The 72,089-nt window shown below is 42.3% G+C and overlaps 1 protein-coding gene and 2 long non-coding RNA genes across 6 annotated transcripts in view; 2 read left to right on the top strand and 1 right to left on the bottom strand.

Moving 5' to 3' along the window:
• The first annotated feature begins 6,977 nt into the window (after window positions 1-6,977).
• On the top strand, window positions 6,978-55,099 carry LOC120400747. Its single transcript, XR_005596037.1, has 3 exons — window positions 6,978-7,159; window positions 29,279-29,350; window positions 54,866-55,099. It is a non-coding gene; the product is annotated as an uncharacterized LOC120400747 (long non-coding RNA).
• On the bottom strand, window positions 13,335-29,787 carry LOC120400749. The gene is made up of 3 exons (XR_005596039.1): window positions 29,723-29,787; window positions 28,380-28,619; window positions 13,335-13,522 (listed from the first exon to the last, which is right to left on the bottom strand). It is a non-coding gene; the product is annotated as an uncharacterized LOC120400749 (long non-coding RNA).
• A 12,838-nt stretch (window positions 55,100-67,937) lies between the features above and the next one.
• MEIS1 (Meis homeobox 1) overlaps window positions 67,938-72,089 on the top strand; it is a 126,863-nt gene continuing 122,711 nt past the window's right edge. For 2 of the 4 annotated variants that reach the window (XM_039529689.1, XM_039529691.1), the window contains exons 1-2: window positions 67,944-68,678; window positions 70,330-70,556. In XM_039529689.1, coding sequence (XP_039385623.1) covers window positions 68,667-68,678; window positions 70,330-70,556 — 239 coding nt within the window. In that variant the 5' untranslated portion in view covers window positions 67,944-68,666. Of the gene's footprint in view, window positions 68,679-70,329; window positions 70,557-72,078 lie in introns of those variants that run through there. The other 2 variants (XM_039529690.1, XM_039529692.1) reach the window with 2 other exon arrangements.

Consider the following 72,089-nt stretch of genomic DNA (forward strand, 5'->3'; position numbering starts at 1 on the left):
ATAGATATTCAATATTCTTTACTTATGGTGATGCTGCAACTTCATTAAACCCAGTGCAGTAAAAGATGCATTCCTAATTGAACCTGAGTATTTTTTTCAACTGAATATACACTTACAAGACAATAACTTAGTATTTAGTTAAATTAACCATTAAAATAATAACTAACAATGACCTTACTGTAACTGACAGAATAAACAGTGTATCTTTTTAACTTTTCCTCCATGTCACTGGGATGTTCATATTTATCGTTGTAATTAGATTGCTGATTGGGTAATGCAAACTACCTGTGTCTGCCTGAATGTGAGTTTTCAGCAGTGACGCTTCTCATACTAAACCATATTTAATATTGGTAAACTTGGAAAAATCTAGCACACGTTGAGCCTTGCCCAAACTAAACGTAGTCTTCTGTGACCTTTTTTAAAAGAAAATACACCCGTTTAATTCCAGCTTCTCAAGACCAAAACAGGAAATACACAGATTATATTCGAGAACTTTTTCAGCTCACTGGTAAAGCAGAAGCAGTGTAGCATTAACAAAAACAATATTTTCCCCCAAACCTGTATTATTTTTTTTATCTTTTCAGTCACAGTGAAATAGGAGAGGGCACGGATTTAGCTTTGTCTTAAAATTTGGGGAATATTACCCTACCATTTTACTCCTACTGCACACTGAAGTCAAGTGTGGCATGTACTGCATTAATTCAGTGCAGCTTTTAGAATGTCAGTACTAGTACAAGCCAGAGTAGCTGCGCATTATCTACCTTATGGTACTAGTATAGTAGTGTGATGCATTACAGGGCTAAGGGTCATAAGTTCATGGCAGAAATGATTCATGTAATCTGGAGGAGGAAGCATAAATTGAATAAATGAGACTTGATTTTTAGGGAAAGAGACTGAAGTCAGCAATCAAACGTAAGAGCTCACCCTGCTGGTGACTCCAAAAGGGGCATTAACCGCATTTGCGGTGGCAAGTAGGTGCTTGGCATTCCATTTACATTAAGTGGCAGTAGTAATGAAATAGATGTGAGAGAAAACAAGACCTGGGTTAGAACGTATTTCACAGAAAACTGTGGTGAAAGCTGAGAAGGGCATGACAACTGAATATTAAATTCTGTTAGCACTTGGAGTTATTGAGCAGCAAAGAGCTTTAAAAAAGCAAAGCAATTTTGGTTTGAACTATTAAAAAGAGAGAGTAGAACTTTCAAAATCCTAGTGTTTTCTCAAGACACCATGTAAGTATTATGTTCTTGGTCAGTTGTGCTGCTTTTATGATCGTATTGAGAAGGTGTGTAGCAATGTATGTGGCATGGCGAATTGCACTTTCATGTCAGATGATAATAAAGCAGTCAGATTATTCATCTGAAATAAAATATCACTTGAATTTAGCATTCCATAGGATGGCTATAATAAATGTATTATTGACACATAAAGTGCTACATCTCAAGTATGGCTTGTGATACAACCAAGTAAATACAAAACGGAGGCAGCCACTTTGTGTTTCACTCATCCCATTGTGCCTGGGTACTGCAGCACATATAATCTGATCCAGCTCCCAGTGATATCAGTGAACGTCTTTCCTTTCTAATGATCCATAAGATAGCGCACCTACCTAATTTGAGGTACCTGTGGAGCATGGGACAACAGCCCGAATTAAAGATAGAATGTCAGCCTTAGTTCTGAACTTCCTAGTTGGTTTGTGTCCCAGTTAATGATAGGCCAACCTCAAAAGGTTCAGTAGTTCAGTTCAGAAGCTTCTCTGAAGTATCTGAACTTCTAGCGTGTGCAAAACTGGGATGGAAATCTTGCAAGGACAGGCTTTCCCATGTGGTTTTCAGTGCTTCCTGCTTCTGGTCAGACTAGGGAACAGAATGCAAGACCAGCCTTGCTTGTGACTTAGATACCATTGTGGTAGGTGTTATAGAAAGACTTAAGAAGGAAAGGCAGAGTGAGTCAGGAAGGGTGGAGCTGTGTGAAAATGAAAAATAATGGAAAGCGGTTAACTGAATTTCTCCAAGCTCCTAAAAGTTTCAGTCTAAGGAACATTCTTGGTCAGTTTTTATTTTATCCTAACAGGCTATTAGAGCCCAAATCTCAACTCAGACACAATAGGTGAAATGTTGGCCCTCCTGAAGTCAGTGGGAGTTTTGCCATTGAGTTCAATAGGGCCAAGATTTTACCCATAATTAAGATTATTTTTCAGGTTGTTTATTTCAATGCTGCATTAAAAAGAAAAGCAATCCCTTCACTGAGGTATATGAGAAGTAACTGATACAAAGACATCTTTGAAATACGAAGAACAACACAAGGAATGCTGCATGGTCTATTATGTAAGATTTTTCAAAGTTTTTCAAAAGTAGATTTCTCAATATTTAAAACTAGGAAAGGGGAACTCTGTGGGGTACAGTTTGAGTAGGCTACATTAATTGGACTGTGAAGAATTCAATTTGCATGGCTCGGTATTGGACCAACTGCCAAAGATGACCCGTACCTGCCGCTAGTGGGCAGTCAGAGGGAGGGCAGCATCTTCAACAAATGTACTGTGCATGCTTAGTCCATGTGAGCATACTCAATAAAAGTCAAGCAGCAACTCTGGGAGTTGCACATGACCCCCGTGACCCCCTCTCCACACATCACCTCTGCCAACTGCTATAGGTTTGCTCAGATACAGGAAGGTTTTGAAATTGAGGTTCATATCTGCATATAAACTATGCAGAGTTAAGGTAGCCAAACTATCCTAACTCCACCCCCTTAAAGCTGCCTGTCTGCCATGTTCCCTTCTTTTCAAAAATGGGCAATTCAGAGCAATGATTTTACATGATTCCTATATACATGCCTCATATTGTAAGGGCCTGATCCAAAGCTCATTGAAATAAATAGGAGTCTTTCCTTTGGCTTCAGGGGGCTTTGAACCAAGTTTTCAGTGTGCTAGTTTGTCACCACACTAAACTGTTCTTTTCACATGAATACTCTAATGATCTGTGAATATGAGCTTAATATATGGAGACTCACTAACTCCGTCCAATAATAATTGAATAATTGGCTGCCACATGGAATCATAGGGCCAAATCATGTGAGGTGCCCTCCGTACTTTGCAACATTGAGCCCTCAAGGAAGGTGGGATTGATTGCTTTGAATATGCCACTTGTCTCATCAGAAATGTGCAACTTTTTAATGTGCATTGTGTGTGACCGTATAGAAGGGTTTAATGTGGCACAACCACTAAATGGCTGAGATTAAGCCATTCTGAATTCTGTGGTCTCCGAAAAAATGAATCTGTTTGTTATGGATGGTTGAAGTTGTATGAGCTTCTTATTTTTCCAGGTTGTCACTGTGGCTCAGAGTTCGAGTAATTTGGCTGTATTTCCATTCTTTCAAAGGCTTGGGTTTCTTTGCACATTTCAACTGAATTCTGAATTTCTTGGGTTTCTAATATTTGGGTTTAGAGTTTTTTTAAATATTCTTAAAATAATGATATGCTCAAAGCACTGGTCTGTATCTGATAACATCACATAATGAAGACTGGTTTTGTGAGAGAATTTCTGTAGTTTTTGTTAAATAGCTCTATATGGGGCTGGGAAGTAAAGGGGATTCAGAGAACATTTCCCCTTTTCTCTCTGAGTCCCAGATATCTGCAGGAGGAGAGCATCACTAATGCACACCTTCTAAGATCCTTAGATGGGAGCCTCTGGACCTTCAGTATCAGAGGAGGAGCCGTGTTAGTCTGGATCTGTAAAAAGCAACAAAGAGTCCTGTGGCACCTTATAGACTAACAGAAGTATTGGAGCATGAGCTTTCGTGGGTGAATACCCACTTCGTCAGACGCATGTGGTGGAAATTTCCAGAGGCAGGTATAAATATGCAGGCAAGAATCAATCTAGAGATAACGAGGTTAGTTCAGTCAGGGAGGATGAGGCCCTCTTCTAGCAGTTGAGGTGTGAACACCTAGGGAGGAGAAACTGCTTTTGTAGTTGGCTAGCCATTCATAGTTTTTGTTTAATCCTGAGCTGATGGTGTCAAATTTGCAAATGAAGTTCAGCAGTTTCTCTTTGGAGTCTGGAATCTGGTCCTGAAGACTGATTCTTGCCTGCATATTTATACCTGCCTCTGGAAATTTCCACCACATGCCTCTGATGAAGTGGGTATTCACCCATGAAAGCTCATGCTCCAATACATCTGTTAGTCTATAAGGTGCCACAGGACTCTTTGTTGCTTTTTTCTGGACCTTCAGTGCATCAATGCTGTGGTGATCCTTTGGAGTTTTATCAGGGGGCTTCCAATGCCTACAAAATTTGGCAGCTTGCTGGGGTCCCCAGCTCTTTCCTTCAGAGGCCCAAAGAGACTTACAGATCCTTATATCCTTGCAAATCTTAGGCAGCCCATTAGGGGCCTCACCCGGACTCCTATGGGATTTATGAGGCTTGTCAGTGCCCCTGCCTCCCAACAAGTATTAGAAGGTTCTATGGGGACCTACAGACCTTGAAGCTTAGAAGTGAGTTGTCTCACCAGTGCCTATCCCTCATACTTTAGGAGGCTACAGGGGTTGTCCTCCCCCAGAGCCTTAGAAGGTTCCTTGGCCCTCAGTTACCCCCAAATAGGCTCCTCAGGGCTTTGACAAGACAAAAGAGGCTTGTGTAGGGATGAACTAATCATTCTTCCAAGTTGGGCTGGTCAAAACAATTTCCATCAAAAATGGCTTTCAACGGACAATTAGGTACTTGACTCAATGACATTTTTGCAAAAAGTGACTGCTTTCTGCTGAAATATGTGAGTTTCTGTTGAAAACTTGTTTTTCAATGAAAAGTCAAAATGTATTGTGGAAACGAACACCATTTTCTGGTGGGTGGTATGCCTGGATCTGAGGGAGTGGAGGATAGGTGGGGGGAAAGTGTAATCTGAGATTTCTGTATATACATAAATAATTAATAGATTAGCTGCCAGCAGATGGCGCTCAAAAATATGTAGCACAGTTCCTGGGTTTTGTAGGACCAATAAAACTTGCTGTGTCCTGCAAACAGAGAGGTCGCAGATAGGCCACCTAGGGCTCAATGGGACAAACTGGACTACCAATGAGCCTAAGTCTTGTTGAGAGGTGGGGCTGTTGAAAATCCAAAAGCTCACTCAGGATTCAATTCTTCTGTGGATTTACAGAGGCCCCACCCGTATGATATGGGAGAAGGCCCTTCACATTTCTTCCACCATAAGCCTCCTGTTTTTCCAGCCTACACATGCATGGATCCTTTGGTAGGGGCAGCACTTGAGTTGTGCCAAAATGCTCTGGAATGCTTATCTGCCTTTTTTTTTTTTTTTTGAGCTGCAATGATGTTCTGATAGTTCTGCAGGTCCCGGGCAAGGTAGCTCCTTTGCCCCCCTGGCTTTAGGGCATCCTCTAAGCTGGCAGGTGCCTGGACAGTGGACACTCAGCGGTGGGTCAGCACAGAGGGAGCTGGGGATGCTGCAGCCAGGACCAGACAGGACAGCGTGGGGCCGGAGCAGCTTGGAGTAGGGTGCTCACTGGCCACTGGCACATCCCCAAAATACATCTCCTCAGGTGCGGCGAGATCATGCCACATGGAGGACACCATTATACAACATACACCACACACGGTGCATATGAGGTTACACCGGGAGGCGTGGAGCGGTGCACTCTGCAAAATGGCGTCCTCCATACACGATACCACACAAAACCATGTCCGGTTTTATATCAGTACTGAACAGGGGATAAAAACAAGACTCTCTGGCTTAAAGCAGACGAATGGCCTGCCTAGCTGGGAGCCCAGGGTGGAGTCAGAGTCAGGCAATGTTGGGAGCTGGGTAGTGGGGCCACCAATACCCCAGTAGGGAGAGGGTCCTGGGCACAGATAGAGGGGGAGGCGGGATTGGACAGACTCTTTGAGGAGTCACCACCTGCTCCTATTGGCCTCACTATCCCTATCTTACTCCCAGCTCTCCCCACTACCCTCTGCTCCCCTTTACTCCTTTCCCTAGTCTCCCACTGACCTGCATTCTGGCACTTTTTTCGGGATTCCAGCACTGAATGGGGTCCCTTTCTGTGGACCTGAGGAGGAGTAGGAATGTGTGTGTTTGTGTGCATGGGGCCAGAGGATTGGGGAGAGCTTTGAGAGGGGTGCAGTGGAGTAGGAAGGCATCTCATCCTCTCCAGCCTCTCCAGCCTGGCGAATAGAATGATTGTTCATTCATTGTTTCCTGCTTCCCATTCTCATGTTAGTATCTGGTAAACAAAAGTGTTAGGCGTCTCTAACTATGGTGACCACCAGGTTTTTGTTTTGTTTTTTAGTGTGTCATAAGTTGCAAATAGCTGGTTTGATGAACTTCGGTTCTGGTAGGAAATATATTCTCTTCCCAAGCCTTTGGCTTATATCTTCAGGTCTGTTTCTGCGAAGAAGAAGGCTAGAGACCTACCGGTATATTTTCTTTAATGAAAGCTTAAGTCTCCAGTAGCCATTTGACAGGCTATATCAAGCTGGATTGAGCTGAGCATCCCTAGTGAATTTACTATTTAAAAGGTTCATAACTGTTCCCTTCGTGATCAAGTAGTCTTGTGGTGCTGAACTAGATCTGAACTTTTCTTATTTCTGTTTTCTTATGTTTTGTTTGCTATAAAGTGTGTGGGGGAAGTTCAAAGATGTTTAGAGCTGTGGTAAACATCTGAATATTTAGAGAGCCATAACTCCCTTGTCTAATTCACTTAATATTTGGTGAAAAATTCTATATCTACCTGTGATGGGGTGGACTGGGCCCAAAGGCCCCCTGCTGGAGGCCTCAGGGTTCTGCCACACCAATCCCAGGAAAGGAACAATGGAGAAGTCCTCCAAGCAGCCTAGAGTGGTTGTGAGGAAGCAACCAATCAGAGGGGCTGCTGGAATGGCCAATCAAAGGCCAGGAGGGCCCTATAAAAAGGAGCTGCAGAACAGATCAGCAGTTAGTTGCTGCTTGGAGCTGGAGAAGAAAGGACTGCATACCTGGGTGGAAGAGCAGCAGGACTACAGACAGTTAAGTCTGCTGGCAGGGACTGGGGGAGCAAGAGACTCCTGGCTGGCTGCTAGGACTGAGCCAAAAATAATTTGCTAGCAGGGCTGTGGCCAGGACTACTTACTGAAATAACACAGACACACCCAACCAGAGGAGGCACTAGTGAGAGGTGGGTGCCATCCCTGTTACACTTAACCCCAGATTTAACCTACTAATTTTAAGGGTGATTCCTCACGTCAGGAGAGGGAGTTGGGCAAATTGTAGTTCTGTTATCATGAGCACAGTGATGTGCTCTATAGCCTTTGTGGCTTGGGACCAGATTGTGAGTAGGCCTTTCATGGCCAGTGGGGGGAACCACATGAGGAGGGACCCTCACCCACCTTGCATGTTAACTGAAGGGCTTTTAACAATTGTATTCTCTGTGCTATGGGGAGTGCAGAGACTGCTCCCTCAGTGGGCCCCTGGGGGAAGATATCACCCCAAAAGGAATGAACGGGAGGTGGGACCTTGGCAGAGCAAGCTGGGTGCAATGGTGGAGAAGCTTCAGCCTCCTCACAGTCTGCACTATCCTCCTGTTCATTGTGCTGCTTGGGGAAGAACTGTGTTTCCTGAGGTAGAATTCCTCACAGAACTCCACTTGAGGCAATGTGACTCTCCTTGGCTCCCAATGCTGGCCGGTAGCTAAATGCAACACTTTCAGCACTTGGTGTTTTAGAACCACTGGGGTTATCTGCGAGGGTCCAGTTTTGCAAAATTATTAAATTTTCAGCCTAATTGTTATAGCACAAGACACTAGAGATGCTTGGGAAATTATTTATTTTCATGTGAATAATTTCAACAAAAGCCTTTTTCTGTGTTTGGTGGAATTGTTATCTTTGCAATGTTGCAGTTTTTGTTGCAAAACTGAAAATCAAAAAATATTCACGTTGGTTATAAACAGGAATTTTTTGGTCTTCAGTTGTTGAAAACTCCCAAAATTATAATGTCCAAGTTTTCATTTTTTTTACAACAATGGAAATTTGTGGTTAAAAAAGCCATTTGCAATCAAATATTTGACATAATTTTTTTCAACCAGCCCTACAAGGAAGTCTGGAAATATTTTGTTGCCTGTCTGACCAGCAATGCTTCTTTGGGTATGTCTGCACTACCAGATTAGTTCGATATAAGTTAATTCGAATTTATAGAATCGACCTAACAAAGTCGAATTTGTGTGTCCACACTAAGGACACTAATTCGACTTTGTGAGTCCACACTAACGGGGAAAGCGTCGAAATTGGAAGCGGTGCACTGTGGGAAGCTATCCCACAGTTCCTGCACTCCCCGCTGCCCATTGGAATTCTGGGATTTCCCCCCAATGCATGCTGGGGGGAAAACTGTGTCGAGGGTGGTCTTGGGTAACTGTCAGCATTCAACCGTCACTCCCGCCGGCGGGAAATCAGTTCGCGCACTTTTCCTGTTAGTGACAGCGCGGACGCCACAGCACTCCACTGTGATCATGGAGCCCACTGCGATCATCGTTGCACTTATGGCCGTTGTCAGCTCCTCGCACCTTATTGTACACCTCTTCAACAGTCAGATGCTGAGAAATCGGGCGAGGAGGCTCCGGCAGCGCGGTGAGGACATGAAGTCTGAGAGTGGCACAGACCTCTCACAAAGCACGGTACGCCGCGCCGTGGAGATCATGGTGGCAATGGGTCATGTTCATGCTGTGGAATGGCGATTCTGGGCCCGGGAAACAAGCACGGACTGGTGGGACCGCATAGTGCTGCAGGTCTGGGATGAATCACAGTGGCTGCGAAACTTCCGCATGCGTAAGGACACTTTCCTTGAACTGTGTGACTTGCTGTCCCCTGCCCTGAAGCGCAAGGACACCCAGATGCGAGCAGCCCTGAGTGTGCAGAAGCGAGTGGCCATAGCACTCTGGAAACTTGCCACGCCAGACAGCTACCGGTCAGTAGCAAACCACTTTGGCGTGGGCAAATCTACCATGGGGCTTGCTGTGATGCAAGTAGCCCACGCAATCGTTGAGCTCCTGCTCTCAAAGGTAGTGACCCTGGGAAACGTCCAGGTCGTCATAGATGGCTTCGCCGCGATGGGATTCCCAAACTGCGGTGGGGCTATAGATGGGACTCACATCCCTATCCTGGGACCGGCCCACCAGGCCAGCCAGTATATTAACAGAAAGGGCTACTTTTCAATGGTGCTGCAAGCACTGGTGGACCATAGGGGATGCTTTACCAACATCAACGTCGGGTGGCCGGGCAAGGTTCATGACGCGTGTGTGTTCAGGAACTCTGGTCCTGTTTAGACGCCTGCAGGAAGGTAGTTTCTTCCCGGACCACAAAATAACTGTTGGGGATGTGGAGATGCCTACAGTGATCCTTGGGGACCCAGCCTACCCGCTAATGCCCTGGCTCATGAAGCCCTATACAGGTGCCTTGGACAGTGACAAGGAACTCTTCAACTACCGACTGAGCAAGTGCAGAATGGTGGTGGAGTGTGCTTTCGGATGTCTCAAGGGGAGATGGAGGAGCTTACTGACTCGCTCGGATCTCAGCGAAACCAATACCCCCATTGCTATTGCTGCTTGCTGAGTGCTCCACAATCTCTGTGAGAGCAAGGGGGAGACCTTTATGGCGGGATGGGAGGTTGAGGCAAATCGCTGGCTGCTGATTACGCTCAGCCAGACACCCGTGCAATCAGAAGAGCCCAGTGGGAAGCGCTGTGCATCCGAGAGGCTTTGAAAGATAGATTCCTCAGGTTGCAGGGTAACCTGTGACTGTTCAGTTTCTTTACAGAGAAGCTGAACCTGCCCCTATTTCAGTTACTGTTGACTTTCTTTTGCGGTTACATACCCCGTTCACCACGTTTCCCCCCTTCCAACACATGTTTAAAAATAAAGTTAATGGAATATTGTTAATTAACAATGTTTTCTTTACTAATGAATTCACGTTAAAGGGTTGAAACAAGGACGCAGACTGTGGTGGGTAGGGTGTGCAGTGATGTACAGACCGGTTCTACACTCGAGGAATGACAGGCTCCTGCTCCTAGAGCGGTCTGCAGTGCTGGACTGGTTGTTTCAATGGAGCCTGCCATCCCTCCTTTTCGGCACTCTGTGTACGGGGGCTCTGTGGCCTTGTGGCGGGGGAGGACTGGGGGGAGGACGGTTACAGGTGGGTGTGCAGGAAGGGGTGAGGGGTGCAGGCTCTGGGCTGGGGGGGGGGGCATAGGGCGGGGTGAGGGGTGTGTGGGAAGGGGGAGGAGGTGTAAGGGGATGAGGGCTCTGGCTGGGGCTGAGGGTTTGGGGCATTGGAGAGGCTCAGGGCTATGGTGGAAGGGCATGGTAAGGGCAGCCTGCCTTGCCATTTGTGGTGGGCAGGCGCTAGGACCCTGGGGCAGCAGACAGCATTTCTGCGAGGAGCCGCTGTACTGTCAGGCAGGGACGCAGCGCGGCGGGGTGGGGGGAGACCCGTGGGGGCCAGGGCCCAATCCAGGCAGGGCCGGGGGAGAGACCCAGCTCCAAATATAGCTGGAGCAGGGCACCTGCTGCCTATGCACAGAACATGAAAAACACTTCCCAGACTGACCAGGGTGCCTAGTGACTGCACTGTGTGTGTGACCTGCTGTAGATCCTGCCCCTGTGTCTGTACCCTGGTAATAGTGACTGTCCTATGCAATTACCAAACCCCTCCCCACCTTCACACAAAGTCTTCTGTAAAGAAACATGATGGAAACAGTAATGAACAGCAAACTATTTTTAATAATCAACTACACAGTTAGGGGATGAAACTGGGATTTGTCCTTGGGTGACCCAGAAAGGGAAGGACTTCTCAAAATTTAGCGAATGAGAGCTTTTTGGTACTTGAGCACTCTGCTGGGGTGGAATGACAGTGTTCATGGCCCTTGGCGCACCTCCTTCTTGTTATTTTGGGTGAGGGGGGTATTGGACTTTGTGGCGGGGGAGGGCGGTTGCAGATACAGTGCAGGGGGGCTCTGTCCTCCTGCCTGCGGTCCTGCAGAACATCCACAAGGCGCCTGAGCGTGTCCGTTTGCTCCCTCATTAGCCCAAGCAGTGTTTGAGTCGCCTGCTGGTCCTCCGGATGCCATCTGTCCTCCCGTTCGCTGTGTGAGCGCTGCTGCTGAGAGAGGTTCTCCCTCCACTGGCTCTGCTGGGCCGCCTCAGCTTGGGAGCAGCCCATAAGTTCAGCGAACATCTCGTCCCGTGTCTTTTTCTTGCGCCGCCTAATCTGCACCAGCCTCTGTGGGGGGCATGCTGGAGCAGGTCGGGATACAGTTGCAGCTGTGTAATGGGAAAAAGGGAGTGAATTCCTTACAAAGATACATTTTTGCAAAGAAGAAACATAGTCTAGTCAGTCTCTGTGAACAAGACCATGCACAGCACCTATCTCATGCGCACTCACTCAGGGAAAGTTCGAATTTTCGGAATTCGCTTTCATTGCCTGGGGGATTGCACTGCAGATCAGACAAGCGGGGCAGGACAGCAGAATCCGTGGAGCAGCCAGGCATGGTAAGCCAAAGACTTTTGGCTGCTTAAAAGTGAATGTATACCACTGTCCTCTTGCTGCTGGCAATCCTGAAAGCATAAACTCTGCCCCTGTTCCACCTGCTCGCGTCTGTTCCCTGGGAAAGATCCCTGTATGCTGCCACTCTGCAGCCTCCACCACGTGGCTGTAAAGTGACGCTTCTTGTTATGCAAAGGAACAGTGAAGCACTCCCAATACTAATAGTAAACTAATTAAATGCAGGAGTCTCCGAGCGAGATCACCCTGAGGAGGGTCACAGAAAGAGATAGAGAGCGCATGCTGCGTGAAAGCGAGTACAAACCAGAGGCCTATGCTGCCATGCTCGTTGAGGCAATGGTCCCGGAGTACCAGATGAAAGCCTGGCGCGGAAAAGTGTGCTACTTCGGAGCACCCAATAAGGCAGCTCTCCCCAGGAACCTCATGCAAATGCTTTTCGATTACCTCCAGGAGAGCTTCTCGGAGATCTCCCAAGAGGATTTCAGTTCTATCCCCATATATATTGACCTTCTTTTCAACTAGTAACTATTCCTGCTCCATTAAAAATAAATGTTAACATGTTTAAAGCACTTACAGACTGATCCTTCCCCTGATTCAGGGTCCGGGGTAACGGCTGGGGAGGATTGGTAGGGGATCTCAGTGAGGGTGATGAAGAGATCCTGGCTGTCTGGAAAATCAGCGTTGTAAGCGCTGTCGACTGCCCCCACCCCTCATCTCCTTCCTCATCTTCCCCATCTGTGAACATCGCCGAGGAACTGGCCGTTGACACTATCCCATCCTCAGAGTCCACGGACACTGGTGGGGCAGTGGTGGCAGACCCACCGAGAATGGCATGCAGTGCCTCGTAGAAGCGGCATGTCTGGGGCTGGGCTCCGGAGCGTCTGTTTGCCGCTTTGATTTTTTCGTAGCCTTGTCTCAGCTCCTTGATTTTCACGCGGCACTGCGTTGTATCCCAGCTGTATCCTCTGAGTGCCATGGCTTTGGAGACCTTCTCATAGGTCTTTGCATTCCGTTTGTTGGAGCGCAGCTCCGAAAGCACAGACTCATCGCCCCACGCAGCAATGAGATCCAAGACTTCCTGGTCAGTCCATGCTGGGGCCCTCTTTTTACTCTGAGATTCCCTGGACTCCTCTGCTGGAGAGCTCTGCATCGTTGCCAGTGCTGCTGAGCTCGCCACGATGTCCACACAGGAAATGAGATTCAAACTGGCCAGACAGGAAAAGGAATTCAAATTTTCCCGGGGCATTTCCTGTGTCGCTGGTCAGACCATCCAAGCTCGGACTGCTGTCCAGAGTGTCAACAGAGTGGTGCACTGTGGGATAGCTCCCGGAGCTACTAAGGTCTATTTGCATCCACACCTAGTCTAATTCGACATAGCCATGTCGAATTTAGCGCTATTCCCCTCGTCGGGGAGGAGTACAGAAGTCGAACTAAAGAGCCCTCTATGTCGAATTAAATAGCTTCGTGGTGTGGACTGGTGCACGGTTAATTCAAATTAACGCTGCTAAATTCGAATTAAAGTCCTAGTGTAGACCAGGCCTTTGAAGCTATTGTGGTCAATATTTTAGGTATCAATTTAGAAAACTGTAAAGCTGCTGTTCTTTAACAAATATATCATGGTGCTCCCATCAATTTTATTTTTAGTTACAGTGGTTATCATTTAAAAAGTAACATTTGCCAATAGTTACCACCCAGAGATATCTGCAGAACAACACTGGTTTCCTACTCTGATGGCACAGACTGTGTTATCTCGTATATAACTGAGGCAAGGGTTGACTTTTTAATGTCAAATATGTGCTTTTTATTCCTATACTTCATTGTATTATCATCTTTTTAATAACATTACATTATTTCTATGTTTTACAAAGAAACAGTTGCTAGCGCACTGGATTGGGGCTCAGGAGATCTGGATTCTATTCTTGACTCTGCCACTGGTGTGCTGAGTGATGTTGGGCAAGTCATTTCATCACTCTGTGCCTCTGTTTTCCCATCTGTAAAATAGGAATAATTATATTTAGCTCCCTGGAAATTGCTTTAAGGTCTATCTATAAGTGCCAGGTATTAATATTTCATATTTTACAGCATTTTGACCATAAAGACCACTATATAAGTTCTAAGTGTTATTTTATTACAGCTCTGCAAACTGTTCCAAGTTCTGCTCTAAGGGAGTTTACAAGTTTATGTACGAGAGCTGATTTGCTTACCCTGGAGTTCGAAACGATCCCTGTTCAGATTTGTGAAAGGTTAAAAATTGTGTTTTCCCATGGTCAGATCTCAGTGTGAACCCTTAAATGGATTTTATGGGTTTGTGCCCATTTGCATGAGTTCACACCTGTTTGATGGAACTAAAAGTGGGACTAAACTGTGGCTCTGGTACTGCAGTAGAACTCTGATCTCAAGGAGTCCAATTGCTCTTTCTTATAGTCAGCTACTTTTATAATAGAAATAGGCAGCTGTCTGAGATATACACATAAGGCCTCTCTTCTGTTTCCTTTATTAAACAACTCTGATCTCAGGGAAATTTTCTTCTCTAAAGCTGAGATATAATTAGATGACTCAAAATATAAAATAAGAATTAGACCGTTTTGTACACCTGGGGAGAATTACATTAGATAGGCATGTCTTCCAGAGTAAGACACAAACAGGTTAGAAGATGATGTTGGTTTGGTTTATCCAGGTAGTGCAGGGTGTTCAACTAAAATGCACCGTTTCTCTCTGAGTGAGATTTTCAAAACCACCTAAGTGCCTTAGGAGTACAAGTCCCATTGACGTTCAACCAAGTACAAATCACTACTGCTAAGCTGGGTTGACCCCTGCCTCCTTGATCACAGGAGACAGGTTCAGCCAATCAGGGCCACAGGAGAAATAATGTAACATGTGACTTCCTCTATGCAACTTATCCTAATGAGCCAGGTTAAAACTCTGACATCATGAAGAGCAGTTCAGATCTGAATACATCCTGCACCGCAACCAAATCCAGAGAGAGCAAAAAACTTCTACAGTTTGTTGACATGAACCAAATTCACAAGAGCCACTGATGCTTTGTGGATGCATTTTGAACTCAGTGCTCCTATTATGACTATTACTGAAAACAGAAAAAAAATTCCTTAAAAAAAAAAGAGAAAGAAAAGAGAAAGTATTTCTGTGCTGAGGCTTTGGAAGCTAAGTTTCAGCATTAAAGATTTTCCCCGCTTTGGACAAATTGCAGTCCTCATGAAAGCCAATACAACTTCAGCTGTAGTGGTGCTATTGAACACTGCTGGAATAATGCATTAGAGAAAGGAATACCAAATTCACATGGAACTTTATACCCTGGAGTGTGCAGTCTTTTATCTTTCATTATCAGATATTATGCATTATCGGACGGTGCCCTATGCAGTTACTTAGGGAAACATTTAACCAAAGAATATACTCCTCATCCAGGCAGCTTAAACTGCTGCAGTTTTACAGAACTTACTTTAACTGGAACTGTTCCTTTCAGCTGTAAAAGCAAATATGCAACTTGGAAAAATATCATTTTATCAAAACAGACAGAACTATTCCAGCTGCTGATATTAAGGTAAAAAGAGCAAGGTTAAATGTTAAAGAAACTCCAACTGTACATTTATAACTACAAAGAAGGAGTTAGACCAATCACATTGGAAAACAATTCTTAGAAAAAGATCCTTATTTTACTTCTAGTAGAAAATTTATTTTTTCCCTCTTGCTGATGATTGAATGCAGTGGAAACAGTTTCCCTTGATAACAAATACATAAGTAATGTGTGGCACTTCCTGCCTCATCATCTTGTAGCTCACAAAAGTTTCCATGGCCAGATTTTAATGCTCAGAGTGCTAATAATGTCTGCTAGTCAGCCTTCCTACTGTTCAGAAACTTTCACTCCTGCGGCTTCTTGGCTTGTTTTGCGAAATCACTGTAGAGGTTAGTGAACTTTTCAGTGTGTTGGTATTTAAACTGTGGTCAAACAGTTAGAAAGAAAGAAAGTTCAGAAAAAGATATTCCCAATTAATGCCACCATTTGCATGACCATTCAAACTGGAATTGAACTGGTTTTGAAATGTCCATGCTAAAATGGAATTCCTTTGATTTTTAACATATCTTGAAAACCATAGTACATTAAATGAAAAGATGCTTAAAACAATGCTGGGGTTTTGTTCCAGAGAAACATTTGGGCACTTTCACTGGGAAAGGAGGTTAAAAGGTTGTCAATGCTTTCTCCAGGGGCTCCGTCTGACAGTGAACATGTGTTTCCTCCCTTTAATCGGCTCGCCAGTAGCCAGAAAGCTGCTTGTTTTCTGCAGAGGTTGTCAAAAATGATTTCAGTCTGGAGACGATGAATGATAAAAGAGGTTTTCAAACACAGTTTTGCACTGTAGCATTTGCAGTCCCAGAGAGGATGGATTGTATTACAATCTCAGTGCAAAGGGCCATGTTCCTGTAGCAAGAAAACAGTGCCTCGTTCAACCTGTTTGATGCTTCCAGTTATCTTTCACAGCTGAAAAATATAAGCTGAGCCACAATACAAATAACAAATAAAATCATCCTAGAAGTTTGTCCTTCCTCACTGGCAAATTAAGTGCTTTTATCACTTAATAAGACTGTTTTCTTCATACAGTCTCCAGGAGTTCCATTTCCTTCAAGAGTTTATAGAATATTTGTTGTTCTTCCTCTGGATATTTTATATGGGGCCCAAACTGCCTCCTGTTGGAGCCAATGATAAAACTCTCTCAAGGAAGATTGGGACTACAGTCAAAGGGCCTGATCCTGTGAAGTCAGCCTCTCAGGTGGTGCTGAGCATCTTACAGGATAGGGGAGCTGTGTGTATTCATTTTCAGACAAGGAGTTAGAAAACCAGGAAGGACAACCTTCTAGAAACACTATTCCTCATGAAGAATAGTGCCAAATCCAGAAGTCAATAATTTTCCCTAAGGACAGTAGACCAGAGTACGTTATCACTTACATCAGTGTGGACTAATTCCAGTCTTATACCAGTATTACTGAGATCAGTGTAAGGGCTCTGAGTAAGGGCTACTGAATGTGGGTTATAGGTATTAAAGAAGAATGAGGTTTGGAGGTACTGAATACATCACATTATTTGATCTTTCTTTCTTAAGCAGAATGCTGTCAGCAGTTCTTGGTCTGCAGCTCTTTTTTTGGATATTGTCCCTTCAGTTACATTATGGTGCTGCTAGCAGGAACTTCCTGTTTAGTTGCTACATTAAAAGGAAATGCACAAACAAGAAATTCCTAGCAATGAGCAAATGTAAGCACAGAAGGTTTTTTATTATTATCTTTTGAATCTTATACATAGAGGAGATTTAATTCCCCCCCTTTTTTTCCCTGTTGGTCACGACCAAATTCCATAGCATTTCATGAGCGCTGATGTGTATTCCAGTCTCTATTATTTCTGACAATATTTTAAATACTTTGACTTCAGTTTTCTGCCAACAAAGACAGGCTGTCAGGGAGCAACTGTATCCTGTGGAACCAAAAATTGAATATAAGCTCAAAGCAAATTTAGGAAACTTGAATACAGAACTGGACAACCTCTTTTTTCATCTGATTCTAATTACCATTTAAGCTGCATAATGATGTCACTGTAAGCCCAAGCTACATGTGCCATCAGCGTAGAAATTTCTTTTTCAAGTGCCAAAAAGCTTTATAACAGGTGCACAGAGAATTTGATAACATGCTTTGAGCAGTCTTTCCAAACCAAATAATAGGTAATGCACATGTACAAAAAGTCCCCAATAATGTCTATGTCACATTCCTTTTAATTCTATTTCTACTGCACCTTAGACATGTAAAGCACCATATCAGCACAACGTGTTATCATGACCTTCACTGTCTTTAAATTTGACACTTCCAAACTTTTTTTAAAAGAACTATGAAAGGGTTCAACTCCTACTCTTCCTTATACTGAAATATTTGGCTAATGTCATAGAGATTTGGCTAAGTGGGTTCAATCAACTGTTTTCAGTCTATTATAGTTCATAATCCCTATTCAGGATGAAGTGCACTGCAGCCTAATGAATGTGGTAATGGAATCCTTGTGTATGTTTTTCCACAGCAGGGTGCAGATTAGCATAAGTGTCATATTCTGTTGGCATGCCCGCTATTATATCTCAGGCGTTGCACACACTGGGAATTTTTCAGCTGGATAATAATAAGATGAATATGGTATACACATGTGCATAGAACACACTGACTAGAAAGTGATCTATAATAAATCTCACCTGGAAAAGCCTTATGATAGATTAGTTTTGCCGTTTGGCTTAAACATGCAATGTTTAAGCCAATGGTATGGTAACATGAATACAAAAGAATTAGGTTACACTGCATGCACAGTTTTAAAGAATGTTGTCATTTCGGGCTGCGGAGTGCTGAGGAATACTCTGTAGATCTTATAGTTTCATGTATTCATTGCAAGTTCAAAGCCCAGCTCAGACGTCACTTGCTCAGAGCTGATTGTTCTAGTTCTGAAAGATGCCACACAGATAAAGGAAATCTTCCTGGTTGTATAACATCAGTGTACTCCCCTCCTTAGACAATCCCAGTCTGGCTGCCAAATGAAGAAAAATACTATCCTCATTTCAATGGTACTTTATTTTAACCTGTTGAACATTCCTTAGTTGAAAGAGGAGCACAGTTTAATGAAAATTGAATCATGCATAAGTTCATTTTGTACAGAAATGGGTAACAATACAGCACGCAATATGATGTGTCTCCAAGAAAAGTACTACATAGATTTCAGTCTCCATTATGACTCTATGAATTGAACTTTTATTTGAGTTGAAGTATGCATCTTTAATTACTTAGGTGTTTTATTTTTAATAGAGTTAGAGAAACTCCTGATGAATCCCTTTGCACATCACATAGGAAAGACAGTGCCGCTTATGATTAATCCTAGAATTTATTACTTGATTATGAAAAGTGCAGTCCTGAGAAATTCATACCACTTAAGCAATGGTTTAGTGTGAATAATCAAAGAGGTTTTCCTGGCACACAGGAGGTATCAATATATATAGATGAGTGTAGAAAAGCATATCTTCATGCTTTTAAGAATGGTGGCATGGTAACAGCTTAAGCATATTAATCAGTCTGAGGTAAGTGCTGCTTCTGTGTTATATTTTAATCTGATTCTTTCTGCTGTGTTAAAGAAATTATATCTTTGGCTGAAATAACATTTAGAAAAGTAATTGTTTGCCAAGTGAATAAGACAATCAAGCCAGTCATTTAGACTTGTGGATTAACTATGAATCTCCCTTACCTTTATTATCAGTACATTTCTATCAAATCATCATAACTCAAAGTATTTAAACTCCACTGAAAAGAGAAGTGAATAGAACACCCTTAATATTTGTTTGTTCTGTATTGAGACCAGAGTTACTTTCCTTTAAAAAGGCCTGTCTACGATAGTGGATCTCTTTTTCCTGAGGACAAAACTAGGGTTTCCGAGCCCTGTGCTAATATCTCTGGTTCAATATAGTTACAAGTATTATACTCTAGTGCTTTCTAACATCATGTAAGCAGAATGACCTTTTCAAAACTCAAAGAAATCCGCATCCTGATCATGGCCTACATATTAGCAAGAATCAGTTTTCTAACAACTCAACAAAGCTTGTTTAAAAAAAAAAAAATCCCACCGACTGCTAAAAGAATGTAAATTGGAGTTTCCACTGAAGTTCAAGCACCCTTTACAATCCCATCGCCCATTTCCTTGAATATGGTATAAAGAGGCTGGGTGGCAAATGTATTTAAGACTGAGGAAAAGGGCTGTTAAGTCGACCTTGGTAACTTAACTGAAACAGTATCCGTGTAAATCCATTGCAAATCCCTGGCCTTTTACAACTTCTGTCCCAATGGAAATCAGATCACAGAACTGTTTACAAGAGACTACGATTCATTTGGATAAAGAGCCGTGACAGCAGCCCCCAGTATTTGGAATTTTAGTAACCTAACCTTAAACAAATATTCTAAAAGCAAAATAATAAGGATTGGGTAATTATTATGAGCTAATTACTTACAGTATTTCATACTTAGACTAGGGGAACAATTTCCGAGTAAATGTCAGCTTTTGGCACTTTTGCAATCAGTTGTAATTTTTTTTATTGTTTAAAGATATATCAACATTTCCATTTTATTTTTTTATTCTCAGCTTTAGATATCCTGAATTGTAGTCTTTTAAACTGCTGGAAGTAGTGCCATAAAAATACTTTACTACATTGTTCAATGTATGAGCTAATCCTTAGTTAATGGTCAATTTTTGCCATTTTGAGAGGGGGAGAGCTTAAAAAAAGTCCTGGTCACATTTAGCTGAAATCCCCTTCACTGAAACAATCTATCTGAACTAGACAGAAAGGGAATAGTTTAAAGAGAAAGTTTCACGATTTTGAGTAACATCCTTGGCATTGCGAACAAATATTACATTTTCATCAGTACTTCAATTAATCTTCCCTGAATAATATTTTATGAACATATGCTTGGGAATAGTTGTACTGAACTCATGTAAGGCTTTTTTTCCTCACCCACGTCACTTTGAAATATTTACTGCAAACAGATGTAACTGTACTGTTAACTTGAAGAATTAAAGCTTTTCCTTGAGGAAATAATTATTTTACAATTAATAACTGTGAGCTAGAAGATATATATATCTCCTCAGTTTTTAGTTGTAAGCTGATGAATTCACTCAGAGCAGACCTTGGACTCAGCATCTCTCTCTCTCTCTCTGTCTATATTGTGTGTGTGTTATGCAGCATCCAAGATCTGCTTTGAATGAAATTTGGCTTTGGCACTGCTTGTTGTACTCATAACCGCCTTCTCCTTCCTTTTTTGGCAATATGGCCTGGTTGGTTCCTAAGCAACCAACCTGGTCTCAACCCTAAGTGACACCCACTAAACTGCAGCAGTGCTACGAGCAATTTGTCCTTAAAGTCCTTCCAGTGCCAGCCCTGAATAAAGTGCATAAAAATGCCTGTTCATCTTATTTCCCTCTTTCTGGCTGTTCAAGACGAACTCTTTGCCTAGTATGGTAAGATATGGAAATTTATTGCTAAGTAATGCAATTGCTATCTGTGACTCACATAATGCTGTGTTACTTAGCAGCAGTTTATGGAGAGGATGGCTGTCCTGTAGCTTGGTTGGGGTGCACCTAGGTTTTGTTGCCTCCCCCAAGCTCCCCCATTTCCACTATAACTGGGCCTATGGTGCATTGACTGGCAGGTCAGGAGCATGCTTGTTGAACCCCTGGCTAATGGAAACCCTTGTCTCCCCTTTAGGCTGGCGGAGGGACAGTTTTGCTTAGTGGAGCGAGCACTGGAGTCAGACTCAGGAGATCGGGGTCCTATTGCTGACTCTGCCACTAGACTGCTGGGTGACTTTAGATAAATCATTTGACTTCCCTATACTGCACTTTCCCCACCCATCAAATGGAGATAATGATACCTCCTTTCTATGGTGCTTTGAGATCTATGGATGAGAAGAGCTAGTTGTTTATTATGGCTTTGTCTGCATTGGATATTTGCCAGCAATGGATGTATTTGCAATGTAGGAAAGCCAAGTTTTTCACCAGTGGAACTGTCCCTGGTTTCAGACAGAAATAAGTTCCATCATTGCAAATGATAGTGTTCCTTGTCTATGCTCGGAGTTTGCTCTGGTGCAGCTATTTCAATGACTGATACTAAACTTCTCAAGATAGTTAAGACCAAAGCAGATTGTGAAGAACTTCAAAAAGATCTCACAAAACTAAGTGATTGGGCAAGAAAATGGCAAATGAAATTTAATGTGGATAAATGTAAAGTAATGCACATTGGAAAAAATAACCCCAACTATACATACAACATGATGGGGGCTAATTTAGCTACAACGAGTCAGGAAAAAGATCTTGGCGTCATCGTGGATAGTTCCCTGAAGATGTCCACGCAGTGTGCAGAGGCGGTCAAAAAAGCAAACAGGATGTTAGGAATCATTAAAAAGGGGATAGAGAATAAGACTGAGAATATATTATTGCCCTTATATAAATCCATGGTACGCCCACATCTCGAATACTGTGTACAGATGTGGTCTCCTCACCTCAAAAAAGATATTCTAGCACTAGAAAAGGTTCAGAAAAGGGCAACTAAAATGATTAGGGGTTTAGAGAGGGTCCCATACGAGGAAAGATTAAGGAGGCTAGGACTCTTCAGCTTGGAAAAGAGAAGACTAAGGGGGGACATGATAGAGGTATATAAAATCATGAGTGATGTTGAGAAAGTGGATAAGGAAAAGTTATTTACTTATTCCTATAATACAAGAACTAGGGGTCACCAAATGAAATTAATAGGCAGCAGGTTTAAAACAAATAAAAGGAAGTTCTTCTTCACGCAGCGCACAGTCAACTTGTGGAACTCCTTACCTGAGGAGGTTGTGAAGGCTAGGACTATAACAATGTTTAAAAGGGGACTGGATAAATTCATGGTGGCTAAGTCCATAAATGGCTATTAGCCAGAATGGGTAAGAATGGTGTCCCTAGCCTCTGTTCGTCAGAGGATGGAGATGGATGGCAGGAGAGAGATCACTTGATCATTGCCTGTTAGATTCACTCCCTCTGGGGCACCTGGCATTGGCCACTGTTGGTAGACAGATACTGGGCTAGATGGAACTTTGGTCTGACCCGGTACGGCCTTTCTTATGTTCTTATGTTCTTATGACTGGCTGTCAGCTGCTGGAATACAGACAAATTCCCAGCACAGATAACTTTTCACACTTGTTATCTGATCACCCTACTTGTGGTATGTCCACAATCTAGTCCAATGGGAACAGGGTTTGGACCCCACTGTCCTCCTAGACATTGGATACCCCATTGGTGGTCTTCCATACACTTCACACTAAGGCAATTGTAGTGTAGAGATGAACATTTTGGCTAACTGAGACCTGCCTACAGAATTTTGTATCTATGGCTGAGGATTAAAGGTTATTATAAAATGCTACCAAAAACCTCAATGAAATTGTCTGTCAGGTAAACCATACTTTCCCTTCTGGCAGTGCGCTGGTTCCATTAACTTCTTAGGACTGAACCATCAAAATCACTATAATTTACAAGTGCATTGGTCAGGTAGTGGCTAGACTATACCCTAATGCAAAGAGTGGATGCCAGTATTTTCAGTCACCTGTACCAATCTACCTGACTAAGGGCTGCATTCTCTGCTCACTTCCAGTGGCTTTACAGCATTGAAACTCCATTGATTTGAACGGAGTTATCCCTGATTTACATTAGTGAAGATGAGGGAGGAATCAGGCCTGAGGGCTCAATCCTGCAAGGTGCCTTAATTCTCTCGTCAGGGGAGTCTCCACCTTAAAATTAAGCACTTACTAAAGTGATTTGCAGGATCAGGGCCAGAATGCTTAGTGCCTATCAGAACTGAGCCCTAAGGCCTTAACTAAACCATTCAGTGCTTTGCAGCACCTGTTTATTGTGCATGCCCTGTTCTGTAGCGGGACACGACCTGCTCCAAAGCCCAGACCCAACAGCTGGGCTGTATGGTGTTCCTTGGAGCCGGGTGTGTGGGTGAAGTATTAAAGCAACTCCATAGACACTACTCAAGCCTAAAGCTGGAGTAACCTCTGAGATGTATGGCTTCTACCCAGTGACTGATCCATGCCCCCAAGTCCTGGCTATGTGGCAACAGCCAGGGCTCTGCCTGCAGGGGTACACCCCCCCCCCCCATGCAGCACCCTCCCCAAATCTTTTCCTCACTGAGCTGCAGCACCCAGGAGAATACATCATTCCTCTCTTCCCTCAATAATGTGGCTATAAATCCCTAACGGTGACCATTTAGCATTTTCCTCTAGTATCAGATAAATAATAGTGACGCTATCTCTGCTGTCATTATGCTTTACTAATTTTAGCTCAGATGTACTTTTTATTTCTTCAGGAGAGCCATAAAACCTTCTACCAGCGTCACATTTTATTCCTCTTTGAAGCTGAAACAAATTAGCAAAGTTGAGAACTTTATTTTCAGAGTTTATTAAGCCCTTAACAGTAAATCCTTTTCTCACGTTCCAGATGTTGTGGTTTTCTTGACCTCAGTTTATATTTCCTTGTGATGTGAACAAGCCAACATCTTATTCTGACCCAACCAATTTCTTTTGCGAGCCAGACAAGGTCAGACATAACTAGACTACTAGAACACTTGGGGATAGTCAGAAACAGAAGGCTAACATCATTATATTGGTATGATACTTAATTTCCAGTCATTATCCAGGACTTCAGCTTCCTAGAGCAGTGATCTCTGATGTGCTACTTTTGCAAATTAAATGCATTTTAGTAATATATTTTTCATCCACTTCCTTTTCTCCTGAGTACTTTAAGTTTTTCAGGTAGCAGTCACTTCCACTTGAGCATGTATAAAATGCAGCCCTTGAATAAATAAAGTATGTTATATAGGGAACGTTGCTAAGTCTGTACAAGTGTATTTTTTTTTTAGGCTTTGCACATGCTTAACTATTCTGCATTTGAGCAGCCCTATTCACTTCTGTGGTGTTAATCACCTCTGTAAAGTTAAGCACATTTATAACTCTTTGAGGGTTCAGAGCCTGACCTTCCGTTGGAAGATCCTTGCGTCTCATCTCCTGCTTGAATCCACTGACTGTATCCATTCTCTTTCAGTTTAGGGTGAATCATTTGAAATGTAATTTATGGATTTTATCCTCTTTGAGTGTTGTGTCTTTTTAAGACAAGCACCTGCAGGCCCTTTAGGAGGTGTTATTCCTGCTGTTACTGACATTTTAATAAATATAGAAATAAATACTCCCCACCAAATTGTCTAATGTCAACACTTACCTCATCGTAAAGGAGTGAGTCAGTTTTCATAGAATTTATAGCATGTGCGATATCTGTGCCCTCCTAACCCGAAGCGCATCCAGTTTGGTATCAATTTTTATTGTTTTCTTTGAAACCGTAGTGACGATCAGAATCTACTCATAAATATTACCATAAGTATTTGTCTTCATGTACATGCACAGGGAAATTCAAATAAAAAATGGATCAAAGATGCCAATTCATAAAAATCCCATGCAGTAAATCAGGCGGCCTCCTGCATACACATTCACATGCGTTCTCTCTCACATACTCACACAAATATTTAACGGTGGAGACAGATTAAATAAATATATAGTAATATACAGGAATGCCTGGACAAGTGATCACCATTATTTGGTAACTTTCTATCTTACAAGACCACCTCAAAATGTTGCCAAATGTACCACATACAATTCTGCTCCACTTTCTGCAGACAGCCATGTCCATTAAGCAACTGATTTTTGCTGGTCCCTTGATTGCTCGCCTAAGACAGGTTTCACTATATGCTGTTTGGGGGAATGGGACTATGGCCCTGGTTTTTAAAGACAGCGTAAGCAGGCCTCCAATTTTGCACAGTCACTGTGAAATTCACCTATGGGCAGCAAGCCAGTACAAAGCTTATGCACTTCTTTAGTTAGTCCTATTTGAAGGCTTAAGTGGGACTTATTTGGTACATAGGCCCTCATGCTGACCCTCAGTATCAGAATGAATTTCACCCATGTACAATTACAGGAGCACATGATGGCATATTAAACAGCTAATTACCTGATTTTCAGGTGAATCAGGGATCTAGTTATCTACATGCCAACATCTGCCCCTGCAGCTATACACAGTCACACAGTTGGTCACTTCTAAAAATCAGGCCCTGTATGTACTTTTAACTGATCTAATCTCTTGGTTATCTTATTTTCCATTTTTACAGGGGTGTTGTGTAAATAGAGCAGTATTAATGCCGTGGTACATGGCACTGATAACACCTCACTGCTTTTCATTGTATGAGAATAATCACCTCATTGTATGATTCTGGCCATCCATGTTCAAGGAAGATCATTGAACAGATGCAAAGAAGAGCTACTAGGCTGATCAGAGGAATGGGGGTGGCCTAGGAACTGCTGCAGGACAGAACCCAAAGATTCCCTGTACACAACGGGAATTCCCAGACAGTCAAAATCAGCTGCAGAAATCTTTGGGGGCGGGGAGTCAGCAAGTATTAGACATAAGAGAATAACATGGCAAGTGATAGAACTGGTAGAAAAATGCCAGATATTTTTGTGGGAATTTTTATTTTAAAAATACGGGGTTTTTTTCCCCAGGAAAAAATTTTGAGTTTTGGTAAAATGTTTTGATTTTTTTTAAAATAGAAACTGATGTTTTAATTGAAACTTGAACTGCAAACCAAAACTTTTGACTGAAAACCAAAAAAATTTACTGAACATTTCAGTTTTTTTTGATAACAGAAAATGGAAAATTTTTGACCACAAAAATGTTTTTGCCCTAGAAGCCTTTTTTAATAAAGAGGGGGAAAGTTCTGATGAGAAAATCTAAACCAGCTCTATATGGAGGGCCTGATTTTGAGAGAAGCTGAAGCTCTGTAGCTCATATTGAAATTAGTGGGAGCTGCAAGTGCTCAGCACCTCAGAAAAATCAGGCCCGTAGGACCCAGCTACCCAAAAATATCCCTTCCCATGTAGCACCTTCCCCTGCATTTCCCAGATGGTGTAAAGAATGCATCAGCTTAAAGATTCTCCTCCTCCCTAATGCAATAAAGGAACAAAAGGCCAGAGTAGCCCCCTTCCTCCCCACTATGCTGCACTGTTCTCCTGGCTCTTCTTAAACAGCTGTGCTCCCGCGTGCTACCCATAGGCCGCAGAGTGAAACTGATTAATCACCCTTGGCCATTCTGCCACCTGTTGTGCTGTTTGAGCGTGGCACAGATAGCACTGCAGACATTCGAGTGGGGCCTGTCATCTCTGAGCCTCCGGAGCCCTTGGCACCTGCATGGCTGAGAAGGTGCAGGAGTCTGGAGAACCCTGCCTTACTGTGAAAATAGTCCCCATCGTCTTGCACTCCATGATTTTCTCCCCCTAAAGAGAGGGAAGGAGGGAGAGGGAAATAATGCCTCATTCCATCCAGACACAGCACTTCTCCTTGTTGCGGGTGGCGCTGTCTAGTTGCACCACTGTAAGGGGCCATGCAGCGCTTGCTGCATTATGCCAGTGACAGGGAGCATATCACAAGTGGAGGAGCAGGAGCTAGGATTCAGAGAGGTGAGAAGAGCATTTGCTGAGAGGGGGAGAGTGATTGGGGTTTCTGCCTCTAGGTCTCCAGGAGAGGGGAGGGAATCTGAGCCCTAACTCATCAGATGGGTGGGAAGGGATAAGGGGATCAGAAAGGAATGCAGAAGAGAGGGAAATTCGGTGACAGGCAAGGGGGTTTGGTGGGGGGAAGGAGTTCTCCTCCTCCCTTGCGCCCTAAATTCCCATGGTTGCCGTTTGTCCCAGAAGAACTCTCTCCAAAATTGTGATGTGCAGACAGAATAAAGAAAACAAGACCATCTATCCTGCCAGAAGCAGCACCCCTTGTCACTTACTGACAGGAACTGTTTCTTCAAAAGGACTGATTTAGGCATCAGGAAATGACAGGAACCGTAGGGAAGGGCCCTATGTAAAATAGGAAGACTGAGGAGGCAGGGAGGTAAAGGAGGAGATAAAATTAAAGGCAAAGAGTAGAAGAAAAGGTTCCATATTTCATTGGAATTAAAATATTGTCAGGTTTTCAAGTATTCTCCAGGAAGAACTCCTAGCTCCCGTTCCCCACCCCCACCTAGATCTGGGATTCAAACCCTCCAGTGAATTCAGTTCTTCCATTGGCATCTCTTCATCCTTTCTCTGTCCACCTCCCCTGTTTTATTCTGAATCAGCTGCCGTGCTTCACTGACCCCATTTGAGTCTGAACGATTTCCCACACACTCACCCCCACGCTCCTCCTTCAAGCTGCTCTTTTGGTGAGGCCTAGAACTCCACGTCGTACCCCTGGATAAATGGTTTCTAGGATCTAGCAGTATTTTCGAGAGTTGTCTATTGAATGTATGTCACTGAAGGAAACTTGTCATAGCAGCTGCTTTTGAGTACATATTTCTGATAAAGGGTTATACATTGAGATGCAGAGCATAGTTTTGCTTACAGGCTGCAAAAAAACACAATACAACCACTGTGAACGCAGAACCCACTTCAGGGTGGTTACAGCGTCCGGTGGCGTGCCTGAGAACAAGTTTTGTAGCCACAACTGGAGGAAGCCGTCAATGTTCATGGAGTGTCGGATAATCTGCTGTGACATATGATCCAAAAACATAAGGTTGACGAATATTCCTGGCACTGTATTCCAGTGCTGAGACCAGTTTATGCATTTTCGAATGTTTGATGTCCTTTCAACAGTGAGAAAGCCATTCTGGATAACAGATAGCTCTGAAGATATTTTTAATAATCGTTTTTACCACTGGGGTGTACCAGTGCAGTGCTACATCTTAAAAAGAAACACAAAAGGCTTGAGATTCTCTAAGGACCAAGTTCTGAGCTTACACCTGTTCGTATCCAGAGTAACTTCACTGAAGTGAATGGAATTTATTCCTGATTTAAGCCGGTGTGACAAAGAGCAGAATTTAACTCCGTTTAGCTCGTCTTTTTTTCACCTCTTCTACAAGTTGAACTCTTTTCACAGCTCAGCTGTTTGTGTAGTAGAGGGAGTTCGGCACATTTGGGGCGAGATCCTCAGCTGGTGTAAATCGGTGCTACTTTACTGAAGTCAGTAGAGCTTTGCTGATATAGGGCAATCTACTAGAGTAGGGGCCTGATCCTGCAAATTCTTTCTGATGAGTAACCCCTTGTTCACGCAAGTAGTCTCACTGAAATCAATGGGACTATTCACAGGAGTAGCTGTTTGCAGGATCAGGCCCAGTGTGAATGAGTAAAACACTCTTATTTTTGAATCTGTGATAAGTGGAAACCACATACCCTGCACTGGGAAACACTGATTCCATGAACAAAAATCCAGCCAGGAAAGTGGAAGTCAACGAAGGGCAGCTCCTGGATTGTATTTACTGTGTTTCTTGAAGTGTCTGTCCCTCTGAAGAGCTAAGATCCTGTGAACATTTTTCCTTTCAGCCAATTGCTTTTCCAACTGAAGGCTGCTCTATGGTTTTCCTGCCCTGCTGGCAGTGCAAATGTGCCAATCTCCTTCTCAAGGCATGGTTCCTGTCGTGGGATCAAATGTTAGGATTTTAAAAGCTAAAGTTTGATATGGATGAACAACTGCCTATAAAACGCATTAAGCTCTTACCCTGTAATGTATTTAATTTCACACTGACTGATGGTATTGCCCCTGAATGGATTACGGCGGGGGGCTGCCATTGTCCCACTAAACCACACTGGTTAAATAATACTTTGGAGTCTAAAGCTGCTCTAGGAGCATTTCATATTGGCTAGCACGTGAAATGAATACCTAGCTGTTCTGCAAGTGCTTTGGTTTGGTTAAAAATAAATACATGCTGAATTGGTTTACGGTGCAGCGGAATTTGCACAGCTCTTTGGACTGTGCTTTTTCCTCTATGAAAATTTCCATTGGCACCTCCTCATTCTCAACAGAACATAATGGCCCTGATCCTGCGAGGTGCTGAATGCCTCTGACGTCAATGCTATTGAAAGGCTCTTTGAACGTTATAGAAGGTGCTTCCCCACTCCCCCCCCCCCCCCCGAAATGGGCATAATATGCTTACTCCTTGCAGGGTTTGGTGCTTATATCGAGGAGATATGTATACAACATCCAGAGGGTCAGGCCCTTGAGTGTTGCTTAGTGTTTAGCTGTGATAATGTTTCCTTGTCACATTCATTGGGCTTTTTTTTAAAACTTTCAGCTTGAAGACGTTTTATACACAGAGAAAAGAATTGCACGCCCAGAGTCTGCTTCTTCTGTCTCTTACGCTGGGGTAAGTCAGGAGCTCCTGTACTCCAGCACAGTTACATCCATGTAAGAAGAATCAGGCTCACGTGCTCTAACTCTGTGATCAGTGTAACAATCGCTCCTGAGCTAGCAGTTAGCACTCTTTCCACCAGAGAGCCATGTAATTCTGGGACAGTTTGCAGCTAACCATACAGAGTGTATGGATTCTACCCAGGATGCAAGATAACTCAAAGCCAAGAATGATTTCGTAAGTCCTTCCAATTGCACGCAGAATGCCACTCCCTTTTGAAGAAGTCATTTTAAAGTATCTGCTTTATATAGTAACATTAGTCATTATCACCCTTGAATGTTTGGCTAGAAGTTTGGTCACCTGTTATGTGTTGAAACACATGCTCACCTTTGTCTCTAGAAGCTTTAGATACTTTTGGGGGGAGCACGTATCAATGAATTTTTCAGTCTTTCTTTTCTTTTTCCTTTTTTTCTTTTCTTTTCTTTTAATTTACTATGATAAGAGAAGGTTAAGGAGGTATTAAAGCTTTACTAGTCTTTTTTTTTTTAACTTCAGCTTCAGAGCCAGAAAAGAATGTTGGAAGTCATCAGAGGCATGGCTGGAATAGAGAGTGTTAATTCTTCCATATCTAAGCCTCTTTGTCGAAATTCCCTTTGTCTCTTGCCCCAAGTCATTAAACACTAATCCCATCACTCTGCCTAATCCGCTGCAGTGGAGACAGAGTTCAGTTTCCGAAACTGTCTTTGTTGCTTTCCTAATAGACAGCTTGCTCTGGATTTCAGTTGGTTCAGTCACATTTAGAGCTTTCCATTGCAGTTATTTAATGAAGTGCCATTAATGAATCTTTTCCTCCTTCATGCAGTGTGCATGGGCATCAATTGGTTTAGTGTTAAGTAGGGTAAGGTGCCTAGTCATCTTAGCAGCCTTTGCAAAATATGACTGTCAAAGGCAAAACCTAGGAAACAACGCCATTGAAGACCATAACCACTGAAGTACTCATTTAATTACTAAGGATTTACAAAAGAAAATCTGCCCTTTGTGACTGACAAAAGACAACAAACTAAGAAGAGATAGTTCCCCCCCACACACACACACACACAAATCCCAAAGAGGAAACATGGCTGAGCAAGGCCATCAGAGCGTGGTGAAAATGCTTTCCAATTTGCTTCCCAAGTGCTACTTTTCTAAATATTAGGTACTCCACTTGTTGAAACAGACTTTTAGTCCTGCCAAAAGATGTGGACAAGTTAGTTTAATAAATTATTCACTGGTAAAAGTGAGTAAAATGTCAATCCATTTCCCCTGTGCTTGAAACATAGGATCCGTCAAAATGTAAACCAGTATCATTTGGTGATTTTTTTATATATATAAATGTGTTTTGTGTGCTGCAGTTGTCAAAGAGCCTAAATTAGAAAAGGTTTGCTTCACTGTCATTTCCTACTGCTGACAGTGATATTGAATACCTTCAGTATTTAATTCACTGGGATATGTTTTAAAAAGACAGATAATGTCTATTTCATGTATATTCCCATAACTGGAAAAATGTCTTGTTCAGAGAGTGTACTTCCTAAAATAGATCATTTGAAAGTATTTTTCAGATGAAAGCTGTTCTAAGTAAATGAAATATAACCAGGGTATTTAAAGTTTGGAAAGCTCTTCTCTAAGGGCCTGATCCAAAGCCGACTGAAATCACTAAGAGGGTCTTTCCATTGACTTCAGTGGGCTTTGAATTGGGCTCCATCTCCCATCTTCTTAGTGGGTCACTAAGAAAATATGAAATAAGCAAGTGGAACTAGAAAATTACATTAGTCAGCAGAACTACTTACCGTGTGTATTATATATAATATGCATTAACATTTTTCTTGTGTTGAATTATCCAGCAAACTCATTACATGAAATAAACCACATCATATTTCACAGTGACTTTCCGAAAGCTTTATTTTACTATGTTCAGATAGCACATAGAATCAAAGAATCGTAGGACTGGAAGGGTCCTGGAGAGGTCATCTAGTCCAATCCTCTGCACTCATGGCAGGACTAAGTATTAAATTAATGAGATCCAGGCTTTATTAGTAAACAATTTAATTACTCTGGCAAAGTTAGTATCACAGTGCCTCAGAATAGGGTACTGAAAACTAAGATGCTCCTTTTGAAGGCACTGTCTGTTGGGTACTGACAGGTCCGTGGTTGATTTGCACAATCCATAGTTTCCACTCTTTTTTCCCAAAATGTTCTTTATTGCACATGGCAGGTGACATCTCGGCTTCATCCTTATCAAACATTTCAATATGGTTTTTTTTTTCCTTTTCATTTTAACTAGCTCATATAGCTTGCTTTAGTGAAAATCTTTCAACTCCCCAGTGAAAACAAATCAGATACATTTATAAACTGAATAAATCAGAACAAAGTGACTTATCTCCAAATGAAACCACAGCGTTCTTTGTAGATTAAAAAAACCTGCATTTTGACACTTAGGCATTCTTTCAAATTCCAGTGCATATCTACTGTTGGCAATAAAGTTACACTTGCACGTTGTTAAAATTTCTTCATGTGCTTCAGTGCTTCTACTTTTCTTGTAACTGACTTGCCAAATCTCTTTCTTTAGGGAATTGATCAGCTTTTAAATGCAATGTGGAAAAACTTGCTGTGCAATTCACTTAAAAAAAAAAACAACCCAACAACCCTCACATTGGTTTAGTTTATAGGATACACTAGAACAGCACTAAACCAGCAGCCTCACCAGCTGAGTGCCAGCTGTCTTCAGGAGCTCCAATCCTTTAAACTCAGTACTCCCTGAAGTTGCTCTGTCCATGGTTAATTCAATCACTATGACTACGTCCTGGCAGAACTTTTGATTTAATCCTTCCCTTCCTTTCTATTTCCTAACTTATGCCTTGTCTACACTACAGGGGAAATTCGATCTAAGTTACACAATTTGAATTACGTGAATAGAGTAACTCAAATCGACGTAGCTTAGATCTACTTACCGCGGGGTTCACACTACGCGATGTCAATGGGAGACACTCTCCCATCCACTCCAACTACTCTTCTCGATCTGGTGGAGTACAGGAGTCAACAGGAGAGCAATCTGTGGTCAATTTAGCGGGTCTTCACTAGACCCGCTAAATTGACCGCCGATGTGTCGATCGCCACGCGTCGATCCTCCAGTAAGTGTAGACAAGCCCTAACACTTTTGGATTTTGTTTTTCAATCCTCTTCTTGGTTTTGCACAAGTTCAAAAATAACAGAATTTGAAAGTGGGTCCACCTAACCTCGAGAGTGTGTGCATCTTCAGCTACACATCACTCCTAGTGGTTGAATAAGCATTAAAGAGGCCTATTGATGGCCAACGTGGAAACAAGAAGTACTAGGTAGCAGTGGCGTAGTTTTCTCTAAACCAGTCATTACACTAAGGGCAATCAGTAAATCTTTTCTAGTGATATACATGGAGCTCAGGCTTGCTGCCAGTCCTCTGCACAGTTCAGTCAAAATAGGGAGCGCACATGGCTTGGTAGCCTGCCATTTTGAGGCAAGATTCCTCTCCCATTGAAATAAATGGCAAAATTCCCATGGATTTCAATAGGCCTTGTAAAATGCAGTCAGGCATTTACTTCTGAAAGGGAATGGTTAGATCTCTCTGTGTTTTACTGTTGACTCACTATATCGCCATGAGAGAAACATCTGTGTGTGTGTTCGGGGGGAGGAGGGGTTATCCCTATAATACACTTCATTTTCTCAATTCAAGGGCTTCTTACACCCTTATATTAACAAAAAAAAAAAAAAAAAACCCAGCCTGTAGCTTGCATTCAGTGAAGAAAGGGACAAAGCCCTGCAAAATCAAACAGCTTTGGGGTAAATAAATGAGAAAATCATTTAAATAATTTTTGAAAGAAATAAAATGTCACATATAAAACACTGAATTATTGGAGTTGTGGGGGTAGAGTAGAGGTTGTTTTTTAATGGGCAATGTAATATTTTACAGGTGTGAACATCTATTTAAGATGAACTGTGAGAGTGTTTGAATACTTACCTACCTTCCCATAACTGTTGTTTTCATATTTTAAAATGTTTAGGGTTTTTTAATCTTTAACTCTCCTTGGTATGCATAGATTTTAACTTTAATATTAAGTAATAATTTTCAGTGAAAGTTTTTGATGGTGCATTTCCATGATGTTGTCAGTTTTAAAATAATAGCATGTTAGGTCCCAAACCTGCACCCACTTGAGTCAATGGAAAAACTCGCTAGATGAGGCCCTAGTTCGGTATTTGTTTCCTAAGCATTGTGTTACAAAGTGTCAAGAGCGACTGGATTTTGGAGGGTCCACATGGCTAATGGCCTTAATGAGAACTTCGTAACAGCTGCACAGTCCAAGAGTTAGGTTGATCAGACAGCAAATGTGAAAAATTGGGATGGGGTGGGGGGTATTAGGAGCCTATATAAGAAAAAGACCCCAAAATCAGGACTGTCCCTATAAAATTGGGACATCTGGTCACCCTACCAGGAGTTCCTGTTGTAAAGAGAGTGTAGGGAGCTTAGTTGCAGCAGTATTTTAGAAGGTTATTCAGCAGGGGTGCTGGTTTTTTAGGAGGAAGAAGAATGAAACTGGGAATGGAGCAGTGAAAGGGTGAAGGGCTGAGGAACTGAGATGAGAGAAATTATGTAGGTGCTTGGAAACAAGAGACTGCACAGAGCTGAGGAGCTCTGCAGGGTGCACTGCTCTCTGCCCCTCCCACGACTCCAACAGTTGCTACCTTTGGTTCCCCAGCTTCCCTCTGTTCCTCTGAGCTCCCTAATTAACCTCTGCTTCCCCTGAGCAGTTAGCATCCCTGCAACCTGAGGAGGCACCCAGAACAATGCCTTTGGAGAGGAGCTTTACAAAATGCACCTTCAGCCTATAGCTACTTTATAAAGAGCCCATTGGGGATGTTAGACCTGCAGTCACTTCTGCAGGCTTTTAGAAGAGAATGTATTGGGGGAGGCGGAATGACATGGGACAAAATTATAGAGCAAAGACACTAGGTCACTTGAAGTCTCCACAGGGTCTCTGGTTCTCTGCTGATCTGCAGCTCCTTCTCCCAGGCTTTCTGCTCCTGGCATGTCGTGTAGTCTCTCCCTGGCTTTGTTTTCATTAAGTGAAACCAAGGTATTTAATTCTTCACTCAGTAGCGATGAGCAAACTGTCATAGATATGTTTGTCCAAAGGCATGTCAATTTCTCCACAGCCTCTTTCATTCAGTGCATGGAGGTGGCTATCCTTAAAAAAGCTGTCCAGCTCCATAGTCTTCACATGAGGATGTACACACTGAAGGCTCACTAGAGAATCTCTTATCTGAAGTTCCTCCAAGCAGACCCAGACTATGCGTAGTGCTTCTCAACTGCCTAGGCCCTGGAACAGACCTCTGAAGCAGTCGTCTGGGGAAGTAAGTAGCAACAAACAGGAGCAAGGGCTGGACACTGTGCAGCTTATTCAATCCATTTTTAAGGTATTCTTCACAGATATCTGTATGCATGGGAGTCTTTTGCTTGTATGCATTGTTATGTGCACAGATGGTTTTATGCCCATTTTCAGAATGTAGAGAATTATGCACAGCACTATTCAAGGAAAAGCCTTCAATGCATAAGTCTCTACAATGCATAAGTGCTCCTGGAGATCTGAGAAACATTGCCTGTACTGGTTCCTCTTGGAGGGCATCAGAACTAGGGCTCTCAGAATTGTTTTTGTCTAGGGAGGCAGGGGGGGGTGGCAGTATGGACTGAGGGAGCAACAAGGACCTTTCAAAGCAGACTTGTTCGGTGCTGAGGTTCAAGGAGTTAGTGTGCCTGAAATGTTTCCCTGCTCAACCCACTTATGTGCAAAGTCTTTCCTGCTCAAACCCCCATGGGCATGTAGTCTTTTCCCTGGGAGAGTACCTGGGTTCAATGCAAGCGTAACTGGGTAAAATCCTTTGGGTCTTTTTTATACTGGAGGTGATTTAATGGTCCCTTCTGCCCTTACATATCTATGAATAATCCATGGACGTGGCTCAGGTCTAAAATAAACCCTGAGAAAAGTTCATAGGCCTAATGTTTTCCTTGTGAAAAAGGGTCATACAAAGATTTCTCTTTCAACAGAGCTAACATATCAAGCTTCCTCTGCTCAGAGGGCTCACAAAGGCAATGTTAGATGTCAGCATGGAGGATGAAAATATTATCCACGTGCCTGTTATATTTTGCTTTTACTTACTTCTAATAGCTTTAAGTACAACTGATGAAAACCTTTGAAAAATGTTGGGTATTGAATGTATTTGAAATTTTGCCCCTGGCACCTGTGCCCAAGCAGGATTCACCCCCAGTGGAGGGCTGGCAGTGCTACCATTATCATCACTCTGCTATGCAGGGCAGCTTTAAACTAGGGCCAAGCCTCACCAGCAAAACCTGTCCATGAGAAACACTCAGACAACACATCTCTTTAGTGAATTGGCCATCCCCTCTTTTGGTGGCTGTGCCAGTTTCCCTCAGACAATTCACAGTGTGTCCAATTGCCTCTTGCTTCTCCGAGTGCTGGGAGATAGAGAAGGGATGACTCATGCTCTTTGGGGAAGACAATTTAAGTCCCCAAAATATCTAGGTGAAATGACAGAAAATTGGCGCTATATCAATTGATCCCAGCTGAGGATCTGACTCAAAGGCTATGCCTACACTAGGAGCTAAGGGCATGATTCCCCTGCTTGAGTACACATATGCTAACTCAATAGCAGTGTAGCCATGGTAGCTACAATCAAGACACAGCTGAACCATGCCGAGCATAAATCTGCCTGAAACTGGTGGGTGTGTAGTCAGCATGCCTCAGGCATACTTCCACTGCCGCTACCTGGCTATTCTGCCATTTATACTTGGGCTAGCTCAAGGAGACCTAGTATGAAATCACATCCTTAGATCATAGTGTAGACGTATCCTTAGTTTTGATCTTTCTAAGCAACTGCAATGTTTTGTATCTGTGACTTTAAGATTTGCTATTGTTTTTTAAAGGGGGCATCTAAAGATGGAGTAGGGAGTAAAAGGGAGAAGCAAGGTGGTGGAGAGAGAGAGAATAAAAGGGGGAAAGGGAGAGACAGATGGAGAGGGAGGGGGAAGAGAATGGAAGCCACACTTGAGAGGACCAGAGTGTATGGATGCTGAGCTGGGGTGTGAAGAAGGGCAGCAGAGGAAGGGGTTGACCGCACATCATGATGGACATGGATGTTAAAGTCCAAAATAAGAAGTGCAATATCATTAACTTTTGCTGGAGGCTGAGATAATACGAGCAGTTGGTAATGGTGTGTGCGTGTGTGTGTTTTCCAAATTTTTGGACGCTCTCTTTTGGTGATTCTTGCTAAAATGAACTGAGGAGCCTCACAAGCTAGCCAGTGGCTGCTACCACTTGTGGGATCCAGTGCTATCATTACCTTGGCGAGCCAGCTCTTTTCTGGTACCTAATTTGCCAGCGTGGGGGATTAAGGGCTTTAATAGAGCTTCAGGAAGGGGCAATAGCCTCTTTGGCTCAGGGATGATCGCTTTGGTTAAGTCCTCTGTCCTGTCATAGAATGTGATGCGTCTACATCTTGCCTGGCTTTCAGTTCACTTGTGCAACAGTGCAATTGTGGACTGAAGAGTATGGAACCAAGCCAGGTTCTACTTTCCCCTCACAGGGGAACATCACAGGGGTCCACTATAGCCGTCTCATCTTCCCCTGCTAATAGAGATATTTGGTTTGGACACACAGTCTGGATCTGGCCACAGTAGCCATGCCAGTGAAGAGCTTATTAACTCCTGAGACGTGGGTGATCCTGCTAATTGGAGAGAGCACAGCTAAGTGACCGCGTTAAAAGAGTCCTGGCACCTGAAGAACCCGAGTGGGGGTGAAGTAATGAGGTCCATATGGTATCTCATCATCCATCTTGAGAGGAACAAATAAGTTAGTGGTGTCTTATTAACTTCTCACTTAAGAACCAATGCCTGAACAGAGAACATTTGCCTCCTTGAGAGATGGGACATCAGACACCCTAACCTTCAGGTATCTTGGTGGAGAAAGGTTCTGTTTCCAGTGGGAAGCAGGGAATGGATAACTGCCCTGACACAGATCACACATGATGAGGTTAGAGACCAAGGAGGAGATTTTCAAAGGCACAAGGGACAATTAGGCACCCTAATTACCCTTTGTACCTTTGAAAAATCTTCCCCCATTAATAGATCTGAGGCAGGATTACCAGCTGGGTGGTAGGTTGTTAGGAGATTTCAGTATACATAATGGTCCAGATTCAGCCCTTGTGATAAACTGGTGTAACTCCCATTGAAGTCCATGGGACCCGCACCTGTCTACATAGAGCTGAATGTTACATACATGCATAGAGGCCCAATGGTACATTCATTACATTTACAGCTGTCCAATTTTTAATTCAAGCATGTTTTGTCTTCTTTGCAGCATGTCCTTAGCAGGCTACAGTTTGGGCTGAAAAAGCTTTAAAATCTCTTTACAAGTATGATTTCAAACTGGTAGACGTAATTTGACACAGCTGGGAATCTTTCCTAAGCAGAGATGTGTAACTGAACTAGCACCTTTCACTTCTCCTAAAAGTAAATAATCCCACAGGACAGAATGCAGACACTGAGACAACAATACAACGGCTGCAGATAATCTCCACCAACTACATTAATAGAGTACTTCCATTTTCACATATTTCTCTGATTTTGTGAGTGTCACACATATAACAGAATGATGTAGTTACTAATTGTGACTACCAACGTGTAATCTGTAATAAAGCCTGAAGATGTCTGCAGCACTAAATACAAAACACAAGTCAGACCAAAAAAAAAGAGCTTTTTTATGCCCTGTACAGAATGTATTTTTTAAAATCTTACTCTCTACACACATACAATTCCACTCTCTCACACACTGTCTTGCTACTCTCACCTCTTCATCCCCATATTTGTGAAATCATCCTTTGCATTCACTTAAGGAAAAGTATGATATTTAATTTGCACTCACGTAGGGCTTTTGTTCCTAGTTAAGTCACTATGACTTTTGCCATTAATTCAGTGGGAGTGGGATCATACCCTTAGTTTTTGCTTTACTGAGAATTTTTAAGGGTTATGTGAACATAAGAAAAGTTTGTTTTGACCAAAATGCCTGTGATAAATGAAAAGACAGTCATTTGCACTTGTGTGAGAAGAGATCTATTAAGAACTATCAATCCTTCTCATGACAGCTTATCACCACTTGCGAGTCTTTAGGATTCGTTTCTTAAAATGCTAATGCAGACAAGTTCCTGTCTGTTGTGGGAAAAGATGGTGGACCTTTGTTAGATGAGACACTCTAGTGCAAATAAATGTTTCCTGAAAGAAAACATTTGGTTGGGATTCTTTTTTTATCTCCTAATGGTTTCCCCATGTACTTGCTGACACCCATAAAAAATGAACATCTTCAAAAATAAAAGCCAACTGTGCACACATGCCAGAGATAATTGTAGATTTACAATATACACTGGCTTTGTGAACACTGAAATATATACATTAGTGAGGCTCAGATACATTATGGCATGAAAGATGCCCCTCCGAGTAATTTACAACTTGAGGTTAGGATCTTAAAATCTGAGGTCCTGTCTTCAGTGCATGCGTATTAAAAACCACATGGCACTTTTCATAAGAGTTTGGGTTTGCCCCCAGCATTCCTGGCCAAAATTTTCCCTCTTCCCCCACTCTTGAGTGTGCTGTGCTCTGATTGACCATATGGTTACCACTCTGTACCCTAGAGATGGCGGCATGTCAGTGGTGAAATGGTTCCTTTATGTACACAGTTTGCAACCCTTTGGAAACTGCATAAATTCAAGGTATTGCATATGTACGATTACAGGGAAGAAAAATACCCTTTTAAAGGTGCTGTACAACCACATCTTTGTAGACAAAGACTGGGACGAGGCACAGGGAGATGAACTGAACTTCACAATAGGTGAGTGGCAGAGCTGAGATTAGAGCTCAGAACTCCTGACTTCCAGACTATTACCATACCCACTAAACTATGCTCACTCAGAAGCAATTAGAGCACTTTGAAGATATCCAAATGCAGTAAGAAATACAGCTAAGTAGTAACATGAATCTACAGTAAGTAGAAGAGCTAGCACATCCCATGTTACCAATATACGTAGTACAATTCCTGCTCTTCTCGGGGTTCACATCAGACCTACACTTCTCTAACTGCCAATGATTTGACTGGAGTGCAACATGCAAATGAGAGTGTTGGTACAAATGCATTTCAGTGAAGTGTATTCAGCAGTAGTTATAAAGCTTTAATAGTGGCTTCATGACAGTCTATGCAAATTTTTATCAGCCTTAGATTTGGCCATTAAAAAAACCAGCGATTAAATGCAATGGCAGAGATGCTGTGTGCAGACTGGTTTTCACTGACCTTGTGCATACTTGCTGCCCTGGAAACTGAGTCTTGAGCATGATTTGCCATAGACGTGCAGGAGAATTCAGGTCCTGGTCCTGCAAACACTTATGAATGTGCTTGACTTTAAGCATGTTAGTAATGTCATTTAATTCATTGGGACTACTCAGGGCTCCAATTTTGGAATGCATCCCTATTTAGGACAACACATAAGCATAAGGCCCATTGAAGTCCATGGAACTTAAGCACATGCTTAAAACGAAGCCATATGTAAGTGCTGTTCTGAATAAGGATGTACTTAAGACTGTTTAAGTGCATTCCTGTATCAGGGCTCATGTGAGTAAGAGTAAGCGTTTGCAGAATTGGAGCAATACAGACAGCTCAGGGATGATGAAAATATTCATTTCGTTAAATGGTGCAAACATGTTGTAAAACCCTTGCCTAACGGTTAGTGCCATTTACGAAATCACATTCCAAGCAAGCCTGCAACATTAGCTTCTGTGATGATGGTTCCTGAACCTCCTGCCACCATTCAGGCTTCAGTGACAGTTCTGCCTGAGTAAAGACTGGAGGACTGGACCAAAGCTCTTTGAACCCCTGGCCTGGACCTTCCTCACTTAATTTAGGCCCCGCGGCAGCAAAGCACCTAAGCATATGCTTAAAGTTAAGCATGTGATTAAATGATTAATTGAATCATCGCCTAATTCTCTTTAAAAATCCTAGTGGGCAACATTATTTACCTGGCCCCAATTCTGCAACCACACATGCCCTTTCTCGCACGGATAAATTTCACACTCCCAGAAGTATTTGCAGGATTGGGGACCATGTATAATTTCAATCTAAAATGAATAATATTGCATTATATTATTAAATATAAATTCAACTGTGCTTTCTGTGCAATGCTTAGAAAAGAGGTGATATCTTATATTTTCAGCAAGCACATGAAGCCAGCACCTATTACTGACAAATATAATTAAATCAAAAATACTGTGGGCCAGATTTTTAGGTGGTGTGAATCAAAGTAGCTCAGTTGACTTCAGTGGAGCGACACCAATTTGCAGCAGCTGAGCATCTAGTGCTGTATGTATGAAGAGATTTGTATGCACATTTGGCTGACCATGGTAATTAAAAGAAACAGGATTAAAACAATAAAAAGACCTTTGATTCAACTTTTAGAAAATCATTGTACGATTAATTGAATTGCAGGAGTTACTGTCAGGCGGAGCACTTTAAGGGCTGAAAACTTAAACCGAATCACCAGCGAGAGACTGAGGGGACATACTGTACCATCTCTTTTTAAGCAGGAGTCCTTACAGAAATCAACAAGGAGTTCTCACCTAAAAAAATCAATCACATAATATGGCCCTGAATCCTTTGCTCTGTGGCTGAAAGTCACAGAGAAAAATCCTAAAATTATACAATTATAATAATAAATCAATTCAGCATGTCATTTCTGCTTTTCTACATTAATAAATTAACCATGTAACATTGTTCAAAATTATGTCAGTTACGCATATAATAATCTTTTAAATTAATGAAGTGATGAAGCAGTTTGATGACACCCATGATTTACAGGGCTGCTTTTAGCTAATGTTAAAAGCCTTTCATTTAATAAATTGCCCCCAGGAGAAATTACCAAAAATGAATATTTTCTATGCTAAATGTTCCAAGGTTTACACTTTTTCAATATATTAACAAATGGCAAGGGAGAAGCATTTTTCAAAATATATCTTCCTTTACATATATTTAATTGAAATTAATTAGTATATTACTTTAGAAGGAAATGATCACAGAGAAAGGTGCAGGATCATTTATGAGAGTTTCTTACAGCAATAAAACAGAATTTAAACAATGGGATTAATCATGTCTTTAAAAAATTTTATGATAGATTAGGAATCATTCCAAGCTTTCTGATTAAATAGAAGGACCTTCCATACAGACTAGAACAAAAAAAAATCTAACTATTCAACTGCAATTAATATTTCTCTAGTTTAATTATGTTGGAAAGTGTGCATGCTGAATATTTACAAAGCTTAAAACAAAATTCCTAGTAAAATTCACAAGATCTACTTTGCATCACTTCTAACTTACGTTCTGTACGCTGTGTATTATATGCAAGATATTATGACTATTTAATATTTCCCATTTTTATGTGTGCTTTATAATAAGCAAGCTTTAAAGATAAGGTAAAGTATACTTTCATACGCTAGGCTGGGATTCAGAACTCTTAATATGAATCAGTATAGTAAGTCTTATAAAAGAGGTTAAAATAGGGGTTATAATTATGAAAGCTCAATAGATTTGAAAGCCAGCACAGTGCACCTTTGCATGCGATCCAGTCACTAGAAAGGAAAGGAGATATATAGGACTATAAAGGAAAGCCTGTAATTGATGCTCTCTGTACTTATTAGGATTTGTTTTAGTAACATCAGGGACTCATTTTTGTACTACCTCTGAATAAATAATGTGCACAGTAGGTTGGGTCAATTCCTTTTCACTTTGAAATATTTGTAGTTATTGCCCTAAAATCAAGAATAATTCATTGGTTTTCATGAGCCAGCTGGATATATTATGAAGAATAGGTGCAGTCACTAAGTTATTTGGGGATTCTGTAATGGCTGGTAGTGTAATAGAAAAATGGCCACTAACCTTTCAAATGGTCACAGGGCATTTTCAATCTCAATCAGTGGCATTTTTCAAAAATAAACATGTTCACACACAAAAAGATTGTGCTCAGATGTTTGTATTTGAATCCACCCAGGGCTGAATTCTGCCCTTGGATGCACATGTAACTTTGATTCCCACGAAAGCCCCACATAATTATCCGAGGCCAGAGCGTGGCCCCCTGTAAATAAATCTACATAATTAGCACAAATTCTCAAGTACATGTTTATTAAAAGGAAGTGAGATAGTGACCGTACCAAGGAAGACAGACAAATGTTCGAAGTGTAAGGTTTGTTTGCCATTTGCAGCCTGTCAGGAGACCTGGCTTCTGGCTCTGCCATTGACTGATTGAAACATCTTAGGCAAATCACTTAACTTCCCTTGATGTCAATTTGCCAGTCTCTAAAACTGGTACAATAATACTACTTACCTATTGCACAGGAGTGTTGTGATGCTTTGTTAATGTTTGTAAATGTCTTTGCTATCCTGGAGTGAAAAGAGTTATAGATGTACAAAAATAGTTATTTTTTATTGTTGATGATAATAATATACTTATTATAATTGGGCCTATTTAAGATATTTCTAGGGGATCCACTGCAGCAGTATCTAAGCAAACACAAGTAAGGAATATTTTAAAATAACTAAATAGAGGAAGATTAATTATTGTTAATTGATTACAGTACAGAACCTTTCACCTGAGGCTCTTAGGGACCTTTACAAGCATTTCCCACCATACACCTGGGAGGCAGACTATTTAAATATCATAGATATTTTACACTGCAGCGCAAAGAGATTAAGGGCTATATTTTTCATATCCTTTCGCCCACTAAAATATCCACATAAGCTCCTGCTCTGAGCTGCCGTGGGAAATTAGTACACATGGGGTTTCGAAATGAGGAGGCAGGGCATGTGTAACACTTGTGTACAGGCTTTATTTGCATGGACACATGCAGATAACTGGGTTTGGGGGATAGGTGCTTACAACCTAGTTTCAGAATTGTGGGAGGGGGTTTATAGACTGATTGGCAGGCACTAGGGTTATTCATGGCTTAGGCAGGTGTAAGCTGAGATGTGCAGGTGGAGATGATGTACCTCACTCCTCCTCTGGCTGCTGGGCCATCAAAAGGAGTTCAAAAGAGGCACCAGCTGAGGCATAATGATGGTTAATTTCTTCCTTACTTCATCTCTAATTGCTTATCTGGATACTTTCCAGACCACAGACCGCATGGCTACTTTTGAGCAGGATGTTCTGAGCTACCTGGGCCTCCTCTGGTTCCCTTTGGCTAAGTTTGTCCTTTGCATGTGTATGAAAGTCCTCCAACTTCTTCACAGTCCTTCTGCAACCATTCACCATGCCAATTCTCTCAGCTATTGCCTCCTTTTCTGAGGAATAGCTTACACCTCATGGGAGATCCCTACATGAGCCTTGGCTCATGCATCAACATTTCCTCATTAAAAAGGTTTGTCTTTTCTCTGAGAGATTGGACTTTCTTTTGGGGCTGTTTCCTTCAGGCTGCTCTGCTCCATACTACCACCATTACCATAAAAGGCCATCCTGACCGTTCAGACAAGTTGTGCTACCACAGCCTCTCAAGTTCTGCAGTGGGCACCGTTTCGTACGGAGTAAGTTTTCAGAGCAGAGTCACACCTTATAGGGAGTAGGATCAGGCTCAGTGTAAATGGAAATGTCCACCTGTATGTATTTAGCAATGCGAAACGACATCCATAATACTTTCTTAACATTGTCCAACACAAAGAATGTGGCAGTTACACTTTCTCAAGATTTGAGGAGACTATCAGGGACAGCTTTATAAACTTAGATGGGGCAAATAATTACCTACTAATCTTCTCCAGTTTTCAGGACATACTGGGAAATATGTAACAAGCTGTGGGGCATCATGATCCACTGAGGAGTCAAATGGGGGATTACACATAGTGCTAATTTCAAATAATATAACAAGACAAACAATTGTTTTGAGGGAACGTGTGGGCAGTGAATCTATCTTTTAATTCCATAGACAGACCATATACATTGACTGGAACTGAGATTCAGTGTAGAAAATTCTTGCCCCACAAGTTACATAACTATAGAACATAAGAACATAAGAATGGTCAGACCAAAGGTCCATCCAGCCCAGTATCCTGTCTGCCGACAGTGACCAATGCCAGGTGCCCCAGAGGGAGTGAACCTAACAGGTAATGATCAAGTGATCTCTCTCCTGCCATCCTTCTCCACCCTCTAACAAACAGAGGCCTAGGGACACCATTCCTTACCCATCCTGGCTAATAGCCATTCATGGACTTAACCTCCATGAATTTATCTAGGTCTCTTTTAATCCCTGTTATAGTACTAGCCTTCACAACCTCTTCAGACAAGGAGTTCCACAGGTTGACTGTGCGCTGTATGAAGAACTTCCTTTTATTTGTTTTAAACCTGCTGCCCATTCATTTCATTTGGTGGCCCCTAGTTCTTATATTATGGGAACAAGTAAATAACTTTTCCTTATTCACTTTCTCCACATCACTCATGATTTTATATACCTCTATCATATCCCCCCTTAGTCTCCTCTTTTCCAAGCTGAGGCGAAGGTTGGTTTCAGTTTTCAAGCCATTTGGCAAACTTTTTACATCTGATTGCAAAGTAACACGAGTCTAACCTTAGCTGTGAAATTGCCAAATTGGCCTGCAGATGATTAGTTTGAGTAGCTTTGCTAAAGGAAAACCTCTGATGTGGTTACTGCAACAATGTGACACCGTGGGTTTCCAAACTGAGGGACCCCAAAGGAAAATTAGTCAGCTTGATAAAGAGAGAGATTTTCTAGATATATATTTTTAATTGTTATTCCATCCTTCTACTTGCTTTCTTTTTTTCCACTTAGATACTATAACTAATAATAATCCTGGATCCTAAACAGTGTCTCCTTGGCTCTTGCAGAGTGATGTCATGGTATCTTAGCAAAGTGTGTCCGTCAGAAGGTGCTGAGGAGTGCTGAGGATACACTCCTTCTTTGGGATGTGCAGGGAATACATCACACTGTATAACAATTTGTCTGAATGTTCAGAGAGATCCGGAAGCTCCACAAGCTCCAGCTTGTGGAATTTCCACCTGGACATTCTGTCGAGCGAAAGGGGTGATGTTCACGCCCCGTTGGAACAAGCAGGAGGTGGGGCCAACAACAATTAGTGTAGAGACTGGGGAATTGAAGACGACTCCACCAAGCTGGGGGAGAAGCATAGGGAGAATACAGGAAAGGAAAGGGGTCTTCCCAGCTATGCTGTCATTCGCACACCTCCAGCATCCAATGCCAAACTCTTCATCGGGGGGGGGGGCGTGTTTGTCTGTTTGTTTCAAAGTGTGAAGAAGGTTTCAATGAAACAAATGGTTTAGTATTATCTCACAATGGAAATTTCCTGCCGATTTTTTTTTTTTAGAGGCTGCAACTGCCGGGAGTGGACATACCCCTGACCCTATTATGAATTCCCCACACCCCAAAACTACCCCAGAGCTGGAAGCCCATGGGGGAGGGAGGGGAATTCTTGGGCTCTCGGGGGGAAAGCATGATACTGTTTTCATGTAGCATTTGGCTGGTATTTAGTTTGTTCTCTCTCTGGAGAGAGACTGGCTGATCTCAGCCTTGCTGCAGACAATGAGAGTTTTGCCTGCCTACAGACTGTGCAATTGGACTCTCATTTAAATATAAAATATGTCTACATGGGCTTCAATGCAAAGACAAATCATAAAATGATGTTAAGGACATGACTTAAATGCATAAAGGTTTAAGGCTGCCTCAGTTCTTAACATACCCTAGTGTGCTTGGTATTGCCTCTCATGTACAACCTGACTCCCACTGAGTTCGGCAGGCTTTGGATCAGGTCCTTTCGTCCTCAAAATGGTGAGTGCTCTTGCATATTGTATTCACTGTGGCATATTGTATTCATTGCACAGGGATGGCACTGGTGCCTTAACACTGAATTGGTTAGCTGAAGGCACCAAATATACCAGGAAGCTGACCCATGGCCAACAGCTGGTCCTGCGGAACCAGCGCTGAAACTAGTTCCACCACTAGTGTGGATGGGGCAAAACCATTTCCAGCACCATTGCCATAAGGTGTCACTGAGTGTCAGTAACAAGGTATTTCATCCGTGGAACCCAGCAGTTGTCAGCCATGGGTCCATTCGCTAAGTGTGATGTCATCTACATGGCTATGTCCTTTTAACTATCCCCCCTCCATCCCTAGAAAGGCTTCATTAACTTCATTATGAAATATAAGTGTTGCATGTAGTGTGGTTCAACATGATTCCCTGCTTTGTATCTGCTTTCCTTGGTTTTTAAGACTATTATGGAAGAGCTATAGAACCTGGTGGTTTCTGAATGATTGTAGGTAATGTCATCTACATGCCTATGTCCTTTTAACATACGGTTCCCCCTGCCCCAGGAATGGAATGCCAGCTGAGTTTCATTAACTAAACAGACTAATCATACTATCATACCTTTCATGCCCTTCATATAAAGCCTTCAGAGTAGCTTGATAAAAAATTAAGCCTCACAATACCCAGTTTTCAAAGAGATAAACTGACACATATAGAGGTTAAGGACCAACGTCAGAGCCAGATCCTCAGCTGGTGTAAATCACTGTTGCACCACTGAGGTCAATGGAACTGTGCAGATTTATACCAGCTGAGGCTCTGATCCTCCATGTCTCAAGTTTGGCACCTAAATCCATATTGAGGCCAGTGCTGAGATACCTCTGGAAATAGTCACCTAAGTGACTTACCCACAGTTATACAGTGAGTCAGTGGCATGGCTGGGAAACCCGGGAACCCACACCAGATTCCTCAGTCTCCTGCTCTAACTACTAGACAGCGAGATTACTAGGCCACCATACTATTACTCTGTATCAACCATATTGGGTTACTCTACAGAGTGGCACTGCATATTGTTATCACTATGCAAAATTCAGCGGAAATAGGTATTTGTCACCGTATGCTACATAGCAGCATATTATCCTTACTAAGCAAAGTCTCATTAGAATCAATGGTGCCCATAGGCCGTTGTACTAGTGATCTGTTGAAGAACATTATGAAATTGCATGTAGTGTGGTTTAGCGTAGTAAAGTTTCTGTGTAATCTGTTAAAAGGGCAGCCAGGCTCACCGCTTGAATACCAAGCAGATTCACTTTGAATTAGTTAAGAAATTAAGTGAGGAAAAATGAAAACAAATATTCTGTTTGTTAGTGTGTTATGGAATTGTGATATTTCACGGTGACAACGACGGATAGAAATGTGCTCTAAGAAAAACGGAGTAAGTGATGCTCAGGCTTATTCACTGAGGGGAATATGTGCCCCTCCACTTCAGCGCCTCTCTGCCTTTCATGGTCAAAATGTAGGAGCTCAGCTCCAAGCGGGGAGGAGAAAGGGTGTGTGAGATATGGTTACCCTGCAGGAGGCAGAGCCTGGGAGCAGTCACTCAGTGCGACATGTTGGCCTTGGTACAAGGAAATTTACATTGTAAGTTATTGCTCCTCAGAGCCTCAGTATCTCATCCCCTTGGGTCCTAATGTCCGCCTTCTGCAATCCGTGGGATAGTAGCTATCAGTTGTGATTGATGCACGCCAACCAGTGCTCTGTCCCACTGCCCAGACATAGAACCTCCTCTGAACAGGCCCATAACCAACGATCAATTCTTAATCCCCCTCTGTATACGGGCAGACTCCACTTGTCTTCAGTACAGATTATGAGTGCTAGATAACTGCAAGTCTCGGTCTCATTTTGAGCCAATATCTTCCCCTCCCACACAGGAGGGGAAATCTTAGGTGAAAACCTCCTTGGCTTTGGCTGTTAGCTCCCTTATGGAGAAGACCTGTAGAATTATATATGGCATTTCCACAAAGGATAACTTCTCTGCATCATCCCCTCTAAGAGGAGGAGCTGGTGGCACTGCAGAGAGAGCACTGGGTTTGGCTTCTGGGGTGGGGGCTGGAATTTATACATATAGATCCCATGGATCTAAGACACATTATGGAGAGCCTCTCTGCTTCCATAGCACCCTCGCTCTGCCTAGCCCTGCAGCAATGAAAGCCCAACTTGTAAGTCTGATGTGTTGCCAATGGCTGCTCCCGGTCCATATTCCCTTAGCTGCTTGGAAGAAGCTGCAGAGGGGATGGGAACAGAAGAGGAATATTGTTCCGGAACCCAAGAGACACAGACATCCTGCCTGCCCCCCTGCAGCTCTTCAGCAAAAGTCACTGTGTCACGTCAAAGCCAGTGAGTGACCTACAGGGACAGGGGCAAAGCGGAACAGGACACAAAAGGAGCTGGGCAGCCTCATGTGTCTTGGATACTATTTCCAGACTGATGCATTGTACAGACTGCACTAGCAGATTGCTGTGCCGGGGACCGAAGGAGTGTGGATCAGCCAACGGACGAATGTGCACATGGATGAGGACACTGTGGCCACCACAGAGAGACCGGCTGCAAAAAGGAAGGCTAAAACACATTGGTTGGTTGGCAGAGAGAATGAAATGCAGCCAGGCTTTCTTGGCTCCTAGGGAGGACTGTAGAGCAAGGACTGTGCCTGGTAGGCTGAGCTGGACAAGATTCAGGGTATGTCTACACTGCAAAAACAAACAAACAAACCCTGTGGCAGCAAGTCTCAGACCTCAAGTAACTGACTCAGACTCACGGGCTTGCACTACAGGGCTAAAAATAGCAGTGTAAACATTCCTGCTTGGGCTGGAGCCTGGCCTCGGAGACCCTCCCCCTCACTGGGTCTCAAAGCCCAAATTCTAGCCCAAGCAGGAACATCTGCACTGCTATTTTTAGCCCCATAGTGCAATCCCAAGTCAGCTGACCCACGCTCTGAGAGTCCCTGTTGGGTGGAGGTGGAGGGGGGAACGGAGGTGTTACAGAGTAGGTGTACCCTGGACTGTGTGGGAAGAACTAAAGCCAATTCTGCCTTGCACCTTGTGCAGTCATTTCGATCGCTGCAAAGTGGATGTAAAATGCTAACAAATCAGCATGGAAGCATTTTGCAGTGCACCCACTTTGCACAGATCTAACTGACTCCACAGGGTGCAAGGCAGTGGAGTCAGGCCTGGCAAGTGTCTTTGCTAGAAGTCAGAATTTGTCTGAAATAGTATTCCTGAGGAAGAAATGCTGGTGGATGTCGGCCCTGGTGGATGTAGACCTTAATTCAGCCTGCCTATGCAAGGCCTGCAAGACTGTGCTGAAATGGTTAAATTAAATAATGTTGACCCTACAGAAGCATTAATCTCCCTCCCACCCCTCTGAAAAAAATGGCAAGAGCAATTAAGTGCACTTTAATTAGGGACAATGATGATTATTACTTGCAGTGGCTTTTTGCCCCAAACCATAAAACCCTTGCACCAGTAGCTGCAACGCATCCAAGAAAGGAATCATTATCAAGAAATCTATATTTTTTCATATCCACAGCTGATGAAGATTTTGCTTCAGAAAGAGAGAGAAAAAGATGATTAAGGCTACCTAAAATAAAAAAAAATGCTTAACTGCTGTAAATAATTTTATAGGGGTGAAAAATCGCATCTGGGCTGATGACCTGTATGCAAAGCTTCAATCCAATGCAGTTTTACATAGGAGAGAGATTAAAAACTGAAGAACCGATTATATATTTGGAAATGTCAACAGACTCTGGCAGGCTGGGGTGCTAGCAGGCTGTCATTAAGAGGTCAATAAGATATAATAAAACATCGAAGAAGCCTAGTAGTGTTATATAGACATTTGCTCAGGTTTGCAGGACAGCCAAGTACTCTCTATCTTATGTTACTTTAGATATTTATAAATTATTTCCTACGTTTTATCACACGCGCGTATTCATTTTTAATGCTTAAATATACATTAAGAGTAATATTCAATAAAGAATTATACCTAATTCCATCAGGAGCAAAGCTAAGTAAATGATACATGCAAATTTGAGCAGGGATTGGCATCATTAATCCACAGGCTGTCTCTCCTCAGAGGACTTGCCAGTCACAGGTCTGTCTGAGCTCGCAGTTTGGATTCAAGCCTAAAGGCCTTGAAAAAAACCTCTCTCTATGTCAAGGGTCCTTAACTCTATAAACTCACCACCCCCACACCCAAAGGAAGGAAAAGAGCCTGCTGCTTGCACATAATAGCTAAATCTTTCTGCTACCTCCTGCCCAAGGCAAGGACAGCGGGTGGAAGAAAATGCATTTGAATGATAATTTGAAGAAGAATACATTTCACTGACATTGCACCTTCTGTCAGAGCAATTGACAAACACCCACTGAAGCCTCACAACAGCCCCAAAAGGTAATTATGATTATTCTCATTTTGAGATGAGGAAACTGAGGTACAGAGAAGTTGTGACTTGCCCATGGTCACACAGCAATTCACTGGCAGAGCAGGAACAGAACCCAGAGCTCCTGACTCAGTCATATCCCCCAACTGTTTGACACAAGTCCCTCCCAATTTGGTAGTCTTTAACTGAGATCTTGATGAGTAGATGTTCATAAGTGATGGAGCTCTGATGCCATAGCATTGCTTCAGGTCTTTGAATTATACATTACCAGAGTTCAAAGGCCAAAGCCTATTCCAAAGAAAGCCAAGGGCAAAGCACCCATTAACATCAATGGCAGCAGGATCAGGCTCCAATGGATTACAAATCAGAAGCCATGCGTGATGTTAAACTCTTGCAGCCAGACGCATGTACAAAATGCAGTGTAATTTAGAAGTATTTTCTCACTCTGACTTCAAAGCTTTACAAGCCCCAAGTCTTTAAATTCAATTTTTTCTCTTGCATCAAGTCTCTCTTTTCAAAGCACAATGAAAACATTTTATTACAATGCAGTGTATGTATTTCAGGGGGGCAGCTACAGCATTTCTTCTCTATCATCACCAGTTAAAAGGATTTATTTTTAGTCAAATGTAATACTTTTGATATGTAATGTGCCAAAAAAGAACTATATAATTAAAAGTGGGATTAGACAGAAAGATGAGATGTAAGGCAGATAATTAGTGAACTGTTATAATTAGAATGTGCCTTTAAATCCCATAGTAACTTCTATTATGAAAGGGACGTCCTTTGGTTAACTAACATTTCCTTTAATTAGATATTTTTCCTCTTCCATTTGCTATGGAAAGTTTAAGTTGAGTGATTTCACCTTAAAATCACAGTATTGCAAAACTGACTGCGGGTCATTTTCTACTACAAATCACCTTTGTTTAGGAATAAAATCCAGGTTGATTTTTTAAATTTACTGAGAAGCTATTACGAGTTTATCAAGTCCCTTTTCTCCCACCCTTTGTTCCATGGCAGTGCATGTAAGAAAGATTTTCCCTATTATCATAATAGCATTTAGATGAGATTTTATTAATTTGAAATGCAGGCAAACCAAACTGATGCAGAAATCCTATCTATGAAATAAAAATACACTGCCAGATGATTGAAAGGATGTAGAGCTGTAGCAGGGGACTGTTCTGACAGCTGTTGTAGATGAACAGAAACCAGGAAGCCTCTCTAAAATGATAGCCTTACTGCCATTTCTCTGCTAGGCTCTCTCAGTCTCTCCAGCAGGGACTAGACAGGGACAGACACTGGTCCTGATCCTTATCTCGTTAACAGTGGTGTAAACTAGCAACAACTCCACTGAAATCAATCGTGGTACATTGGTATAAAACGTGAGAGAGGAAAAGGATAAGCAGGTCCATTAACTTTTACCTGAGCAGCAATGATATAGTGGATAGCTATGAAATCTGAGCCTTGGAGTTGGGCAACATTTCAGTGGTTTGCAAGCACTGGGTCTAATGTAACTGCTGTTAGAAAACATTAGCAAGAAGCGGTGTCAGTGCATTTTGGGGAATAGGGCTTGTAGTGATAGCAGGAAGAGAGAGGCAGCCGTATAAACAGAATCAAGGGAGAGAGGGCAGTTTATGAAAATAGGAGCCACTCTGTTTTTAGTCCTGAAATCTTAGAGGTTGAGAAAGCTGGGGAGAAACCGGAAGATCTTAGCTTGAATGTAACACCCAGGGGCTTCGTTGTGATATTTCAAAGAGTAAGAGAGAAAGGCAGGGGGGGGGGAATCACCAGCTGAAGCACAAGTTTTATTTCATATAGCTACTGGTTTTTGTGGATCCCCTTCTGAGGAGCCTAACTCTCCCCGGTCATTGTGTAAGCAGTCTAGGGGCCTAGCCCAGGCTTTGGGAATCCAAGGGATCTTCTAGGCACCTAAAAAGTAATGGTAGCGCTCTCAGTTTCTTTGTTAAACTAGCTCCCAGTCTCCAGGTACCTCAGCCTGTAAAACAGCACTTCCCTGCCTCACAGGGGTACTGTGAGGATAAGTACATTAAAAATTGTGAGGCATTCAGATACCACAGTGATGTGGGGTGTATACGTACTTAAAATAAATAACCCAATAGCATTTTTAATCTCTAATGTGTGACTCTCTGAAAAAAAAATTGTGATGAGCAAACAAAACAGATGCTGCTGTAGTGTAACACGGTATTTTCTGGGAGTGTTTTTAAGCAGATTCCACCTATGAGTTTAACCATTTGTGTTAGCAGAACTAAATAACAGGCTCAACAGAAAAGGCTAATGCAAATAAAAAGAAAAGATTGAAACAAATGTAACATAGTCCCTCCTGGGGGTAAGAAGCTAAAAGCAATTGAGGAAGGATCCTTGGTAAAAGGCCAGAAAACGAAGGCCTATGAATGCAACTGGAAAATAACAGAAAAATGTGTAACGCTCACCCGTATGAATCAGAGAGGAGGGGGAAAAAGAGAAACTAACTGCTGGCTAACTGTGATAAAAAGCCAAAGGGTGTCAAAAGTCAAAATAGCTGACAGTAGAGAGGAGAAACAATAACAATCTAGTGATCACACAATCCGATAACAAATATAAAGGACATTCATGAAGAGAGCTAGCAGGCCAGGAACATGGAGGTTCCAGACCCATTAAGGCAGATGTAGCTTTAATGTGTGAGTGAGTGTGCATGTGTGATGTATATGTGTGTGAACGTGTGTGATGCATGTGTACAAGTGAGTGTGTGAGGTACATGCGTGAGTGAGTAAGTAGGTGATGCATGTGAGTACGTGGGATACTGGACCTTCAAAGTTTTTTTAAAAAATGATGGAACATTATGTACTTAGTACAGAGGCTACACGATTTCCTTGTCATTTTGTTTTTTCTAAAACACTAATTCTTCAAACCTGTCAAAGACAGGACTTGTCCTCATTGAAGACAAGTTTGAAGTTTACACAAAATATACATTTGTGACTGATCCAAACACCTCCTCAAATAAAATTGTGATAAAGCCCCGCTCATTCCATCCCTTACTCAAAAGAGAATTTGATCAAACTTATTCCTCTATAGCTGTAAGCACCTAAAAAGTTAAAAATCCAGGTTTTGGGGGAGTGTGAGGGTGAGTAAATTTGGGGTTGAAACTTCTCATGTTTATCTTTAGCAATTTTTATTGACCTTATGAAAGCAATTCCTCAAATATAAATATAGTATAGTATCCCAATAGTGTCATATAGAAAAATTCTCTCCAATTCAAAGACTGTCCACTTTGGATCTTTAACACAGCCATCTGAACCAGTTTTCTACAGGATTTAAAACAAGTTCAGACTAAATTTGTTTAAATACAATTATTCAACCTGATTTTCAGAGATACGGATCACCAACAACTCCTATTGACTTCAGCTGGAACTTTTGCTCAATTCAGCCCAAGCTCAATACTCCTGCACTCCAGGAGCAGCTTGGCTGGTCTGAGTGGCTGGCACAGAGTTTCTAAATATGGGTCTTGTCCAACAAGAAACATACAAACATTGATTGTGTGTGTGTGTGTGTGTAAACCAGATTTATTTAACTATAGCTTAAATTGATTACAATATTTTGGCACCATTCCATGCTGGCCAACCCAACCGCTTGTAAACTGGTTTAAATATAATTGGTTTAAAACCATGTTTAAAATTAGTTGAGGCAACATGATTCCTAGCCCAGTGTAGAGAGATCCTAAATGTGCATATCGTATCAACATAGAGGAAGAGTCGCCAAGTACCTCAAACATGATGTAGAAGAACTTCAAAGTAAAATTAGTAGGCAACAGATCCAAGGGAAAATATGAGGGAGGAAGACTTTCTAAACAAAATCTAAATTAAGAAAAGAGACAGGCGGGTAAGAAGTGCTTGAGAACAAGGGTTCCCAAACTGTGGGCCACGGCCACAGTCCCAGGTGGTCCACTGACCCAAATGCATTCTCCAGTCAAGCTCTTAGTAAATCTTTAACTCCATGTGACTCATGTGATGTAAGTAAAAGCTATATAAATATAATGTCCTGACAGAGCATAGAAGAATGTTGGACAGTGCATAGAAGAAACTTTATTTTGTTTGTTTATTTATTTATTTTATTTTATTAAAAAAGCAAGTGCAATATGTCAAGATTAATTCTCGCATGTTTCACTGCAAGGTAACCTAGCAACGTACATACAGTCAGCCATTTACAACTGTAAAAAACAGCAAGCAGCATTTCAATCTGACATGGATGGATTTATTTTTCGAAAACGAGAAGGGTGGACTGGTGGAGAAGATAATGAAAGTCCTGGACCATCTACAGCTACACGAAATGAGCATCCAAAAAAATAAAGTGGTAAGAAAATATGATAACACATCCTTGAAGTTTGAATTCTCCTTTACCAGATCAGATGAGTACCTGTTGCCTCAGTGTGTTATAACTGTTGTTTTATATTTTTATTGACAATCTTTGATTATTTTCTAACTAGTGGAGAGTAGGTTTGGGTCTTTACTTACACAGCACAGACATTCAGATTGCTACACTAAAAAAAAATTGAAAATACAATGCAGTGTTCAAAGCTGGACAACTATTTTGTTTCAAAATGAACAAATAATGCAATGTGTTTTTTAACAATTTTGTTAACATTGTTGTGTTGCTTATTGTTCACTTTTACACATTGTGTTTTTCTGGTTTGAATGCCACATTTTGCTTTCAACATTTTTTTAAAGTGTAGTTTTATTAAAATTTTCTGGTTTCAAAGATCTGGAAGCATTTCTTTGAGTGCATATTGCTAGGGCTTTCCATCATTACAATTGTTTACATTAAAAGGAAAAGGAAACATGTACATTCTTTATTTATAGTTTATATGTATTTAATAATTAAAATTAATAAATAAGAAAAGCTGCTTTAAGAATTCAGTAAGTCATGTCCACATGCCATGGCATGTCCATTGTGAATAAAAGGTGAAGCAACTTGAATGTCACTTAAATCCACTGAGCAAAGACAATAGGGGATAGGTATGTAGATAGAGACCAAACAGGACTATCCTATGCAGGAGGTTAACACCTAGAATGGGATAGAGATGGAAAAATAAGATGTCATCTAGGTAGACTAGAACCTCTGGAAAGAGCAGAAGAGAAATGTAGGTCATTTGGTCTCAATAGTTGCATTAGATATGCCGTCAACGACAAAGAGAAGGATGAGACTAAGGAGGGCCAAAGAGAGATCTGTAGCCCCTACAGTCAAGAGGGAAGCACTGAAAGGGAGCCACCAGAAAGAAATGGGCCAGGCTTCTAACTAAGGAGTCACCAGTGAGGATTACGTGCCTAAGCCACCTTTGGGCAGATAAAGAATTTAAGATGGTAATCTGCTTCCCAACCCAGGTACCAGGGCAAAGGAGGCCACAAAAGGCTATCCTGTAGAATATTAGGGAATTTCCACTAACTATAGCCCCAATATGATCAAAGCCGCGCACGCCGCAGTGATGTGTGCAAGCACTTACACACATACTTGGCTTAATGCACATGAGAAGCCCCATTGCTTTCATTAGTACTCAGGGTATGTCTATCCAGCAACTAGACGCCCATGGCTGGCAAGTGCTAGCCACCTCGGGCTCGCGGGGCTCAGGCTGCAAGGCTGTTTCATTGCTGTGTAGACTTCTGGGCTCAGGCTGGAGCCCAGGCTCTAGGACCCTGAGGGATGGGAGGGTCCCAGAGCGCAAGCTCCAGCCCGAGCCTGGAAGTCTGCCCGGCAATGAAACAGCCCCACAGCCAGGAGCACAGGAATGCGGAGGAGGAAGGGGCAGGAGGCCATGGCCACATCACTTTTTAAAATGGGAAGGCTATGGCCTCTCACTTTTTACCAGCCTGAAGGGTGAGCAATGGGGAAGAGGAGCGTCAGGGCGGGGCGGTTCAGGCACCGGTGCCCCCACACACACACACACTCTTCAGGAGCTTCTACCCACAGCCCAAGCCTGAGTCAGCTGGCACAGGCCAGCTGCAGGTTTTCCTTTGCTGTGTAGACGTACCCTCACTTAAATTTCAGCATCTGTGTAAGTCATTGCAGACCTGTGGCTGTGATTAGCCTAATAGGAACTCTTAAAAATAGTCTGACATGGCAACTAAAAAGCCTAATTCAGCTGCATAGCAAAGCAGCATCTAATGGAACAGTGCCTCTCTATTTGACTGTGGTGTAACTGCCCCTGGAATCAAGTATCAGAGGGGTAGCCGTGTTAGTCTGGATCTGTAAAAGCAACAAAGAATCCTGTGACACCTTATAGACTAACAGACGTTCTGCAGCATGAGCTTTCGTGGGTGAATACCCACTTCTTCAGATGCAAGATTCTCATGCTGCAGAACGTCTGTTAGTCTATAAGGTGCCACAGGATTCTTTGTTGCCCCTGGAATATTTCATTTAGTTCTGGTACAGTTACATTTGTAATACAGAGAGACTCAAAAACACATTTTGATAAAAACTGGTTAACACGGGTTGACCCGATTGATGATAGCTGGGCAATTATAGTTCGGGCCCATCTGTAGCTGTAAGATTAGGCCGCCATTGAATCTGACAGACTTGGTTGTTTTTCTAACAGAAACAGGGTCAAAGACAATTGGGGAGCTGGATCAGGAAACCTAATTTGGTCCTAAAAGCCAGCCAAAGTGGGGACTGGAAACCGTGTATAAATACTGGAAGGGTGTGCGGAGGTGTATGCCTTGGGTGGTAAAAGGGAGAGTAATTAGAAGTAACGTCTTCCTGACAGTCTGGCCCAGATTTGTAAAGGTATTTAGGGGTAAGAGCCTAAATACGTTCAAAAGGTATTTAGGCACTTAGGAGTCTGTATCCCATTGTCGATGGAATTTAGACTCCTAAGCACCTAAATCCCTTTTGAAAATGATATTTAGGCTTCTAACTCAGGTAGGTGTTGTGATGCTGAGCGCAGCAGTGCCTAAATAGCTTTTAATAATCCGGGCCTAAAACTGGTTGGGGAATAATCTCCCTCAGAAAGTGATGAAAACCCCATCAGCAGAATATTTAATATGTGACTGGACAAAGCACTAGTAAATGCAAGGAAACAATCCTGCATTAGCAGGGAGATGAGCTGGTTGCTCTAATAGGTATTTCTATGATTCCAAGCAGAGCTGTCCACTTCCAGATTTTGGGAGGCCTGAATCCAGCTCTGATGTGAGATCTGTGCTTCCGGGCTTGGCCCCATTTCTAAGTCTAGGGTTAGATTGATAGTGAATGTTTTCTGTAAAATTCAGTTATAACACTTTTTGAATGAAGCCAGCATAACCAGAGTAAAATATTGTATGTAAACTGAAGAGTGTACAACAGAGTAAACTTGTGAACACACTTGTGAGGTGTTTCTTTGTAGAATCTTCCCATTCTGTTACCCTTTCTCACCCACTGAACGACAGGGCTTTTTGTGATTTTTAAATGAAACAATCGTCACTGTTCTCTTGTGGTATTCTCTTAATCACAAGCTAAATCGGGCCTTTGAAATCTCTTGCTGTAAGCCTCTGTGCTTGGTCCTAAAAGTTGATTCCTACACATGGATCTCCCCCCTCGACCTATAAGAAGGACAATGTGGTGGAACAGCCAGAGTTAAAACTGCAAACCTTGCCTGCCCGGATGGCTTAGTGGCTATGGAGGAGGCAACACTGCTTCCATGCGGGAGGCCCAGGGCTTGGGAGCCGGCTCCTGGGGCTGGGGGCCCCTCAGAGGGAACACTACTCTGCTCAGAGGAAAGTGCAGCTTTCACCGCCTGCCCCGCTCCCTCTCGCAGCTGCTGCCTTGGGGAACTGGCCTCGCAGCCTTGGTGCAGGAGGCCGCCTTTCCTTCCAAGCCACAAGGGTGATTGCAGCTGCGTGTGCTCAAGTAAGTGGGGAGGAATGGGGGGGCGGAATTATGTACAATTAGTCCACCCCGTAGGGAAAAACGCTGCTGAAATCCTTGTGTCCCCCCAGGCTAGGACTGGCTCTGTGTTCTGGGATGATGAGGTGCGCATGGTCTACACTCTGCTCTCTTGTAGGGAAGGATGAGGGAGAAACCTCAGCGTGGACAACTCTCCTGCAAAGAAAAGAAAATAATTAAGAAGCAGGCTTTTAACTGATCTTTAGAATAGTGCACACTTTTTTTTTTAGCAGCCACAATTTCTTGAAAGATTCTCCTAAGGGGACTCAGATATACATAGACACACACATACACCCTGATACACGGGCATATACACGCTCACAAGTACACAAACTGAGGCACACACAGGTACAGAAGTTGGCCAAATAAAAGATATTACCTCAGCTACTTTGTGTCTCTCATTTCCTGGGACAAACAGAGCTACAACAACACTGCAAACACACCTCCAGAAGCATACACACACTGTCATAGTCAGGACACACCCCCTCATACACTGGCTCTCACATACACACAATTCCAGTATTGGGTTTAAAGGAGCTCCTCAGAGATCAGTCATTTGTGCACCAATAATAATGCAACGCATGGGGGGAGGAGAAAGTGAGCGAAAACATTTTTGCAGCTCTTTTCCTTCCAGGCTGTGGATGGAAAAGATAGAGGTTGAAATAGCTTTGCAGATCCATTGAATCAAGTCAGGATGCAATTATGCAAAAGTCTATGATCATGTACCCACAGATGTTGTAGGTGGCGACACATTGGAATGAAATTGCGCCTTCTCGTCCAGGCGGGGGACGGGCAGGGGAGACATTTGTTAACTCTTTCTTCGAGGAGGTGGCGGATGCTCCTGGCCCAGACCCCTGACACGGTTGCCCCGCTCCTTTTGTAGCTCGTCTCCTCTTTCACACGCGGACACATGTCCTTTTTCTCTCCCCCGGCTCGGCTCTTCAGGTGCCGGTCAATTAACAGCCTCCCGCCGAGGTGTGAGACTCGGCCCCTGCACTTCAGCACTGGCTCCACGTGACACTCGCCTCAGCCCCGGTGCCTCCGAACGACTCGCCTTCACTTTCCGCCTCGGGGCTGCAGGCAACCCGGGCAGCTGGTACCTGCGAGAGGGACTCGCATTAATCCGCACGTTTCTCACACGGCCCTAAGCCCATTAGCACACCTGAAATAACAGCGGCGGGGACAAATGGCCTCTCGGTGCGGCGCGGATCTTGCTGAGGCTGGGTGCGGGCTCGTTGCCCTGGGGGGGCTGAACGGGACCATAGAGGGAGAGGCGAGCCAGGGGCCCACACGTGCCTCGCCCCGAATTCTAGGCGCCGTTCGGACACACGGGGCGGGAGGAGCGAGCGCAAAGCGGGGCCGTTTCGCTCCGGGCGGAGGATGCCCGGAGCGTCTCCGTTGGCTTGTGGTGTTAACGGGAACAAAGCCCAGCTAGTGAGCAGTGAGAGTGCATAGAAAGACATCGCCCGCCCCGTAGTGTCCCGCCGGCCCCACAGCCAGCCCCGGGCTCTGGAGCAATCCGGAGTAAGGATGGACGTTCTCCTCCTTTGGAGACGGGAGTGACCCCGGGTGCCGCTTGCAAGAGAGCACAGCGCAACGTGTGCAGTAAAGCTGTCTGGGGGAGCGCTTCATAAGAGCTGGGGGGGGGCAGTATCCACCCAGCAGCAACAGTTCTCACTCATCTCTCCCCCCGCCCTGCGGGTCACAGGACAGAGAGGCCCCGAGCTGGGGTGTGCTATGGAAAGCGAGGGTCTGTGTAACACACACGCTCGCTCACGCACATCACTCGTGGAAGGCAGGAGCCCGCGGGCCCCGTTAGCCTGCTCAGCGGGGTCAGGCCTTTGCACTAGGGAGAGGGGAGCCTGAAAGAGAGAGAGAGACACACACACACACACACCCGATTCACCCTGCTGGAGAGAGACAAACCGTGGAGCTCGAACGCGAAGAGGATAGTTTAAAAACAAACAGCCTGGGGAGGAGCGGGAAGGCTGCTCCTTGGGGCAGCAGGGTTTGCCTGCGTTTAGCCAGGCATCAAACGGTGCAGTGTCGTAGCGAAACCTAGCAGGAGTGGGGGGGGGGGAGCTTTGCTTCTGAATTGGGCCCCAGGAAAGCCATCCTGCCTGAAGTTCGGGCTGCTCTGTAATGTTGGCCCAGGTCCGGACTCATTCGTTTTAGATATGCACAATAGCTAGCGTCTGTATGTACTTACTTGGTACGTTGTAAACCCCTTAAGGTAGCATTTATCCAAACCAATCACTGTAGAAAGTGATCTCGGAGATAATCATTCTTCTAGGTCCCCGCAGGTAAAACTAGTTGTTTGGAGCAGTTTGGGGTTGTTGGCTGGTTGTTGTTTTTTAAAACAGGACCAAGTATTCATAAAATATTGCCTGATTCGTACAATACATAGCTGAAAATCTTAACAAGGGTTTTGTAGCTATTTATGCTTGAGTTTACCTATACGTATTATTTGCAAAATCCCCATTCACTAATGAAAACTAAACACGCAACATCCAAAGAAACCTACATTACATATTTCTTCTTAAAGTTTAACTGCTCGCAATTCCTGTTTTAATTATTTAATTGTACTGTATCATCAGTATTATAGGTAATCTGAAATATTTCTGTACTGTATTCGCTAGACAAGCTGGATACCATGAGTTAATATGAAAGAAATTATATGTTGAATGTGTCTCTAAGCAAACATAGCATTTAAGGTTCTAACAAAATACACTGATTTTACTATAGTACAACTGGGGTTATGAAATACCAATTTCCCATTGCTGGTAACTTTAAAATTGTGTTAATGGATAATCTGAATGAGGCTTGTACTAGTTCACCAATACTTTCATATTGATGTACCAGGGTTGACATACTGCGTTAAGCGTTCAATATAAGCACAGGTTAATTGCATTTCTATTTTGTCTAGTGTGAAAAAAAATATCTTGCATCGCTAATAAAGTTCAAATCTGTATGAAAAGCTTGTCTTTGAATGACAGCACTATATAAGCAGACGAATTCAGAATAACAATTTATCACAATGGAAGTGGGAAACGATTATAGGCGAATTCTTTAGGCGAATTTCAAACTCTTTCCCACTTCTACAAGTGACTGCAAAGCAAGATACCTATAGTTCTTGGTCTAATCCAAGTGGTTAAAGGGTTCCTTATAGCTCTGTTTAGCATATTTTAAGGTCTCTCTGTGTGTGTATGTGTGTATATACAAACACGCGCATACATGCATATATAAAAATAGCTTATTTAACCAGATTTATGTTCATAATGGTCTAAAACTCACTTTGACTCAGATTTTTTATCTAAATGTACACTGCTGTTTTATTAAATGCAATAAGGATTTTAATTCCAGTAAATCTTTGTACTAATCATTTCCAAATCTATCTGCAAAAGTCAGTGTAGCTTTTGCAACATCTCATTTGCTTGACTTTTTAAAACAGCTTCCTATATAAGCTAAAGAACAGAGAACCAAAAGTGTATACTGAAAGTTTAAGAGGAAATTATCCAACTTCTGCTGCATGTATCTCAGGGCATCCGACAGGGAGCTCCCGCAGCACTTTTACAGGCAGATGATTACGAAATGAAAGCAGTAACGTGCATGGTTTTTATCCCTTGCATTCATATAGGTAATAATGCACTACTCACCTAAATGCCCATATCCCCCTCCCCCCACAAACAATTTTAATTATTTTTAAATGTAATTTGCTCTCCTTTGGTACTAGTCTGTGGAGCTCGGTGTTGCTTAGAAGTGAAAGAATTTCTTTTACATTGGGATAAGCTACAGCACTTTAATTCATAATAATTCTAAGACTGAAGCATTAACCATTTGCCAATATTTATCCTTATTTTTTCTATCACTCACATTTATCTAAATGTTTAAGACCGTCTCACACATACAAACTCAAACCGTCTTTCTGAGGTCACCCTTAACGCAATTAATTGAGTGTAGTTCATGAAACGCTAAAATCTTGAGCCGGTAAAACTGGAGTATAAAAGTTTTTTATATAGAAAAATGTAACTTAATCTATAGATCTCGCACTCAGGGCCACTTTTCTTTCCCTCATCTTCAATTTTGACGCCACGCCCCTCCAAATAGTCTTACCATCCTCTCCGAAAATGTACTTTTATCCAAAAGAAAGTTTAAGTAAATTATGGCTGTAGTTTTTTCATTGTCCAGTAGACGGCACAAAAGCTCAAGTCTTCAAATGCAAAACAATCGACCAGATTATTTTTAATTAAGCAACCAGAGGTTTTTTTACCTAGCGAGTTTTTATTAAGCGAATAATATAGCAACATAAATGACAAAGCGACGAGTCTTTGAAATAGAGTTACAGTAAAAAAAAAGTTAGGCAGCTGAACAAAATAATACTACTAATAACTCAAATAAGAAATAACTGATAATCCAAAAGCTAATTGTGGACTTGTTACAGATTGTCATTGAAAATACACCAGATTGATTTGTAGCTACTTAACATTAACTATTGTTTGCTCCTGGGCAAATATAATATTGTGCAGTGGATCTTTTTGCTTTTCACAAATGCAAATTTTGTCACTTCAGTCTTTCATTCTATCGTGTTTCACTGTAATGTGAATGTTAAAATACTAACATACGGTATAACAGAGGTTAAACCAGATCAGACTTATTCCTAAAGCTCTTTGGACTCCCTCAGTGCAGACGAGTTTTATAAATAAGGAATGCTTACATCTAGATCTAAGCGCGACTTTTCTGAAATCTAAAACTCTTTGTAATTTTACACATTTTTGTTTCTGAAAGGTTCCCAGGTTGCTTTCACTCCGCATTCACTACTTATGCAGAAGTTTAAGTGACAAAAGCCAAGGCTAGTAACTCATTTCTCAGTTAATTTATTAAAAATTTATAGCAGTGTTTAGAAAGTTTTAAGTCAACCGTAAATTTTATTATGAATATTTTATTAAGCCCTCCATTTAATTAATAAAAGACCTCTATAATTTCTGAAAATGTCAGAACTGGTAATTATGTTAAACAGTGCAGGGCTCCCCTCCTTCATTTTACTCCTCCCCTCAAGTTCCCTGCTATTCTAAAGATTTGAAATAGAAAAGTCTAATGAAATCAGTTCTTTCCTTTGCAAAGTGCATGTCTAACATTATTCATTCAGACTGTTTACTGAATACAGTGACTTAACTATTTTGTCTGTGACTGTTGGATAGCACAAGCTGACCTCTGGTTGACTCCTGAACTGGACCAGGCGTTCTTTGTTTTCTGAAGCAGAATCCAGTAAACAAACCTCTAGCTCCATGCCCCATAGTTTTACTTGCATGTGGACACTTGATTCACATCTTCACTTAATCCCCTCCAGTTAACCTCCTTTTATTATCACCTTTTCAGATTTTGCCCTTTAATAGATCTTTAAATAGTTCTTCACCTTTCTCACAGCCATTCATTAGGCTTTGACTTTTGGGTATCTTTACTCATATCACTTGAAACTCTTATCTGCCACATTCCTTTATTATCTCTCTACTGCATTTAAAATCTGTTTTCTTCGGGGATTTTGTCCTTATTTTAAATTTTAAATGTAAATATTAATGCGGAAGGAGTATATATTGTTGCTGATTTTTTCCAACTGCAAGCCCCTTCCCATCAAACTATAAAAAGCCATCAGAAAACTAGTACACATTTTAATGTTACTAGGTAAGATTAATTATGTCCTTAAGCTAGGAAATCCAGACTGATTTAAAGTCTTATTTATTATATGATAAGCAAATATATACAAATTCCACTTAATGGAGGACTTTCTTCATCATTTTGCTGTGAATCATCATCTGAACTTTGAGACCTCTCCTTCTAACTCATGTGAAAGGCCTTCGCTTATACAAGTTCAAATTGCAAACTTCTGAGGTGAAGAATAAGCGCAATGGTTATCGGTGTAGCATCACAGAAGTAGTGCATACAAAGCAAAACACGTCGTCTTAAATGCTAAATCTGTTAAACACAGTTATCAGGAAAAAGCGAACATCAGATCGACATCCAGTACGCAATTCTGCCTATTTTCTGTCTAATTGCACATTTCGCTGTAAAATTCCAGGGAAGCCCCCAGTTTCTTTTTCATAGGACAATGGCAAGTGTAAATGGGTTCCTGCAATAAATAGCAATCAGAGCCCTAATTTTGGCAAAAAATAGCTACATTTCCTAAAAAGGCAGTAGTTGGGAATGTGTGCGTCTCTGTCGTCCCAGAACACATAAATGTCGTTGGTAGTTTACTGAGATAGTGTGGAACTGTCCGTTTACTTTCCCCTTTTAATAGATGATTAATTGCAGCCTGGTTAGTCTTTTTATGGCCAGTAGATTGCAACTCGAGACGTCCTCAGTGCAATTTCTCGCAGCAAGCCCCAACAGTAATAACTGTTTGCTAATTGTAAAATCCTTATCCAGAATGAGGTTTGGGCAAACAATTTGTACTACTGTAATTACATTGTAAAAGTGTTCTAGCCCCGATTGTTCTGAATTATTCTCATAAAGGCCTGGTAGTGACGCTAGATTTAAGATTTAAAGCTTTTTTTTAATTTTTAAGAGGGACTGCATTTCTGGAATTTAAACTGCATCCTCCTTGGGAATGAACCTGTAAAACAGGGATTCGCTTCTGATTTCAGTCTCTGAGTTAAATAAAGATAGAAATCAGACACAAGCCTGTTAAGAGCACAACAAATACTTCCCAATACTGAGAAGAGGAAGGGTTAGGGTATTAAAACAGTCTTACCTGAAAAGTCTTTATATTCATCGCTGGCATAGAAGGTTTGTCCCACAGCAAAGAGTGGGAAATCGAAACTGGTTTTCTTGAGGTTTGAAATGTCGCGGCAAGAGATGGACTAAAGAGTCCACGCTTCAAATTGTTCTGATCTGTCTCCTCCTTGAGCCCCTCAAAGCTGTTAAAAAGCAGCTTTACCCCAGTGCATTTCACAGTAATTTCTATTTTGTGGATTTTACTCGGATAACCCGCCCCGTGCAGCTCATTTAGGGATCGCTGAGCCTTATGTGTGAATATTTTATTGTTTGATTTGGCACTTTTCCCCCACTGCACTGAACTGATCTGATCGACGACAGATCTTTCCTTTCGGAGACAGATTTGAAACACCTCGCCAGCGGATCATTTGAATAATCACACAGGTAGAATGTGAATCTACACTCTCCAGCAGAGAAAAGAGGCGGTTTAGGGAATACTAGAGCTCTCTCAATGGCAAGCCTTATAAAAATACTGTTTTATTTTGCGTCGTCGCTGCATTTACAGCTTCAGAAAAGTCGTGGGTTTTCTAAAAAGTGAGTTTAAATCTATTTTGCCCCCTAAAATATATTTGAAGAGAAGATTTAGGTCGCAGGCAGGTATTATGTAGATGCTGGGAATTCTGTCTGCGAACATTACATTTCAGACTTTGGCCTGGCAGAAATCGTGTGTGATTTATCTCTGCTTAAGACTTACTGCCTGAGCATCCCAAAAGCAAACATAAAATGTCCACAATAATAAATCATAAGCGTAGAGTTCTTGTTTAAAAAATCGAGAAATTGGAAGAAATCAGAATATTTCATAGTAAACACTAATGAGGAGACCACTTCTCAGTGATCGTTCTTACTATTTCAGGTTTTGCTGTCACGTCAAAAGTTGCAGCTGTAAATGCCACAGGAGAAAGTGATCTTCCTTATCCAAAACAATCAAAGGTACGATCATTACGTGGCGTGTATGGACCCCGGCACGCGGGGAACACTACTGAAGATGCCTCGGGTTCACAAACTTGTGTATTGTAAACAGTAAACGCTGGCACCGAACGCTTTGCTGTGTCAGTATAATCTGTCAGCCTGCTGAGTTCACATATCAAGCTCCGTAACATCGTGTCGACATAAATATGTGGAGCCTTAACTTTTTTAGACTTAAAAGTTTTTAAAAATACTTTTCTTTGCCCCCACCCACTATATATAGAGAGAAGGGTGTTTTTATTCCCCTTGGAGGGTCTGTTTACGTCTGCCTCTAGGCAGCAGCTTGCACTATGGCTAAGCAGAACAAGTGAGCAATCTTTCTGCTTTGGAGAACTTCGCCTCTCTGTTCCGAGGGAGAGTTTTTTGGCACTCCCCGCAGATCGAAGCTCCCTGCTGATCGATTATTTGATAATTGATTTTCCCCTCCACCAATGCACGGCTGGCTTTCGAAGACAAGCTCCTGATTGGACTGCGGCTCCTCCACGGCTGCCTACTGAGATTTGGGTGAGCTCATTTTGCAACCTACCGCAGGGGGAGTTTTCTGAGGGACTTGGCGCTTAGGGGGTGGGGGGAGAGAAAAAAGCCCTTCTCACGGATCTCTGCTCTGAAAGATGTTGCATTTTTGAATCAACTACTGTCTGGGTGGAACATCTGCTCATAGTTACACAGGCACCGAATAAGTTCTAGCAAATGAGCCCGGCTCATCCGAAGTGGGTTTTGGTCCTTTCGTTCTAAAGCTCAACTTCGCACTAATAGATTGTTACTTTCCTTGCTGGGAGTTAGTTGGGAAAAAAGACCGTTTGTTCTGAATACAAAAAAAGGACGAAAGTCTTGGGGTTTGGGGGGGGGGGTTGCTGATCCTTTAGAGCGCTGCCGTATAGCGAGGGTGTAAATACGAAGTAACCATTGCTAGTAGACAAAGGACATGACTAGCCGGCAGAGTGGCGTGGATTGCTGCGTATGACATTAGCTGAGCGAGAGAGCAAATGAATCAGACACCACTCCCGTGTTCTGTCTTCCTGCCCTGGATCTTGCCAGTCACTTCGGCAATAGCACTCGCCATACAAACAAGCCAGTGTCCAGAAGCAGATGCTCTGGGTCATCTAGTTTTGCTCTAACCCTTAGAAGCGCTGGAGCACTAGCAGTGCTTGCGGGGCTCTGGGAAGAAGGATGGATGTTGTATCTGTGACCATTGCTCCTCTCTCCTTCGCATAACTCATGTGAGCCATCTCAGATCTTTCGCAAGGGCTGCGAACAATTACCCAAAGCATTCGGTGTGAAAAGGGGGACAGCAACAAATCCTGCCCCCCTGCAAAACAAAACAAAACAAAATCCCAGCCCTGCATTGCCCCGTCATTTGGCCGGCAGCAATAAACTCTACTTACAGGGAGCTCTTAAAATAGCTAATAGCCCGGCCGCACACCAGAATCACCATCTATTTTAGTCACTGTAACCCTGCGTGTGTGTGTGTGTTGTTAATTGAACGCTTCTGCGGCTCGCAGAGCCTCTTCGCTCGCATCTCACCCAACCCACCCCTGCGCTGGGAGCCGAGTTGATGCAGCCCAGTGCATTGTGTAAGACGCGACCTGTTATGGCCACCACTACTTCCGGGTTCCAGCATTCTGGTCCAAACCCACCTCTCCGCCTGTGCAACACACACTTTACACACGCACGGGAGACTTGCAGCAGGCGGCATCGATCGTGGCTCCTTTAAGACAAACTCAGACAGACATTTTTAACCCTCTTCCTCTAGCCTCTCCCGCTGCAAAGGGGGACAGGGAGCGCGCGAGCGAGAGCTGATTAGGAATTAGGACTGATTCAAGAACCAGCCAGCGCTTAGACCTCCGTGCATTTGAATATTAACATTGGAGGTGTCCAGAGCACTGGAAGTACACACAGCGGATCATCATCATTCATTCACCACCTTGACAACCTCGCCTTTGATTGACAGCTGGAGTGGCAAAAAGCCATGAGACTTGGTAGTTGGGTTTGAGGGGCACTTTTTTTTTAAACCAAAAAAAAACTGATTTGGGGAAAGGATATTTGCTTTCTCCCCGCTGCTGTCTTGGAAACGAAAGAGGGAGAGGGAGAGAGAGAAAGAAAGAGAAGGAGCGCGAGTCTCTCTCTTTTTTTTTAATGCTGAATTATTGTATCGTTTCTTTGAGATCCAGTAAGCTGAAGATTTTCCTCGATTGCTCATATTGCTGGCGACTCTAAGGGATTTTTGCATTTTGGGGGGTTTGGGGGAGAGTTTGCGTTTGTTTCTTTTCACACTGGCCTTAAAGAGGATATATTAGAAGTTGAAGTAGGAAGGGAGCAAGCCAGGCCGATGGCGCAAAGGGTACGTATTAAAAATGGAATTTAAATGTGAAATAATATTGAAACGTGGCTGACAGAGACGCTGCGAAAAAGTTTTTTCTCCACCTCTTCTTTAGCTCAAACCTATATATATATATTGTCAATGTCTTGATTCTATCAATTCCTATCACATACATCTCACTAAAGAGGCAAACTTTCTATAAAGTAATGACATACAGGCATGTAACTGAAAATACAAGTGTATGTATTTATCAGTATTACAGATATACTGCTAAGAATACAATGTCGTTTTAAAGTCACCAGTGTTTAAAATATTTAACTAACGTGTCTTTGAACATTTTAATATGTTAGTGATGACATACATCTTCACTTTTCAAAGATAACTTATTAAATTGTAAGTAAACATAACTTTTTGCCATCACAAATGTGCTGTGCTGTAGTCAGACCTTCATTTAAAAATAGTTGCATATTTAAATTTGAAGTAGGCAGAAATAATATGCACATATATTTATTATTACTATTTTGGATGCAATACTAATTTTTCTCGACTTATCAGATAAATTGAAATGCGATGAAAATATTGCGAGGGACAATTACAATGTAACGAATGGAGTTTTTAAAAGAAAAACGACATAACATTAAGTTTGCTTGCAATAATTTGTGTACTGTCCCTCAAAGTACAGTTTGTAAAAGAAAGTTGCTGTACTGACAAACTTGCCTTTACTCTTTCAGTTCAAGCAATTTTCCGTGTTTTTTAAAAACAACTTATTCACACTTTTGCTTTTAATAGGTTAAAAGTGGCAGTTTTCCCTTATCCTTAAATACCACTTTAACTTTCGGTTCTTAATGTTTAACAAAGAATATACTTAAAATTCAAAACTTTCAGTAGCACATGCATACATCTGCAGCAAATCGACATTAAAATAGCTTGTACATAATAGCTGTAAACCAAAAATTGACTCTTTTGTTATTAAACTTTGGATAACATCAGATCATTGATACTTGTGTACTTCCCTTCTTAACAGTGGGAAGGTTTAAAACAGGATATCTTAAAACTAATTAACTGCTTTAACTCACGTTTTCCCTCCACATGGGAATTCCAGATTTTCAAATTGTGCTGCAATAATTAGAAAAAGTGTATCAGCTTTGGTCTTGCATCTAAACTGGTGCTTTACATTTTTGTTAAAGAGAGTTTAATTTATAATTTAAACATTAGGAAATGCTTCACATTGGGACAATTTACACACACAGACACACAGAGAAATACCTTAAACCAGGAGCCGGTATTAATTCACGTGTTAATAATAGGTGTCCTCATTTTAACTTTTGCTGTGGAGACATAGTGAAGCAGGCAACTTTTCAGCAACGTGTTTATTTTGAGCGTCACTCCAAAGCAACCTACACTGCGTTTACCTACTTCCCTCCACAAGGATGCTTTTCAAGGATCCAGAATTAATCCGTTTTGAGGGCCTATGGGGGAAATGTATTTTTACAGATCCTCACCCTCTCCCCTCTTTTTTTTTTGTTCCTGTTTATTTTAAATTCATAGGTTTACCACTGCCCAATCCATGTGCTGGACCTTCACCAAGTGAAAGACTCTGGAACGGCTTTCCCCGTTCTAACCTCCGGTTACGACTGGCCTTCTGACCCTTTTTTCTTTGTCTGTCATGCAGTACGACGATTTACCCCATTACGGTGGGATGGATGGAGTAGGGATCCCCACCACCATGTATGGGGATCCTCACGCCGCCAGATCCATGCAGCCTGTTCACCATCTGAATCACGGTCCTCCGCTGCATTCTCATCAATACCCGCATACTGCTCACACCAACGCCATGCCTCCCAGTATGGGCTCCTCTGTCAATGACGCTTTAAAGAGAGATAAAGATGCCATTTATGGGTAGGTAAAGCTGGCATAGGGTTTATTAGCTAAGATATGATTATTCCCTTATTTCCCTAGCTGACGAAGGCACAAGTAAAAGTAATTGAACCTCAGATTGTAGGTACATTCTTGTGACCCGGGCTTCCATTATAATTGCATGCACATTTTTGGGTGGATTTAAAGTTTTCTTTGCATCACATTATGCTCGGCATATGATTCTCCAATAAAGAAGATTTACTTTCCATGGGGGCTTGAAACGGATAAACGTTATCCATAGGTAGTATTCAGTTCAAATATTATAACTTGCCGTGTGTGTGTGCGTGTGCGTGTACACGGAAAGATACTTGGTTGCATAAACCTAGACTACTATGTGGTTTTGATCACAACTTTTAAATATAAAAGACCTAAACTGTGAGCTTAAAGAAAATTAGTCATTAGTGTTGTGATCAAAAGGAAAGATTTCCGTGGTACAACCTGCTTTGGGAGGTAAAATCTTTTGGAAGAGTTTAGAAAGAATATCTTGAACTGTTCCATTCTGAATAAAACTTTTTAGCTTTGTTAATATTTAATGCTGTATTAAGTAGAAAAATTCGGGGTTGTTTCTTTGAGATGTGCACTGTTTTGTAGCAGCATTGGAGGCATCTCAATGCGGTAACTTATAAAACAGTTTCTAGGCCATTGCATTTGGAACTGATGGGTTACGTTGCTCCGCGGATATCTTTAAAAACAGTTCGCGCATATTAAGTTGAAGTGAACTTTAAGATCCCGTTTCCCCATCTCGCTGAGAACAGCGAGCTTTGAAGCAAAACCATCCCATCATCCAGTTTCTTTATCTCATTATCACAGATCTGTAGGTCTCGTTTAAAACTCCATTCCGGATTCTCTGGAATAGTTATGAAACCCGGAAGTTGAACGCATTTTGTAATAAAATAAAATAAAATGTTACATTTTCAGTTGAGCTTTTATAGCTAGTAAATGACTTTAAACTTCTCCTTAAGAGTTACTCCAGCTAGTAAAAATCAAAGCATTTGGCTTATACGTTTCTAAGGCCCGTATCATCGTGCAATATTATACAGCAAAAAGAGGGGTGAGCAGCGCCTCTGTTGAGTAACTTGCGGGGGGGGGGATGATGACCCAAATAAAAGCGTGCTCTGCCAACTGAAGTGAATGTAAATGGATCGCTGGATCGCTGGTGCTACCCGAATTGGGGCATCTCACTGGCACTTTGGCTGGTCTTCGAAGTTAACAGCTCTCATTTTGAACGTTATCATGACCGATGCCAAGGGGGATTTGCACGTTCCACACCCGAGTCCAAAAAGCTGGGGTTTGGCTGATTTTTTTTTAATCAAGAAAGTCCTCAACTTGAAGGGGAGCTAAACCAAAATAATAAGAATTAAAAAAAAAAAGGAAAGGAAAGTTAATTCAAAATGGCTGCTGGAACCGCTCTGGTTTTATTCATAGCAAATGTTAACAATTTCTCTGGCCAGATATGCTGAAGCGATCATCAGATACAGTCCATGGCTCAGGGCCTTCGACTTCAGGTCTCTCGGT

Source organism: Mauremys reevesii, linkage group 3, assembly GCF_016161935.1.
Source record: "Mauremys reevesii isolate NIE-2019 linkage group 3, ASM1616193v1, whole genome shotgun sequence".
In the NCBI taxonomy this organism is placed as follows: domain Eukaryota; kingdom Metazoa; phylum Chordata; order Testudines; family Geoemydidae; genus Mauremys; species Mauremys reevesii.